Genomic DNA, 72089 nt, shown 5'->3' with positions numbered 1-72089 from the left:
TATACATTGTTGGTGAGAGAGAGCTTATAAGAGAGTGAATAGTATATATTTAGGGACAATCACTCCCACCCACAGTTTATTGTTCAGGACTCAGTCCCCCGTTTTCTTTTTGCTTTTGTGAGCTCAGCTAAGAATTTTAATGGCTGTTAGGTTGTATTTTTAGGTGCTTTATTCTTGGAAGACTTTCAGGTTGTCTGATTCGCCTTATTGCAGAGAAGAGAAGTCTAAATGTACTAATTGAAATGCAGTTGTCTACACAGGATATCATTTAAACTATAACTGAAAATTTTCAGCATCTAACATAGTACCCGACAAATAGGAGGTGATCAGTAAATATTGGATACGCTGGAAAATAATAAACTTGGAGCTCTGCAGAAATCTATATGCAGATCAACAGTCTTGCATTGAAAAACCCTATAAAGGAGTGCTTCTGAGCGCCAATAGAAATCTCTTGCACATATTTCAAATAGAGAAATCCCTTCCCTCATCCTATGAAAGGTAGGCCTCGGCTCCCATGATGTCATCAGTGCTAGAGAGATCTTACTTTTCTTTCATGTTCATAGTTTCATAAAATGATCATTATGAGTGCAGGGGCTCTGTCTTATTCATCTTGCCTAGCACCATAGGAATATGGATTTAGTGCTTGTGTATCTTCAGTTCTCCTTCTGGATTTGCTCTGTATTTTACGGTTAAAGCATATAGATCTTGAGGCTCTATGTTGACTGAAAGGAGCTAGGGATTCCCTTCTCATTTGCCAATATCTGTTTCATCAGGCAAATGCCATATTTTACTATTAGTCTATCCCAGCATTTTATTGCATCTAGAGATTTACACAGGGTGCAAGTTTGGGGGGCCATAAGGGCCAGACACAGAGGCCCATTTTGCACACTTGCTCCGCTGTTTCATTTGCAGACTTGCACAGCCAGCATTTTTGTTCCCTGGAGAACCAGGTTGGATGACGGCACCTGGAGAACACTTTTGTCTTGCTTTTAGTTTCATTTCCTGGTGTCATGACAGATGAGTGCATGTTCCCTTTGCTGTTGGCAGGTGTCATTAACCACATTCAACTATGTTTTCCCTGTAATTTACTTCTTCTGTTCTTCTTGAAGTAAATGTCACTCATGGTTTCTTGTGGCTCCCATTGGTCTAAAGTGTATACAATGTAAGCCTGAGTCCTAAATTGATGGCCAATCTGAGGTTATTGCAAGCAGGAGATCAAGGGGACCATGACATAGAACTGGGGGCAAAGCTTGGGAATAACTTTGGACAAGTCTATTAACCTGTTTTGGCCTCAGCTTCTTTATTGGTACAATGCACATGTTAACCTATATCATTCCTTCATCTGTGACATTCTAAGATTCTAGTTCTTTTTGATATTTCTATTAATGGTTACTTTTTGCATTTCTTCATGAGTTTGGAAAATTTCCTTACATGTATACTTTACGTATTGGCCTGGGCCATTAATTACTATTTAATGTATCTATCTATATATTTAATTTTAAAATATACATGTATTATAATAAGCCCATATAATCCTGTTTCATAAATAAAAAAGGTTTTTGTATTAAGGAAAACAAATTTAGTTCCCAAAATGAAATTAGGAATAACCCAAATATTTTCTTGAAATCCTTAAAATTAGAAGATTTTCCAAACAAATAGTTCACAGAAAAATTTCTTAGCATCCCCTGTCATCTCTTTAATTCTTTATCTTCATGAAACTCTACCTCCCCCAAATGCAGAAGACACTATAATTTCTCACCTCCTTCTTCCTCCCAACATCTCCTCTTACTTATTTCCTGTTTTACACAGATTCTTCCTGACTTTCCCAGCCTCTGGGGAAAGGGAAATGTAGTTTATCTTCTGTTCTCAGTATTTTCTTATCCTTGCTCTTATCCTCTGTCCCCATCCAATTCTTGAGCAAAGGGTAAGAGACAGGGAGGCAGACAGTGAATGTTCACTTTATTACCACACTAGAGGCCTGGTGCACAGATTCATGCACTGGAGGGGGGTGTGGCCTGTGGGGATCAGCCCACTGTGGGAGCACACTGACCACCAGGGGGCAGCTCCCGTGTTGAGTGTCTGCCCCCTAGTGGTCAGTGTGCATCATAGTGACTGGTCGACCAGTCATTCTGGTTGTTCCGCTGTTCGGCCACTGGGCTTTTACATATATAGATTCATCTTTTGACTGATGTTTTTTTTTTTTTGAAAATGACTGTGGAAGGGCAGAAATGATAATTCAAGGAGGTTATGGTGAGAAAGATGAAACCTGTAGTCTGGGAGAGACACAGAGGAAACAGGAATAAACTTCCTAGTTGCAACCCCTTCTGTTCTATATTGAGTTAATCAAAAGGCCAGAGATCCCACATCTTTGGAATATCAAGCTGGGCATAGTGCCCATCATCTCTCCTACAAAATACTAGAAAACTGAGGGACCTTCATGGGTTAATTACAAAATAATAGAATATTTAAGTGCTTAGTTAGGCAATAATTGTCTTAAAGAGCCCATTCTAAGTCAAGTCATTTATGAGGTAGAAGACTCTAAACAGGTAATTCAATCTTTCTTTCCTTTCATTTATTTACATTCCAACTTTATTGAGAGGATCTTGAATTGGCCAGGTTCTGATGGTGTTTATCCCTAACTAAGCTGGGTGTCCTCTAATGATTATATATTATTGAATTATCTGGACTGGTCTCTGATTGTTTAATCCTTTAAACAAAAGGCATGCTGTATCATTCATTTAGGAGCCATTTGGCTTCTAACATTAAATAATGAACAAAAACAGATCCAGAGACAGAGAAGCATCGATCAGACCATCAAACCTCAGAGGGAAGGCAGGGAAAGGTGGGAGGAAGGGGGAGAGGTCAAGCAAAGGACTTGTATGCATGCAAATAAGCATAACCAATGGACACAGACACTGGGGAGGGAGTGAGGGCATGAGCGGGGAGGTGGAGGGGTCAATGGGGAGATAAGGATACATATGTAATACCTTAATCAATAAAAAAAATAGAAGAGGAACTCAAGCAATGAAAAAAAATAAAACAAATGCATATAAACTGAATAGCATAGCGACTTACATGAAACAAGTAATTTGTAGTGATTTTGATGTAGAAAGCATAATCAATTCTGTCTTAGCTCATTTGGGCTACTTTAACAAAATACTACAGACTGCATGGCTTATAAATAAGAGAAATTGGTTCCTCACAGTTCTGGGGGCTGGGGAGTCCAAGATCTAGGTGCCAGCATGGCTCCTCTGGAAGGGCCCTCTTCCTAGTTCATAACTGACACATTCTCACTGTGTCCTCAGATGGTGAAGGAGGCAAGAGAGCTCTGTAGGATCTCCATTGTAAGAGCATTAATCCCATTTATGGGGGCTACAGAGTCATAACCTAAACAGACCCCCAAATTCCCCACCTCCTAAATACCATCATATGTGATACAGAGATTTCAGCACCAATTTTGAGGGAACAGAGCATTCAGAACCCAGCAAATTCCTTACTCTGTTGTTGGACATATGAAGTGTTAGTTGGACTAACACACTAAAAATATCTCAATTGATTCTTTTCTGAATGTTTCCACTTAATAGATTTTTATTTGTTTCCTAGACATTTGTAGATGAAAGTATACCATTAATATCTGAACCTCTCTTTACTTTGCTTTGTATTCTTTCCTAGGAAATAGCCAGGAACTATCCAAATGGAGTTAAACATAAAATGACTAACAATAAACTGTTCCTAAAAAATAAAAAAAGATAAAAAATGAATGCTATTTCTACATGCAAAATGTCTTAAGGGATGCAGCTGATTGCATTTTTTTTTTTTTTTTTTGGTGGCTTATGATACCAGAGCTGGGATCTCTGTGATTAATCTGGCCAGTTCTTAATGTTTTCACATCATGACCACAAGATGACTGTGGCAGTACTAATTTTATATCTGCTTTCAAGCAGAAAGAGGGGGAAAGGGATAAAGTTATATCAGGAAGTTTGTCCCCTTTAGTTAGGAAAGCATAGGCAAAAGCTTTCCTGAACATTGCCCCACCTCCGCCTCAGCAGGCATGTCACTGAATAGAACTGGATCCCATGTCCATCCCGAACTGTAATAAGGACTAGGAAGTATGAGAAGAGGATTGCATCAGGAGCCATTGTATGAGGCTTCTTTGAACTGATTGGGGTGCTTCTTTCAAGGAAAATGGAGTAATGGCTCGAGAGAAACCAATTCCCACTGGATCCACTAACCTCTCAGGGGAGTGGAGAATCGTTTTTGAAATAAGTTTATTTAAAAGAAAAGGGTTATTAAATTTTTGTAGAGATTTACTAGCAAGTCTTGATAAAATGGTCTCTTTGATGTCTGGGAGCATGAAGGAGAAAGAGGAAATGGGTAAGAAAGCAAGAGTATTTGTGGAGAAGGTAATAGAACTGAGACATTTTTTCCCTGTGGGCCTAGAGGTCAGATGTATATTTCTCTGTAGAATTCAGCATCTATTCTACTTTGCACTTTCCTCCTGTGGAATTATTCATCCATTCCACCTGGCTGCTTCTAAGGATTATATTTTAATGAGTTCCTTAGCACCAACATCACTGAGAGGATTACACAGTGACTACTGGACTATCCATTTTCTTCAGTTTTGTAGAGATAAGTGAAGGGCTGAATATATATTTCTTTGAGAACTCAGGGGGCACAGTGGAGATACAGAATGAAATAACACGGTCACCATTTAGATGTGGGAAGGCTGTATTCTCTGGGGTGAAAAAGGTATTCTGGAATGCTGAACAACTAGATGTACTAGTAGGGGTGTACTAGTATTCAGAAACACTTGGACACTGAATCTGCTCTTCCACCTCAGCTGTGGAGATTGCCTCCCTGATTTCAAGTCTGTTTGAAGAACTGCAAGAGCCCAATGTTTAAAAATTCCCTTAAACTGTATGATTAAATGTTAGTATAATTTCTTCTAGATAGAGATGTAAGCCTCAAGTATAAAAGTCATTAGTGTATGCTTCTTTGCCTCTGTCTATTTTTGTTCAACAATTTGTAATGTTCTATAATATCCATAAATGAGTGAGATCATGTGGTATTAGGAACATCAAACAGACTGTCAAACTACAACAGGAAGGCAGGGGAGGGTTGAGGGGCGGTAAGAGATCAACAGAAGGACTTGTATGCACGCATATAAGCACAACCAACAGATGCAAGACACTGAGGGAGAGAAGACAAGGGTAGGTGCCAGGGAGTAGGGGAGGCCGGGGGGAGGTCAGTGGGGAAAAAAAAAGAGACCTATGTACTTCTATTTGTAATGCCTTAAACAATAAAAAAAGTCATTAGTGTAGCATGAACAGGGCTTGCAATGTCACTGCAGCCTTGAGCCCTCACTGGAAATCATGAAGCTGAAGAAACTTCTACTGCAATATGCTATTTTTATTCCAGCCCTGTGTGTCATCTCGCCTCCATTGAAATATTTTACCTGTGAAGAATTCAGTGGGAAAGTAACTCTAACCTTAGGGTAGATCTGTGTGTGGTTCTTCCCCTCTTACCAGCCTCCAGGAATGCAGTTTCACAGGTGAGGTCAATGACGCGGATGACTACAGTCCTGCCCTCCTTTCTCGGTGCTAGGTTTTCCTGTCACACTATTAGCGTTGTTTGGGGGAAGAACCATGATATCAAGGAACAAGTTGTACCACTGCAAGGATGCCCGAGAGTGTCTTGTTGACCAAAATGACCTATTATGCCAGCCTCAGCAAATGTAGGAAATGAATACCAAAGAGAGACAGAAAGTGAGACAATTCGGGAGGTACCTCCTATAGCACTGATAGCATATTATTTATAATCACTACCAAAATCCCAATAAGAATTTAGTTTTACCTTGTTGGAAGGTTAGGAGACATCTGTCTGGGAAACATTAAACCAAGTGTGTGTGTGCAAGGATATAGTCCTAATCCCCCAAAGGCAGGCGTATCTGAACAAGCAGAAGCAGTGATTTCTAGGAGCCTCGGAGGCAGCAGGGTGGGTGATATAGGGAGAGAAGGGCTATTGAATCACAGCAAAGAGAACCTGTCCTTCCAGTGTGGTCCCCTACTGCTAATAAAGAAGCAGCCTGTCTCATATGAATGGCTTTAGCACCCACATGGCTGTGAATTTGGAGCAGAAATAACTAGGAAAAATCTAAGAAATGTGGGCTCTAACAAAGGGATGCCAGAAGCCTGTGGGAATAACACCAGATCAGGAGCCTAACCAAGCAGAAAGCAACAATCTTTATTATAAAGCAAGGAGCAACTGCAAATTGAAAGGCTTGAGCTGTATCAACCAGTTATAGATACAGCAGGAAAGGAAGTCACATAGCGGGATGCCATGTGGAAAATGTTCTGTGAGCTCTTAAGAAAACGCAGAGCAGAGAGCATGGTGTGGAACTAACATCCCACAGGCTAATTCTTGCTGTCAGGTTACGATGCCTTGATTTGCAGTGATTGTCAAAGACATGAGAGTCACTGAAGTTCATCCCCACCCTGCACTTAAAATACACCTATCCTAGTAACTTCACTGACAGCAGATACCGCGGCGATTGCTGCCATGCTCTGAGTCCATTGCAGTGGGAGAAAGCTCCGCTGCCCAGCCACTGGGGGTCTGAAGCTTTGCCTTTGAATATGGCTGCTTATCAGATGTGCTTTGCTTCTTCCTTCTTCGGCTGTAGAATATGCTCAAGCACAAACAACTATGTGGTTCGGAGGAAAGAACAGGGGCATTAAGGAAAGCCTTTGATTACCTGGTAATTTTGCATTCAGCCAGTGTGTAGTCATGGAGAAGAGCAGAACAGGCTACTGGTGTCAAGAACAAAACAAAAACTCTAGATCCCAGAGTAGTGAGTAGCTGTGCTTTCCTAAAGAAATGATAGCAGTTATAAACTGAAAGTGTGTGTCCCTCCAAAATCCATCTATTGAACCCCACTCCCCCAAAGTGCTATTAAGAGGTGGGACCTTGCAGAGGTACTTCGGATTTGATGAGGTCATGAAGGTGATGTCTTTATGAGTGGGATGAGTGCCCTTACATGAGTCACCAGAGAGCTTGCTTCCCGCTCTCTGCTTCCGACATCATAAGGTTGTAATGCGAAGTCTCAGTCTGCAACCTGAAAGAGGGTTCTCAACTCATCAGAACCTGACCTTGCGGGCACCCTCATCATGGACTCCGAGCCTCCAGAACTGTGGCAGGTGCATTTCTGCTGTTTATAAGCTACCCAGTCTGTGGAATTTTTAGTATAGCAGTCTGACGGACTGAGACCACATCGGAAAACAAGCAGCCCTAAACATAACGGTCAGTTTACAAATCACCTTGGGCCTTGTTTTGAATGACTGCACGGCCTGGCTGTGCTCCCACTGAGACTCAGTAGTGAGGGTTACCAGGGTACAGTGTTTCAAACTGACAGAGACTAGGTGTCTTTGAGTGCTGTTTTGTGAAGAAGTGGCTTTCTGACTTGATTAGAATTCTCTTTTCAGTTGAAATATTATTAAAAACCCAAACACATAATGGATGGATCTATAGGGTATTATGCTAAGTGAAATAAGTCAGGCAAAGAAAGACAAATACTCTATGGTTTCATTTATATGTGAGATCTAAAAAAAGAAAAGCAAACAAAACAAAAACAGATTCATAGAAACAGAGAAACAGAGACCAGAAGGGAAGGGGTGAGGGATGGGTTAAAAGGGAAATGAGAATATAGTCAATAATATTTTCATAAATTTAATGGTGACAGATGATTACTAGGATTAGTGAGGTGATCACATTGTAAGGTATAAAAATGTCAAATCATATATCATGCATCTGAAACTAATATAACCAATTTGTTTAATAAAATATTTTTATTTAAAAAGTAAAAATAAGTAAAAACAAAAAAGTATAAAACAAATAGAAGCAGACATTTTAAGACCTCTTATTTTGAAATAATTTTAGATTAACAGGAATTTGAAAAAATAGCACAGAAAGGTCTTATGTACCTTCACCCAATTTCCTTAAAAGTAACACTTTATAGAACTCACATAACCTCAAATATCAAAACCAGGAAATTGGCATTGGTACAATCTATAGAAGTTATTGGTGATTACTTTTTAGTGAAACTTTAAAATACTCCCTTGATAAAATATAGTTGAGGTATGTATCATGTTCTGGTACCTTACTTTTGATTTGTTTTGGTGCCTATCATACTACCCCCAATCAACAGAGGGAAAAAAAGTGATTGGAACACAGTACTTCATTTATAAAAGGATAGAAATCTATGTTTAAAAGAATCTTATTGACAATTTTGTGTTTGTAGACTGATGTCTTGTACAATCTGATTAGATAACCAGCTTTTAAAAAAATTTTGAGATCTGATAGCTTTCCTAGAATTAGAAAACCATCCTCTCCATTGAGGGCTTTACATGAGTTCACGCATCACAGGAACTTGCATTATCTTCAACCAGCCAGGGACTTTCACAGAATCCTAGAACTGAGCTCTTGGGAGCACTGCTGTGTGTGGCAAGCTACACACTGTTCAGTCATGGACCAGAAAGAATAGTCACAGCCAATACTTCACAGTGCTCAGTTCTCTCTCTTTATAAATACCTGGAGAGTGTTTTACTTTGGGCTTTTAGAAAACATTAAGTAAATTGTTAACATGAATTAATCCTTCACGCTACAGAGTGTATTTCATACACATAGTTTTTACATAAAGCAATCTTAACCATAAATGCATTCAGCAAGTTACAGGAACCACATATATAGCTCTATCATTGGAAATAGAGCCTTAAAAATGCGATAATAAACATTCATTATGTGTTTACTATGTGCCATGCATTATCACATCTAATCTTCCTAGCCTCTCTATGGGGTAGTATTATAAGTTTTCTTTTACAGGTGAGGAAACTGAGGCTTTAAGAGATTAAGTTGTCCCATATCACAAGGCTAATACATAAGTGGAGGATCCACAATTTAAACTTAAGTTGAATTTTTTAAAAATCAATGCTTTTGATTGCTATATAATGAATCCTCACAGGACATTGGGGAAACCTTTATTATAGAGGGGTGAGAGAGTCTCCCTGAGGCCAACACAGGTTCCTGCTTATCAGGGGACATCTGGGTGCACATACTGTTATACTAATCACAGCAGTTCTCAAGTTCTCTTTTTGCAAAAACTATTCAAAAGTCAGACTTTAATTCCAGAGTCTTCTCATCCCACTATCAAGAACTCACCTATATTTCTTATTCTGTTCCTAAATGCTACTCCACATAACAATGAAAAGCAAGGACTTTAAAAAATATGAAATATTGTGATACCCCAAATATTGTTAGGGTATCACAGAAAGATGTTTGAGTGTTGACCCAAATTCTTCTCACAGAGTTCCTAAACCCTTTGAGATTTCCTATATGACAAGGATGATAGAAGCATCTTTTCTTCTAACGAGGTGATTCTAGGCTGTCCCTAGATACCTTCCGGATTGGGGCTGGACACCAGCGAGACCAAGCCTCGATTACAAGCTTGGAACTCTCAGCTCCATGCCCCAACCTCTGGAGAAGGAAGGGGGGCTAGCGAGTGAGCTAATTTCAATGGCCAGTGATCCACCCTGCCTACTTAATGAAACCTCCATAAAAGCCTCTAAACAATGGAGTTCAAACAGCTTCTGGGACGATACACACCTTGATGTGCTGAGAGGGTGGCGGGGGGCATGGAAGCTCTGTGCCCTTTCCCCCATAAATTAGTAACTTAATCCAAGTGTTTTCCTGGGCTTTGTGAGTTGTTCTAGGAAATTATCAAGTCTGAGATGTTGAGAGAACCTCTGAATTTGTAGTCGACCATGCAGAAGTATGGGTAGCTTAGGCATACCGTTTGTGGTGGTGTCTGAGGTGGGGCAGTCTTATATGACTGAGCCCTTTACCTGTGGGGTCTGAGTTAACTCTGGGTAGTTAGTGACATAAATGAACTGAATTGTACAACACTTAGTTGGTGTTAGAGACCTGGAGGAGTGGTTTTGGAAAAGATACCACATATTTGGTGTCAGAACTGGAAAAAAACCCCCACACATTTGGTGTCAAAACTGTTCTGAGTAAAAACAGTGGAGCAGTCTATCTAAGAATGCTTTTTGTTTTCAGCTTTGTGTGACTCTTCTTCCTGGTTGGGGTACTGTAGGCGTTAACTGTAGGCAGAAAGGGAGAGGTGGCCCTTGAACTAAGAGGTATTCTTCTTCCTGGTATGTCCAATGTTCTTACTACCGAAGCTTGGGGTAAGGGATGGGTGTTTTATTCTTTCATGCCCACTCTCTGTTACAAAAGGGTGGATTGAGATTTTATGTAGCCTGAAGCTCATACAATGTGGTGAGCCCTCTTTAGGGAATGTAATAAGGATCCATCTTAGAAAAAGGCCGGTGCAGGAGCTTAAATTCAATAGCTTCATGGTATAGAAAATATCAGTTCCTCTTGGGTCATGTTGAACTTGTGAAGTGGTAAGAAAAGTGGTCCTGTTTCAGAACCACATAAACTTGAGAATTCCCCAGGGCACTGGGAGAGAAGGGTCGAAGGGGAGGGCATAGGAAGCCCCTGGGGAAGCTAATACCCAGGCTTTAGTACTGTCCCTGCATCTAGCAGGCAATTTGATAAATGCTTATTCACTGAATAAATGAGCATAGATGATTCCCTTGGCAGGTCTCACAGGTGTAGTTATTTGATCTAATGAGCAATGAACTAATTCTGCATTGGCGAATTATGCAGATTTTCAATTAAATCTTTTTTAAAATTCATATTTCTCCATTTTAAACATGGGGCTAGGACTTTGACTCTGTGATCACTCTATGTTTAAGACGCCAGATCGGTTGTCCTCCCTACTCCAGATAAATCTAGTTCATGACAGAGATGTGCAAATCCATACCCACATACGATCAGATGATCATGATTTGCAGAAGGATGTGCAGAAGAAATGCATCTGTCCCAGGAAAAATGCACACCTGGAAAAGTGGATTATGTCTGAGCTTTCAGATACTATGCTGTACAATTTATTCCTAATATATTTTCAAGGCAAAAATCTAGGATGTGTAAGTGAAAAGAAAGAATCAAAGCACCATTTGAAACTCAACAAGCTCCAGATCATTTTAATCAAAATTATTTCCAGTCACTGTCACTCCTCCTGAGCAGTCTTTTCTGCCAAGAGGCTCCAGGCCAGTGCAGTCAGGTTCCTGACAGTTTTCTTCATCAATCCAGGAGATAGAGAGCGGGCCATGTGCACCATCTGCCACCCAGGTGTCAGTCATTGGAAGGCAGATAGGGAAAGCTTGTTGAAATGCCATTTGGAAAAAAATACACAACAACACCCCTGAAACCTGCTCTGAGAGAGACTGGGAACATGTTGAGCATGAGGAAGAAAGAGACTCCATAAAAAGAGCACAGAGAAAGCAAAGACGCACGTTAAAGCTCTGACAAATCAGAAGAAATTCTCCTACCACCCCTGAGCCAATTCGATATGATTCCTGCTTTAGGAAATCATAAAACATAAAACATTTCCCTGGCATTTGGGAGTGGTTGATATTACACTCTTTATGCGTATAAAAATATCCCTGTAACCAATGTGTGCATCTCGCTATTTTTAGGATGGGAGCACAGGGGAAGAAATCCTCGTGACAGGGCATCTCAATCCTGACTTCATCCCAGGCTGTAATAAAAAATTGTCACTGTAGTTATCCTCTGAAATAATTATGACCTTTATTTAGGGGCTAATTAAAGTGCTAGCTTGACACAGTTGGTGTTAGAAATGTTGGCAGCCTTGATCTCCAGTGATGCAGCCATTTCATCTGCCACAAAATGATATTGTTTTGCTTCTCAGTTAGAAATGCTTACTCCAGATCATTGGGAAGTTTTCAGGAAAATGGACCTATGATGGAATTGTGCTCCATGGCAGAGCAGGGTCATGGTTTTCTATGTCTTCGTGTGTATGGTTGGTGACATTGTTCCTCAGTATCATCTCTCCATGGTTAGTGCTGTTTCTGCTTTTAGAGGATCCCCCTCCCCTCCATCTCCCTAATCTGACACCTCCCTCCCATGTAAGTTGCTTATCTAGCAGTTTATTCAAAGAAAACCTTAGACTCGGGGCTTGGGAAGAGTTCATAAGGACCTAGGCTGTGTTTCTCAAACTTGAGTAATATGTGTCTCTTTTTAAAAAATAAAAAAAATATTAATAGATTTTGAGTATTACCTTAAATGTTACTTAAGTATGTACATAAAGCTAGGTATAAGCTCCATTTGCTTACAGCTATTGTACAAGAATACAACCAAGGCAAATTATCATGTTAATTATGAAGGAAACTACAAAACCAATAAAAGTCACATTAATGACATCAATTTAATGTGACAGATAGACCTGTTTTGGTAAAATCAAGTTGTCTTTCACAATGTGAATATTTCCCTCAGTGCGGTGGTGCAAGTCCTCTTGAGTTGGCATGAATATAACCATATAAACCCCGTGACATTCACTACACAGGTGGACAGTGGAGGAGGTAGGATATTTTCATTTTGACATTAGGGCATGTCAGCATCAGGGAAGTCAGATAGACTGGCCAGAATATTAAATGTACCCAAAAGATTCTGTTAGATTTAAAGTCCTTCTTTTTATATATTAAAAAAAAAAATAATCCTGTAATTAAAAAGAACTACATTCAAAGCAACAACTCCATCAGTGGTTACTTATAATAGGTCTTTTCACTATTTCCCAACTATTAATATTCTGAGTAAAGAAAAAAAAAATGTTGTTGAGAATTTATCTCCCATAGCTCATTTTCTTTTTTACAAAATAGTTCTACATATATTTAATTATTAAAATAGAATGTAAAATATACCAAAGTTGAGACTTGTTATAAACATCTGCAGTTTTTTTGCAACTCTATAGTAAATCTTGCTCAATGCATAATTTATTCAAGCTTTTTTCAAACCTCAGCAATATTTTCTGAGTCTTCCCAAGATGTTTGCTGATAGAAGAGCACATTTTAGTTTATTACCATATTGCTTTTCATGTATTATTTCAGCCATTTTAACTATATATCAAGAAGAACAGGCATTTACTCAATGACACCTAACTTTTTGTTTTTGGTTTTGTTTTTTTGCTGTTAAGTTGGAAACCTTAAAATTAACTTCCAAATATTTATCATAAGTTTTTAAAACTTTTTTTTATTTTGAAAAAATTATAGATTTACATGAATTAGTTTTTAATCCTCACCTAAGGATATTTTGTTCCACTAATTTCTATAGGGAGTAGAAGGGAGGGAGGGGGAAGGGAGAGAGATGAAAAGGGGAAAAGGCAGGGGTGAGAGAGAAACATCAAAGTGAGAGACACATGGATTGGTTTCCTCCCACAGGAGCCCCTACCAGGGCTGGGGAACCTGCAACCGAGGTACGTGCCCTTGACTGGGAATAGAACCCAGGACCCATCTTATATAATTCTAATATAACATCAAATATCAAAACCAGGACATTGGCATCTATACAGTCTGCAGGCCTTATTCATTATTAAAGTTTAGTGAAACTGTAAATATTGGCTAGAGTATAAAATGGCCTCAACAATTACTGAACAAGTAATGAAAGTGCGTATCATGATCTGGCTGCTTAGTCTGTGAATATTTTGCTGTCTAACAAGCTTTTAAAGTATCCATTACTAATCAACTGAGGGAAAATCCGTGCTTGGGGCGAGGTTATTTATACTAGATATAAGTCATGTTTCAAGTAATTTTATTAATAATTTTTGTTTCTAGGCCAACATTTGTGTAATTTGATTAAATCACTTTTTTAAAAAAATTGACATGTGGATGACAGTTTTCCTAGAATTAGAAAATGTGTCAATCCTCTCTTGATTGTTTTCTACCAGAGGACACACCAATGCATTATCTTCAACTTAGTTTCTTTTTTTAGTAACTTTTGTTTTGAGTATTTAATTGAAACTAGACATTTATGCAGTGAATCTACTAGGCACATGTAAGCTACATAAATGCTTAATATAAAAGAATGATTAAGAGTGCTGTTTCTCTCACCCTACCTTTATGTTGAGGAACTCTCTCTCTCTTCACTCAAGATTATCTCATGTATATCATGACACCTGACCTTGCAAAAAGATTTGAAAAATAGGACTTAAAGTTTAAACACTCAATGGACCATCTTATGTTGTTATTGAAAGTTATGTATCTCACTTAAAAACATTGACCCACAAGATACAAAGCCCTCAGTGTTTCTTCTGTCCTCTCTAGTCTTTTTACCTTGTGTTTACTAGCTCATAATGATATCATTGTAATTAGCTAGTCTATATATATAAAAGCCTAAGTGACCGAAAAACTGAATGACCGGTTGATCGGTCGCTACGACGTGCACTGACCACCAGGGAGCAGACGCTTAACGCAGGAGCTGCCCCCTGGTGGTCAGAACACTCCCACAGCAGGAGCACTGCTCAGCTGACCAACAGGTGCCAGATGCAGGGCAGGGCTCACATCTGGTTGCCGCAGCCTGGAGACGGCAGTGGAGCGGCAGTGAGCCTACTGAGTGGTGGTGATGGTAGGTGCAGCGGGACCGGGATGAGCAGGAGTGGCAGGCAGGAGCGGCAGGTGGCATTGGACTACCAGTTTCGGACAGATCCCTGCAGGCCATGCTAAGGGACCCCCACTAGTGGACAAATTTGTGCACCGGGTCTCTAGTTATTAATAATAGAAAATGAGCAAAGGGAAGGCTAAGAATTATAGGCCTGTTCCCTGTAAAACATTGGTAGGAGGGGACTAGACAAAGAGAAAATAGACACATGCCCAGTAAAGTTGGAGTGACAGGGAAGATACTGCTCGTAAGTTACACCTGAGAACAGGGGTCATTGGCCAGAATGGGTGTGGCCATTGAAATTTTGGAATACTTAACCACTTAAAAATGGGAGTTTCCTCTTGGTTCTCTTGGGAAACCTGTGACTCTGGGCTTGTGGGGTTCTTTTGCTCCTGCTTCCCTGCATTTGCCCACATGGCACATGTAATGACTAATAGACTGCAGCTAGCCTGATGTTGTACTGAACCCAGCTCCAACGTGGAAATGAAACTCTAGATACTGGCTTTGCTTTTAGCTTTACTGAAACCCCAGTTATAATTCTTCTATGACTGGACTAAGGGAAAAGGGATTTTGGAAACCCAGGGTTATAATTCTGCCGCATCCATTTAGGGCTAGGGTTCAGGATCTGAAGAAGGGGCCATGCACAAATGAAAACACTAGAGAAGAAATATGAATTTAGAAGGCATGGGGGCCAGGTGGAAACTTCCCTCTAGTGGAGAAGCTCTCTGAAACCCTGGACCTGTCAGCTTTTATTCAATTTTAGATACACATCTTGCCCTCAGTTAAACACGGCAAACCGGTAGCAGACAGACTATCTCAAAGGTCAGTAAAAGATCAGTAAAGATTTACTCTGAGGCTATTAGGTCAGGAAATTGCTTCGAGCCATCATTATCTCAACAGAACAATTGGTGCATGGTATTAGCCCTGCTAATTGTCCAAGGTCCATCAGCTTTCTGAGTTCCTTGTTGCACTTTCATGATAATGTTGACAACGGATGGCTTCTAGCATAATTTCATGGAAATAAAGCTTTCTACCATATAAGCTGAAATGCTTATTCCAGCAGTATCCCAAGAACCCCACTTCCACCAATAACAGATTACTAAACTACTGTAAATGCATCACATGCGTCTTGTGATTTCACAGCTACTCTCCTCTGTAAATACCTTTTTACCCATCTAGAGCTCTCTTTCTTCCTTTCCTAAGCTGGAAAATTCCTGCTCATTCTTTTGTTGTTGTTGTTGTTATTGTTCCATTGATTTTTTTAGAGAGAGTGGAGGGGGAGAGACAGAGAGAAACCTTGATGTGAGAGAATACATCCATTGGTTGCCTCCCACATGGGGATAGAGCCTGCAACTGAGACACATGCCCCCAACCAGAATCGAACCTGGGACCCTTCAGCCCACTGACAGATGTTCCATCCACCAAGCCAAACCAGCCAGGGATCCTGTTCTTTCTTGAAAGCCTAGCTCAGATGTCCCTTCTCCCAGAAAGCTTTCCCTTTTCCTTTCTCTGCATGGCATGTTTGTTCCATGTGAACTCCCTTGTGTACTGATCTCACCAGGCTGTAATTGGTTTCATATATCTCTGCTCAGTAGAGAGTAATAACTATGTCTTATTCTGCTCCCTCAGTAATTAGTATCTTGGATAGAATTGATTTAAGACTTGATCTTTCCCCCAAACAATGGCTCGCCTTTATAGAATCCTGACCACTTAAACCACATGGAATCCATCAGGGAAAAGTGTGATAAGGGTGTGGGATCAGAGAATTTGTCATTACAATGATGCAACTGGAGAAAAGAATTAACCTGCAATAGAAATAAACTTCTCTATGATGGGGGAGGTTATATTACTAGTATGAAAGAATTCTGAGGACAATAAACATTATTTCTCTGTAATATTCCGAATTATTGTCTCCAGTTTGAATGAAACAACCTATTATTTTCTTTTTTTAATTTTATTTCTGTGTCCATTGGTTATGCTTATATGCGTGCATACAGGTCCTTTGGTTGATCTCTTCCCCTGACCCCAACCCTCCCCTGCTTTCCCTCTGAGGTTTGATGGTCTGATCCATGGTTCTCTGTCTCTGGATCTATTTTTGTTCATAAGTTTATGTTGTTCACTATATTCCACAAATGAGTGAGATCATGTGATATTTATCTTTCTCTGACTGACTTATTTCGCTTAGTATAATGCTCTCTAGGTCCATCCAGGCTGTTGCAAATGGTAGGAGTTCCTTCCTTTTTACAGCAGCATATTATTCCATTATATAGATGTACCACAGTTTTCTAATCCACTCATCTGCTCATGGGCACTTAGGCTGTGTCCAAATCTTAGCTATTGTAAATTGTGCTGCTATGAACATTCGGGTGCATATATCCTTTCTGATGGGTGTTTCTGGTTTCTTGGGATATGTTCCTAGAAGTGGGATCACTGGGTCAAATGGGAGTTCCATTTTTAGTTTTTTGAGGAAACGCCATACTGTTTTCCACAGTGGCTGCACCAGTCTGCATTCCCACCAGCAGTGTACGAGGGTTCCTTTTTCTCCACATCTTCGCCAGTATTTGTCATTTATTGATTTGTTGATGATAGGCATTCTGACAGGTTTGAGATGGTACCTCATTGTCGTTTTGACTTGCATCTCTTGGATGATTAGTGACTTTGAGCATGTTTTCATATGTCTCTTGGCCTTCTGTATGTCCTCTTTCAAAAAGTATCTATTTAGGTCCTTTGCTCATTTTTTGATTGGATTGTTTATCTTTCTTTTGTTAAGTTGTATGAGTTCCCTGTTCTTTTTAAAAATATATATATTTTATTGATTTTTTTACAGAGAGGAAGGGAGAGGGATAGAGAATTAGAAACATCGATGAGAGAGAAACATCGATCAGCTGCCTCCTGCATACCTCCTACTGGGGATGTGCCTGCAACCAAGGTACATGCCCTTGACTGGAATCGAACCTGGGACCTTTCAGTCCGCAGACTGACACTCTATCCACTGAGCCAAATCAGTTAGGGTGAGTTCCCTGTTCTTAATCATAAGGCTACCATAGGCATTTTGTGACCCTGCCTTCACAACCCCCCAGAGATCTAAGCTGTATTAGACCCCCCTAGGATTACAAAGCACAGTAAGTCCTCCCTTCGTCTCATCAACATGTTCTTTAAACAGTGACATTAAGCAAAATAATGTATACATGAAACCATTTTTACCATAGGCTCATTGATATAAACAAGAGTTAAATTCCTACAGCATATTTCTGGTCACAAAAACATCACAAAACCTCTGAATAAAGGCTCAAAGCACTACCAATATTAGACATTAAAAATATGAGCTCAATATAAATTTCAGAAAGACTAATAAAAACAAGAGTGATCTTTATTTTCCAGCCTGTTTATTCCAGTTCAGAATCACAGGTGGCCAGAGCCTCTGCCGGCAGACCAGGGCACAAGGTGGGAACCCATCCTGAACAGGGAGCCCTTCCCGCACAGGGCACACTCACACACCCGCATTTGCTCACACCTCCACACTCACTCACACCTCCAACATTCACTCACACTAGGCCAGTGCAGACAGGCCAAGTCACCAGGCATGCACAGCTTTGGAATGTGGCAAGAAAGCAGAGCACCCCAAGACACCAGCTCAGACATGGAGAAACCATGGGAACTCCCTGCAGACAGGGGTCTGGCCTGGAATTATTTTTTCCCCCCTCATCAACATTATAACAAATGATGTTGAATGAAATGGCATTATTCAATGCCCCACTGTATATTATATGGGAGAGGTAGAGGGAGGAGGAAGGGGTCTTAAACTAGACTTAAAAACCAGGCTTTATGCTCTCATGTCCTTTGGGAAACGAGGTGCAGGGTATACATTCCTCTTTCCCCCTCAGGAGGATTCCCAACCCTTGCTCAGGCAAAGGGGAGAGAAACTGCTCTGGCTCTCCTTTTCTTCTCCTCTGAGATTTGTTTCATAAAAGAACTATTACTAGCCTGCAGCTCAAATCCCCCCTATTGCATATGCCTGAGTGTGCAATATCCATTTGTTGTAGCTTTCCTCAAATGCCAAATCACCTGCCAAGTTTTATGTTTAATTGTTACATTTTCACCGCTTTTGATTTATAAAGTGTTTGTCTCTAGTGCCCATAGGAGAGATTATATCTCAGACGTCCCAGTGACCAGAGAGTACAGTCAAAGGCAGTAGGGAGCTCGGGCAACATGGGAAAGTTCACTAGACACTTGGGAGCTATGGTAGATTTAGTCTTGATTTGTTTGTCCTCAGATAATCAGGCCCAGACTTCGAGAAAAAAAACAGAGGAAGAAAGTATAGGGAAGACCAACTTTTTTCTTAAGAGTTGGTTGGTGAACATTTTCCAGCTTACTGCTGGAAATAGATTGAATTAAGATGACAAAAGATATATCCAGCACCCAGGAGAGTGATTGTCTTATGCTATTGTGTCTACAATCTATACTATTATTTACTGTCAGCATAATAGGCTGTGCCTTTACCACATTTAGTACCAGCATCAGCCAAGTGCCCGGCAGGGGAAAAACGGCTCACTCAAAAATGATATTTTGATCAGGGTTTAGAGTATGGTGAATAGAAACTAGAAGGAACAGTGCAGTATTTAGCCTGAAATACACAAGGAAGGGACCCACGATTAGAACATGGAGACAGAGCAGCAGGGGAGAAAGGAGCACTTTAAAGGAGGGGTGGCCTCTGGAGGAGGGATGCAGTCAGCCTCAGGGAAATCCCTGAGAGGGAGTCAGGAGAATACTCTGGTGTCACATTTTTCCCTTGACAACCTGCTTATCTCTTCATTGCCCAAACCCAATCCTCGGTCAGAGGGCATGGAGCCCATTGACAAAGTTGCTACAGGACAGACTAAGGGCAACAAGCAGGGTGGAGTGTCTTTGGAGGTGTGAATGAAAGATTTCCAATGCAGAACAATTGGTGTTGGTTTTATGTGTTTCTTTCTGCTGTGTGTGTGTGTGTGTGTGTGTGTGCACACGCGCGCGCGCACTATGTAAGATGCTAGGCCACAGACAATTGCTTTTGTTTATTTATTTACAAAGAGGTAACCAACAATAAATAAACTATAGTTTCCCATCAAAGCCCTAACCATACATCAATAGTAGTGCCATTCTCGGTTCAAGACCTCATGTCACCATTTTTGCTGTGATTCATCAGGATAAGTGGCTATAACTGGGTTAAGCAAACACTAGATATTAATGTTTTCTTCTTCGAGAACCATCCAGAGTAAGTGGCTGGTGGAAAGAGTCGGTGCAGTTTTCCTAGTGGGCTTTTGTGTCCGTTTCACAGAGGCCCCTGCCGGGGAGTTTGTTGGGGCCAATTGGATGCATCTCTTCCCCGCTTCAGTTCAGTGGCATCATGTTGGCAGCTTAAAATTGGCCATGGAGTGAGAATTTATACGACAGAAATCAGCAAACTCAATAACTCATTTTATCTCTTTCCCCATAGAGTTTGTTTTTGAACATTGAGCAGCACACCATGCCTTTGTATTTGGTAATTTTCTGAATAAATTACTGAGGGAAGTTCTAGGAGACAGAACTTTCTGCTAGGTCTCAGATGTGGGGGTCTCCTTCCTTGTCTTAGCGTTCTTTTCTCAAAATTTGATTTTCAGTTTTCCTAAAACTCTCAATTTTTTAATTATCTTCCTCATACCCACCCTAGTGCAAGCCAACTAGGGTATCATGGAATTTATAGCTTAGTTACATCTTTACAACTGCTTTCCTATTTTATTGCATATATGCCAACCCAGCTGAGTTGCTCCTTGTCAATCAGGATAAGATGTTTTTGTTTGTTATTACTATATTAGTCTTTCCATTCAGTCAAAATGAGGGTCTGTGATGTGTTGGGCAGTGATGGGTGTGAGGGGCATTGAGAGAGAATGGAGGTGCAACAGATAAATTGAGGGGGTTAGGAAGACAGTATGTATAACCTTCCTTCTTGGCGAGTTGATATTTGTAGGTAGGGGAGTATCTCTGTCTTGCCATGGATGTTCATAGCATATTGTTTTCAGATGTAGAACAAGTGATGGAGGGGCATTAGAGCTGAGACTTGACTCAGAGAACTTATTAACAAGGATCAAATACAACATTTATTTGCTCTGTTTGCCCTTCCAGAGCCACTTCCCTCTTTTCCTGCTCTGCTCTGAGCCTTGGGAGGCGAACCTCTGTGGCTTGTATATGGAGGCTTGTTTACCTTCTGCTCTCCTACTGGGTTTATTCAATAGAAGGTACCAACAGGAGATCAGAGGAAGAGATCAATCGGGTTAGCAATGACTGTTTCTCTGTCAATAGGTATGGCTCTCTCCACTTCCCAGGACACCCTCCCTCCTTCTCCATTCCTGTTTCTGCAAGTTAGAGGTGGCAGCTCCATTTTGTTAGAAGTTTAACAGACCCTGAGTATATCACCAAACCATGTTGGTTCTCTTAGCTATGTTCACCCTCTTGTAAAAATAAAATCTTTTAACACTCTTTAATCACCTCATTTGATTGGGCCATCTATTTCCTGTCAGGATACTTGACTAAGTAAGATACTTTAAAATTTAATTTTATTTATTTATATTTTTGAATTTATTGTGGTGACATTAGTTAATAAAATTATATAGGTTTCAGGTACACAATTCTATAATATAGCATCTGTATATTATATTGTGTGTTCACCACCCCAAGTCAAATATCCTTCCATCACCATTTATTTCCCCTATACCCTCTTCTACCTCCCCCACTCCCTTCCCCTCTGGTAATCACCATACTGCTGTTATGTAGTTATAATGATGTTTTAAATATAGATTTTTAGTGAAGTAAATATAGGGATAGATTTTTTTCATAACAGGTGGGACTTTCTTGCACACCCAACCCCAAACCAAATTGAAACACCTTGTTGACTCAGTCTTCCAAGGAGTATTGCTATTCCTTTTGGCCTCACCAAGTTATTCTTATTTTCCATTTTTATTTATTGCAAAAGACACTTGGCTCATGGCTTCCCTTCTCTTTATATTGCATGCTAACATCATGCTCATCCTTTTGTCACTTGCCCTTAAGTACAACAGTTATTCTTCATACCCCATTACGTGTAACAATTTCTTCTAGTCCAGGAGTATTTCTGCAGTGGCAATTAATCATGTGGGTGTACTAGTTTTATTAAAGGATTTGGAAATACCACTATTGCTGTAAATGTCTTTAGTATTTCAAGAATATAGAAAGGCTACCAGCAAATCTGGCAGAGATAGTCTATTACCTACCAATCCAAATACTAGTTCTTTCACATCTGTTATGCTTAACAATTTTAAACTAATGTATTCATTGCAGAAACTGAAGAACAAAAATGATATCTAGCTAGGAGCTCTATTTTTTATATCTATATTTAAAATGTTTTTAATATTCACCATTTCACACTCACTAAATCTCCCCTGACATTTTGCTATCAGGAAATCCATCAATTACAAACCAAAGCGATCCTCTAAGGACCTGTAAAATGCAATACATATTGGCAGGGAGGGAATTCAAAGTTCACCAGAGACTGCAATTAGCAAAATCTCCCCAAATTCATACAAATGAATAAATTTTGTCACCATCTTGAAAAATCCATGTTAATTATTACTTCGAAGAGAGAGTCAATCAGAATCTAACTTTAGAATCTAGCCTCCAGAGGAAAGTATTCCATAAAGTGATGAACATGAATAGAAAATTCACATTACAAAAAATGTAAAAAAAATCATATTAAGAACATTAATGTTACTAATGAAATTATGGAAAATAAAACACTGGATATTTTTGGTCTTTCAAATTAAAAAGTATTTTTAAAAATAATATTGATGACTGCTTTGAAAAAACAATATAGTATTGTAGTTAGAGCATGATCTTTGAAGTCACACTGCCTGGGTTTGAGTCTCTACTTCATTTCTAACGAACTTTGGAAATGAAACTTCATCTGTTTGTGACAGTTTTTTAATCTGTAAGATGGAAATAATGGTAGTATACTTTACAGAGTTGTTCAGAACATTTGAAAATACAGCATCTACAAAATAGAATTGGACCTGCCACAAAGTTACGGTTAGTAATTATCAGTAATTATTACCACTACGATGAATGATAATGACTTATTCTGAGAAGGGCAGTTAATTGGGTTTTGAACAAACACTTCTTTATACTGTAATGGGGGTGTAAATTGGAATAAACTTTCTGAAGAAAAGTTTACCATATGCATAGAGAGCTTAAAAAGTTAGTTTTCTCCAATATAGTAGAAGTGTTTCTAAGCATTTATCCTAAGGAAATTGTAACAAGTATTTCTTTCCAATGATGTTAATTTTAGCATTACTTATAGACAATGATAAGAAATTATGCTTAAAATGCCAATATGAAAATAATTTAATGAAATATGTAACAATAACACTTGAATATTTTTAATGTCTTAAATATATGTGAAAAGGCAGAATATAAATATTCATGTGGCTGGACTCTAATGTTTACTTTAAAATATAAATTATATAAATTATAGAATGAATAAAATTTTATATATAAAAATATTTTCTATATACATGAAAATCTGAAAAGAAATCCATAAAAATTAGGACTTTAAAAGGCACTATTGCAGGTGATTTTTGTTGACCTTTTTATATATTTATGTTTTCTAAGATTTTTATTATAATCATTGATTAACTTCAAAATCTGATAAAAGACTCCTTAAGTATCTTATATGTAATCAGCAGATGTTCAAGTTAGAGCAATTCTTTATGGTCTCCTACTCATCTTTCTTTCCTGACAGTTGCATGCTCAATTAGATGCATTTACAACTTCATGCACAATTGATAACTTTTTGTTCTGTGACTATAACTACCTGGTCAGCAATCTTTTATACCAATTTAGTAGTCAAACATAAACATCCCTATTTTCAAGTTACTTAATAACTAATATTTACTTATTATTTATTTAGAATATTCTATATGACAGACATTATTAATTACTTTGCATGCATTATCTACTTTAGCTTTTATGAATATCTTGTGAATTAGGTACAATATTCTCTGTTTTATGGAAGACCAGGAATTGAAAGTCTATTGAGATCTATCCAGAGTTGCACAAGGCCCAAAACTGGAATTTGATGTCAAATCAATCTAACTCAGAGACTAAGCTTTAACCCGTGTAAGTTGCCTCTTAATAAGAGCCTCATGCACACCTAGCATCTTTGTACTCACTATTAGGAACAAAAAAAGAAAAAAAAAACTATTTAAAAGTATAATCTAAGATTTATTGATGTCTAAAAATTATTATAAAATAACTTGGAATTTAACTGTAGCTAATATATAAACTAGACAACCACACTAAATTGGAAATTAGTTGTAGAATTTTGCTAAAGAGAATACATTTACAAAATAAAATAAAAAGGATTAATCAAGCAGAAAATGTTTGACAAGCAATCGTATTATATTTTTCAAGAAAAAATCTTATAAAAATATCTGCTTCTTGTGGAGACTAATTTATTAACAATAGAAAGATTTCTTGTTTTGTTTTGACTTCAGGGTGATGATTTTGTGGATGGTGGGATATTTTCCCCTTTATCATAATGATACTCAGATGATACTTTGTAATTATTATCAGGTCATTTCTTAGTAGGTCTTGGTTTGCTAAGAGGACCATAGAGGTTGAAGAAATGATATATTTTTCATATGGAAATATTAAGCTAAAGTAGAAATTGATTCTGGTTCTATCACTAATATGCTACAGTTGCCTACACAGAGAGGATAAGGGTTAGACACCATTTCCTCACTTGTGTAATGAAAGGGTAATTTATAATCTCATACATGCCTTTTAACTATATCATTCTATGATTATGGTAATACTAGAACATCATTAATTATACAGTAAATACTTATAGAATGAATAGATACCTTTAAGCTACTTTCTAATCCTTTCTATTCTTCAAGGCCTAACTGAAGCCTCACTTCCTTCATAAAGACTCCCCTACATACTCAAACTGCCTGAACTCATAAATGGTCAGGATGGCAATTACATGTTATCTTTAAGCATTGCTCAATATTATCACACTTGAAGTCCTAGTTTAAAACAAGTTGGAAATCAACTTGACAGAGACATGTTTTTGACCCATAACGTTACACACTCTTCGGATTCAATCACAGTGTTGGTCTTATAGCTGATGCTTAGCAAAGTCTTACTAAATGCAGAGTAAAATTGGAATCAGATTCAGAATTTTCAATCTCAGAACATTTCTTGTATAAAAATGAGGTTCTTCAGATTGCAGTCTAGGTCTTCTCTATGTCTGATGCTGTTTGATCATTATCATCATCATCATCATCATCATCATCAAAATCATTACCTTGATGATCAAGAAGCATTTATTTGGTCCTTCTGGAATGAATGGCAGCAGCCCAAATTCTATCTTTGGGTGAGATGGGAAGAAGCTGGCTATCATTTTCTATATAATAACCTTTCATATGTGTAAGATGATTTCCAGAGTCTAAGATCATTAACTTTAAAAGAGCCTCAGATATTGGACAAGGTCAATTGCTACAAGAGAGGGAATGAGAGGAATGAAGGAGAACATGTTCTGGGGAGAGGAGGAATTGTGTGTGTTACTAGTTTGCTACACATCTCTCCGCCCAGTGTAATGCAGCAGGCAAGTGCAGGAGAAGATGAGCTGTCAGTCTCTTGGTGCACATCATTTATCATGGGTCCTCTTACATCTTCAGAGGCAGAGGCGCCCCTGTTAGTATGCAGAGCTTGTCATGGGACCAGTAGTGTCTGTGCACACTGAGTGCACTTTTGTTCTTGTCAGTTAATGTAGCTGAGAATGGTTGCATGCCAGGATTGCAATTTCAACAATGCTCTTGGCAGTTGAAATTAGACTCAAATCCCTGAATATAGATTTAAAGAGATAGATGGTTTTCCTCATTCTCCAAAGAGGTGGGGGATAAATTTAGAGCACTTTCATGGCAGTCTTGTTTACAGGTAAAAATTCACCTAAAATATGTGGCATAGGTCTGGAAGAGGACTAAGTTTGGACAAATTAGATAAGGAATAGAGACGACCCTGAAAATATGCACATGATTTTCACGTTGAACTGTTTACTTGTAGAATTAATCATTTTGTGTTGATACTCAAACATCTATTCACAAAGAAGTAGTTGTTTCTGGAACGCTGCAATGAAAAGTAAAGGCCAGTTTAAATAAAAATACAAATTTGGTCGCCATCCTCCTTTGAATAGAAGGGAAACCACAAAACTTCAGCTTTTAAAATAGCATCTCTTTTCTAGTTTTCTTTTTTTTTTTTTCTTGGCTAAAGTCAGAGATACGTATTTCTTGACTGTATTTCATTTTTAGTTCTTTCTTTCTTTTGTAAAAAAATAAGGTGGTCAGTGCAATTCAGGGCGATTCAAATTTATGGATTTCAGAGTGGAAGAGAGAGGGAGAGAGAGATAGAAATATCAATGATGAGAGAGAATCATTGATAACCTGCTTTGTGAATGCCCTCTACTGGAGATAGAGCCTGCAAAGTAGGCATGTGTCCTTGACCAAAATTGAACCCAGGACCCTTCAGTCTGCAAGCTGATGCTCTATCCACTGAGCCAAATCAGCTAGAGCTTTTAGTTCTTTCTATGTCTTCTTTTCATTCGATTCAAGGTATCTATCTCGCTATAAATTTTTTCTTAATTTTTGCTTTTTAGATCAAATAATTTAATTAAATTAATACGGAAGATGGAAAGTTAGGACCCATAAAGGCAAAAACAAAGACTAGAACAATGAGAAGGATGTTTGGGGATCAGGGGGATTTAATAGTACTCAGAGGTTTTAATTAATTAGTTACTTATTTTTTACTAGGGGCCTGGTAGGGGGTTGGTGCCTCAGCCTGACCTGTACCCTCTCCAATCTGGGACCCCTCAGGGGAGCCCTCTCCAATCCGAGAGTTTCTGTCTGTCTTTGCAATCATATGAGTGAATTGTCTAAGACCACAACCCAGTTTGGTTTGTTGCTCACAGAATAATAGAGGCGTTTTGTTTTCTTTGCTTCATTAGTGGAGATTTCCTGGAAGTTTTAGGATATCTTCCTTTTAATTTTTCCTAGACACTCTGATTTTACTCATGTCTCTCACCTTTGCTTTCCCTCCATCCCCACAGCAACAGTAACTTGCTCAGGCTCACTTTGCTCTAGTGTCTAGGAGATCTGTCTGCCATCAGAACTACGATTCCCAGCATTCCTGGTGCTCCCTGCGCTCTTGGTTTTCCCTTCCTGCTCTGTCTCCATCCTACAGCCTCCCACTCTGCCAAGTCCTCCAAGCCACCAGCTCTCCCTCTCTGCTCTCCGTCTGGCAGCTTGGGGAGTCAAGTTTCCCAAGCTGCTCCACTCTCTGCCAGGTCTACCACTCTGCTCTCCGCCCAGTGCCTGTGTATGCAAATCAACCCTCCATATTTGCCAGGTTATTTGCATATTCACTCCTGATTGGCTGGTTGGTGTCACGGAGGTATGGTCAATTTACATGTTTCTCTTTTATTATATAGGGTTGGTAGTTCTTCTTCTTTTTCTAATTCTTTTTGCTCAGTCACTGAAAAATATTCTTTGGCCAAACACTGACACTGAAGCAAACAAGGCAGGTTTTCCCTTCCCCTAGGCTTTCTCCAGTAACTGCTCACTGCTCCTTCAGTCAGCATTGAACAGTGTTCATGAGGACCAAATTTCCTGGGGCGATTCAAATTTCATAGAGGTTCTATTGTCTCTCAAAAATATATAAAAGCAATTTATAGCATATAACTTGATTCAGCGGTTGGAAAAAAATAAGGCATTAGTCAATTGGTTAGTCAGTATGTATATTTGTACATATTTATGCATACATATATACACATGTATGTTATGTGTGTCTTTAAAATAAACTGTGTGCATGCAGTGTATGTATATACTAGAGGCCCAGTGCACAAATTCATGCACCAGTGGGGTCCCTCAGCCTGGCCTGGCGGATCGGGCCAAAACCGGCTCTCTGGCATTCCCTGAGGAGTCCTGGATTACAAGAAGGTGCAGGCCAGGCCGAGGGCCCCCACCGGTGCACAATCAGGGACAGGGAGGGACATGAGAGGTTGGCCAGCCAGGGAGGCACTGCGGGAGGGCTCCAGGGAATGTCCGGCCCATCTCGCTCAGTTCCAATTGGCTGAAACTCATCAGCAAGCTAACCTACCAGTCAGAGCGTCTGCCCTCTGGTGGTCAGTGCACATCATAGCGAGTGGTTGAGTAGCCTTAGCGTATCATTAGCATATTATACTTTGACTGGTTGAACGGCTGACCGGAAGACCGGACACTTAGCATATTAGGCTTTTATTATATAGGATACATGCAGTGATTCTTATTTTCATTAGTTCTGTTCTACGAAGTTGTTGCCAACACCAAGTTAGCAAATACTAAATCATTACAGGGAAAGGGTTAGGTTCCTGCAAGCCTCTCATCACAACATTCTTATTCTTATCAACCAATCAATACATAGCCTTGTTTTATGTGTATTGTTTAAAGACTCCTTATTCAATATATATTGCTGAATTGTTAACAACAAACTTAAGACCAACAGCATTATAACTTATGTTTGAATGAAGGTTATCTAGCATGTGTCTCTCTGAAAAGCTCATCACAGCCTTTCTGCACTTAGTACCACTAGGCAACACTTAGCACTACACTTGGGGCTCATTTTAAACAGAAAAGTAAATAAAAAACACACCAATACAAAAATGTGGCACTTAATGTAACATAAAAACTTAAAAAGCTTAAAAAAATTGTCAATATTAGTAATTTCCTGGGCAGTCCTAAGATGAATGGAGAATCAATTGCCTGATATAAGTTCATTAAGAATTACACCTATCTTTTCTTCTAAGAGTTTTCCCTATTATATTTAGGTATTTGATCTATTTGAGGAGAGGGTCCAAATTTATGCTTTCATATCACAATATGCAGTTGTACCTTAATAATCCTCCTCATATGTTTTTAGAATAAATCATAATATTTTGTTGAAGATTTTTATATCTATATTTACAATGGATACACTGCATTATCCTATAGTTTTTTGTTTGTTTGTTTTGTTTTACTTTTGAATTCCAGAAAACAGTGCTTGTTTTCAATCACCAACTCCTGACCCAAGTATTTCTATTTAGATGCCAAGGATAATCTCAATGATGTCCAATCGTCAGAGGTCTGTACTTTGTAAATCCAATAAACTGAGACCTAATAAATCCATAAGCAAGATACTTTCTCTTTATTAGCTTTTCATTTTAATTAAAATTTTATTTCTGTATGTGGTTTTTAGATAAAGGGAAAGCTGAAACTATAAATCTAAACTTTAAATAGCAAACATTTTCTGTAGGCTTGTATATTGGCAACATTGCTGAGACAGCTTAAATAATTAATAATTGCTATTAACAAACAGCTCTGGGCAACACGATCTCAGAGACACCTCTATATCTTCAGCATCAGTGGCCTATCACTATGGAGATATCTAGAAAAACATTTGGGGACAGGCAGAAAAGAGATAATCCAAGACTCTCAGGCAAAATGGTACTCTAAAAGGAAAAATGTCTCACAATTTTGTGATTGTCCTATTCTTTGGATTTTCTTAGACTCACCAAGTTAATGTGAGGAAGAATGTTCCTCGCCTTGCATTACTGTGTAATCAAAGTTATTTACTTGCACATTTTGGGAATTGCAAATGATTCTGACCTTTGCTACAGTATTATGAGCAGAAAGGAAAACTGTCCTTTTAAAACTTGCCTCTTGATGTTAATAAATTAGGGAACTCTCACAGTTCTTTCTATGCCAGACTCCATTTGTTGTAATGTTGAATTGAAGTTTCCAGGTGAGATGAACAGCTGCCAAGTTAGCTTTTCAAAATGTGGTCTTTAGGAACATAATACTTTATTATCCATGTTGTGCCATTCTATGCTGAGTAGTAGTTAAAATAATGAGAGGTCTGACTAAGTGATCTATTTCAAGGTCTATTTTCTCCTTAGCGAGTGGTGCACCTTCAGACTGTTTCATCCATCTGTTCTTCCTCAGGGCACAAGAACCAAGCCAGTTGGCTGGAACTAAAGCCTTTCACCTGCTTTTTAAAAACACACTTATAAACTGAATTCAGCCTCTAATATATTTATCTAAAACCAAGCTTTTGTCTTCCAAAGAGTCACATCTTCTTTCACTAGTTAAGAATATTTTCCATTTGTTTTGAGTTTAAGTTTGCCAGTTTCCTGTAGCTACTAATTAAGGGCACTTGGTTCTATTTTTTTCCAACCCTCCAAACTCCAGCACCTGATTGATTACAGAACAAGATTTATTATTATTCACAAGTCTAGTTCTATTCCTTTCTGGCAGAACATAATTTCCTCTTAAAAGCTTTTTGAGAAAAGATGTAATAATCTTCAAATTTGGCTTGGACATCAAATGGCTTTATTAAGCAACAGTTTGAGTTGAGTATAAATGAATCTAAAACATATTTCAAATAATAGGGTAAAATGCCTCTGGAATTCATATATTAGCTCTTTCCAAAAGTAAAACAATTGAAAATTTGTTGCGGTGCTTGGCAAAACTAAGGGCCTGCATGAGTTTCTTGGGAAGAAATAGAAGAAACACAGATTTCTGGGAAGAGGACATTGTATTCATTACCTCTTGTCATGAAATAGGATAATGTGTTAATATCTTTTGTACGTTTAGGAATAATAATTGATGTTATGAGAACTTACCTCCCTACATAAAGAAGAATTGTACTAATTAACTGCAATGCATTTGGTCTTTAAAAAAAGTTTTCTGTAGTGTCATACTGGACTAAAGGGAATGAAATAACACCAGAATTCCAGACATTATGGCAGGCATGGGAGGGGCTAAATTTGTGGTCTCCTTCGATATTCCCAGACACAATTTAATGCATCCTATATTCATCTATAGAGCTGGACATGGGTGTTGACCCTTGCTCATCCTCTCATAGTTTGTAAATTGCAAACTGAAAGAGCCCTTAGAGGTCCTCTATCATGATTGTAATTTGATCGGAGTATAGGTCTGTTTTCAAAGAGGTCTTTTTCTAAACTCCTCCATCAAAATCAGGTCTCCCTCTCCACCAGTTTCTTTCTCATAGAACCTGTATATTTTCCCCTTTCTAATCTTTATTAAAATTGGTAAATTACAATTTATTTATGCTTGTCTAATGTCTACTACTCCATTAAACCATTACCTGTGGCTCTATCATATACCTCTTTTTTTCCTGAATAATATCCTCACAGCCTCACCTCTGATTTCAGCCACTCATCCCTCAATAATGAGAGTTTCTTGCCTCCAGGGGTCTTGCATTTTACCTCTTGAGCTTCTCTTATGCTGCAGTCTTTGTGGGCCCACTCATCAAGCAGGCATTTGCAATCTGTAATACAGGGAGTTAATGTCCTGTGGACAACTTTCATCCAATGGGGTCTAGAGTTGATACAGAAATGCCTTGATCTATTCTTTAGTAGACAGTGCTGAACTATTGAACTCACTCATATATTGCGTTCTGGACTTACTATTGCCTCTAATAAATGCTATATATAATTGTGAATGAAGCTCATTTGCTCAAGATATTCATAAGCACACTGGAAAGGTCCAATTTTTCTTTTTATATGTAATTAATACAGGTATTGGGTTTGCAAAAAGTTAGCTCTATTGTTTAATTTTGAGTCCTTACAATGTGTCAAAATGGTTTACCTGGCACTGCACCTATGGTTCTTTGACTCTTTTGTCAACAGATCAGCTGACCTTTGCCCCTCATTATGTTGCCTTTTACAGGACTCTGTCTTTAGATTCATGCTCAGAATTCTCCTTTTCTGACAAATCATGCCTGGTTCTTGCTCTTCACTTCAGGTGAAGTCATAGAGACCCTTGTTCTCATCCACCACCTCTTTTCCACTGAGTTCTGGCAAGAACATCAGAGTCCTCAGTGCTCATTTGTTTTTATAATCCTCTTTATAAAGGATGTTTATTTTTTTCTCAAAATTTCATAGCATCTAGGTTTACACATAGCTCTCTAATAAACTGTTTTGTCTCCAGAGTTGGGAATTCAAACCAGCTGCATTTCCCAAAACCTAAAATGCTTAGAGGTTTTTTTCAAAACCAGCTCTACTCTTTGAATTGTGATCTGAGGCAAGAGAGTCCTCAATGTGCTTTAGGTTTTAGAATCTAAATAAGGGTCACTTTCTGCAGATGGGCAGCTCAGAGTTGTGAAGAAAGTAAGTCATGTTTAGAAAAGGTTGACTACTCTTTCTCTGTCAGTCATGGATTGATTGGTATATTACCTAATCCCCATTTAAAACACAGGAGGATGGGGAATTAGCTAAGATATGGAAGCAACCTAATGTCCATCAATAGATGAATGGATAAAGAAGATCTATCTACTAGTTATCTATCTATCTATCTATCTATCTATCTATCTATCTATCTATCTATCTATCTATCTATCTATCTATCTATCTATCTATCTATCTATCTATCTATCTATCTATCATCTATCTATCATCTATCTATCTATCTATCTATCTATCTATCTATCTATCTATCATCTATCTATCTATCATCACCTATCTTACTCAGAAGTAAATGAATGAAATCTTGTGACAACATGGATGGACCTAGAACATATTATGCTAAGTGAAATAAGTTAGAAAAAGACAAACACCATATGATTTCACTTATATGTGGAATCTAAAAATCAAAACAAATGAATAAACAAAACAAAACAGAAACAGATCCATAGATATAGAGAATAAGCTTATGGTTGCCAAAGGAGAAGGGGGGGTGGAATGAGTAAAATAAAGAGAATAATAAAGCAAACAAACAAATAAACAAATAAAAATGATGGGAGAAAGATTAAAGAAAAAAAGCACTTGATTTTGTTCAAAGAAATAGAGATCAACTAGGAAGTTTATTGATTGTAGTTTAAGAAACACAGGAGGGTGGAAAGTTTCATCTAAAATGTAATGAAGTGGGCATTAGTCCCATTTTATTGATGAGGAAACTAAGGCTCAAAAAGATTAAATACTTTGCTCAAAGTTAGACAGTTAAAAAGTGGTAAAGGTGAGACTCAACCCAAGAACTATTTAGTATTTTCAGAAGCTTCACTTTTGCTATAATATCATGCAGCACCTCTTGACAAAATAAGCCAAAAAACAAAAACAAAATTCTGTCCATATGGATAACTTTTGATTTTACTTTGTAAGGTAAAATTTTATTTATGAGAAATATTGCATATCTTTCAGGTTGCCAATTAATGTCATATTGGAATGCAAAAATTATTTCCCACACTGGAATGGCACACATTTATATCACACACTGAAAGAGTTAAGCAGAGACATCTAAAAGTGGAACATGGAGCCGAAACCGGTTTGGCTCAGTGGATAGAGCGTCAGCCTGCAGACTGAAAGGTCCCAGGTTCGATTCCGGTTAAGGGCATGTACCTTGGTTGTGGGCACATCCCCAGTGGGGGGTGTGCAGGAGGCAGCTGATCGATGTTTCTAACTCTCTATCTCTCTCCCTTCCTCTCTGTAAAAAAGTCAATAAAATATATTTAAAAAAAAAAAAAAAAAAAAAAAAAAAAAAAAAAAATAAAAGTGGAACATGGAAAATACCATTTACTGCAATTTTGATGTCTTTAGTTATGGTTCTCTATCAACTTGGTGGTGAAGTTTTACCTTCAAATTCAGAAACCCCAAAATGATAATGTGGGATAGTGGTGAGGTGGGTAGATGTGATCCCTGAAATCTGTGTTAGTCCCATTCTCTGGTTTCCTCACTTAAGGGAAGCACCTTCTACCATTAATGAAAAAACATGGCATTTAGATGGTAACCATAATGCATTTGTATTTCCCTTTAAAATGTTATTTAGAGACATATATTCTTCCCTGCCCCTCAGGGAAAACTTGGGCAGCCTCTGTATTTTTCTGACCCCATTCAGATTAAAACCAAATAAAAATAGTCATTATTAGTCATAAAAAGCCACAGTTCAAAAATCAATAAAATTAATATCTAGTCCCACATAAGAGTTAAAATTCTAAACTTGACTTAGTGATAAATCTCTGACTTAATCTACTCAGGTAAGGGGTGGAGGGTGGAGGAAAAGGGTGAAAGTGATCAAAAGGTAAAATCTTCCAGTTATCAGATAAATAACTTCTGGGGATGTAATACATAGCATGGTGACTATAATTAACATACTGTATTATATGCAGGGAGTCCCAAAAATATAAACCCACACTTTGAATAATTATAATGACAGTGTTTATTAAAATACACTCCATTTTCAAAATCGAACTATTACCTGGTAGAGTGTGTATACATTTTCTGGGACTCCCTACATATAATACAGTATGTAAATTATAGTCACCATGCTATGTATTGCATCCCCAGAAGTTATTTATCTGATAACTGGAAGATTTTACCTTTTGATCACTTTCACCCTTTTCCTCCATCCTCCACCCCTTACCTTGTATCTGAAAGTTGCTAAGAGAGTACATCTTAAAATTCTCATCACAAGAAAAAAAAATTGTATGTGAAGTAATAGATGTTAACTAAACTGTGATGCGATGCTTATTTTGCAATATACACATATAACAATTTATTATGTTGTATACCTTACACTAATACAATGCTATATGTCAATTATCTATATACTTGTGGCCCTGTGCATGAAATTCGTGCACGGAGGGGGCAGTTCTCTCAGCCCAGCCTGCACCCTCTCCAATTGGACATCCCTCTCACAATCTGAGACCGCTGGCTCCTAACCACTCACCTGCCTGCCTGCCTGCCTGATCGCCCCTAACTGCCTCTGCCTGTCTGATCACCCCTAACTGCCCTCCTTTGCCGGCCTGATCTTGCCCCCACCGGCCCTCCCCTACTGGTCTGATCTCGCCCCCAACTGCCCTCTTCTTGCTGGCCTGGTTGCCCCCAACTGCCCTCCCCTGCCGGCCTGATCTCACCCCCAACTGCTCTCCTCTGCTGGCCAATTTGGTTCTAATTGGTCAGTTTCTATGTCAGTCAGCATCAAAAGTTCTGTCTCCTAGGCAGCCACTGCCTCCTCACACTTGACCCAGATTTGGTTCTGTTTGGCCAGTTTCTATGCCAGGCAGTGTCTCTGGGCCTATCAACAGGGCCTGATCAGAAAAGAGGGGCTGATCAGCAGCCCTGGTGGAGGCCTGGAGAGAAATGGATGTGGGGCTGCTGGCCAGGCTCGGAGGGATAGAGAGAGGCAAGTGCTGGTCAAAAGCTGCCTCAGATGCTACAGATCAGCCCCTGCTTCTCTCTTCAGGTCTCTTTCCAAGCCTGACTTGCAGCCCCCTCAGCAATCACTGCTGGGTCACTGGGCCTGCAGCCACAGTAGTCAGTGCTGGGTCCCCATGGCAACCCAGCGCTGACTGCAGGACTGACTTCCAGATTGGTGTTATGATTGGCTGGTTTCTATGCCAGTCAGTGACTCTGGGCCTATCAACAGGGCCTGATCAGAAAAGCGGGGCTGATCAGCAGCCCTGGTGGAGGCCTGGAGAGAAATGGATGTGGAGCTGCTGGCCAGGCTCCGAGGGAAAGAGAGAGGCAAGTGATGGTCAAAAGCTGCCTCAGACACTACAGATCAGCCCCTGCTTCTCTCTTCAGGTCTCTTTCTGGGCCTGATTCAAAGTCCCCTCAGCAGTCACTGCTGGGTCACCGGGCCTGCAGCCACATTAGTCAGCATTGGATTGCCATGGCAACCCAGTGCTGATTTTCGGTTGGTCAGCCTTTGGTCATGATCAGTTGTTACACCCTGGTTCTTTATTATCCTACCTAATAATAGACAAATATGCAAATTGACCGTACCTTCGCTATGCCCACGATTGGCCAGGAGGCGCGAGGGGGCGGGACTCAGGGTGGCCGAGGTGGCCAATTGGGCCGGTGGGACGCTGAGCTTGCGTCGCCAGCGGCGGCTTGAGCTCAGCGTCTGCGCCATGGCTGTGCTGCGGCACAGAAGGGGCCTCTGGGGCAGCGAGCTCACGTCCCACCGCAGACCATCAAAAGCAGGGGAGCGGAGGCTTCTGAAAGGCCTGGAAACCAGCGGACAGGCACCCAGCTCCCCCCCTACACGTGCATAATTCAATCATGCACTGGGCCTCTAGTAGAGATATAAAAGCCTACGTGTCCATTGCAGCCGAATGACCAGAATGACGGGAATGACTGGTAGACCAGTCACCATGATGTGCACTGACCACCAGGGGGCAGCTGCTCAATGCACAAGATGCCCCCTGATGGTCAGTGCACTCTCAACAACCTCCCGCAGCCAGCCAACCTCCTGTGGTCTTCCCCCCTGGCCAACCAGCCCCCCATGTGGCCCCAATTGGGGGGGGTGTCAGCCGACCAACCTCCCACAGCTCGTCCCCTTGGCTGGCCACCCCCCCAATCAGCCCCAATTGGGGGAGCCAGCAGGCCAACCTCTCGTGGCCACTCCCCCCTTCCGGCCAGCCCTCCCGTAGGCCCCAATCGGGGGCTGGCTAGCCAACCTCCTGGGGCCCCTCCTCCCAGCTGGCAAGCCCCCCAATAGGCCTAGATCGTCGGCCAGGCTGAGGGACCCCACCTGTGCATGAATTCATGCACCAGGCCTCTAGTATCTCAATAAAACTCAAGAAAAAAGGCAGTGTTTATTAAAATACACTCCATTTTCAAAATCAAACTATCACCTGGTAGAGTGTGTATACATGATAGGGTTCAGTTAAAATGAAAAAGATTCACTGCAGTATATCTGGAATGCGCATGATTGGAAAAAATAAAGACCACCAAAACAATGAAAATAAAAATCTGATTTAACCCACATCAGGTAGAAAGCCTGCATGGGAAAGGGTGTGAGATACTTCTATTCTCTGCTTTCTTCATGCTCACATTCTCTATTTTCCTGCCAGGGCAAGGGCTGAGACAGATGAGCCAACTAGCCAGTTCTTACTTGTTAGCAATATGGGCCTGGCAGATGACTGAAGTTAGTAATCCTGAGAGGGCCTAGCTAATGGTAAAAGTGAAATCTTTCTTTTGTGGATGCTTTTGTTGTCATTTCAAAAGTTGTCTGTTTGGCCCCTTTTTCTTGCAATGGTCATGATTACCCAGATGGATCTACCTTCCAGGCGATCTTTTGTAACCCCTAATTTAGCCAGCCCCTGGGCAGCCAGCAGCACACCCCAGCTTTGCTACCGAGGCCCCTGTGACCCTACAGAAGACCATACTGCTCAGGACCAGAAGGTCTCTGTACTTATTCTCTCAACCACAAGGCCCTGGTCAGTGGAGAATACTCCCACAATACCTGGGGTTTTAGGATGATCACAATGCAATACACTACCTGACTCTACCACCAAAGATGTTACTCAGCCTGACTACTGCCTTCTAGATTTCCAGGGATGACCAGACCACAGCTGTAGTCCACATTAACTGCTTCAGGCAGGAGTCAGACACAGCTCTCTGTCTTTGAACTGCAGGAAGTATATTTGAAAACACTGACTGATCTCCCAATCAAGAATGTTATCCAAAACTTATGAGGAAGGCAGAAAAGATTAACATGTGCCCTCTCAAATTCATATCAGGATATTGTCTGACTAGCCTGTCCAAAGTTCATCTGTCCCTCTAGAAAAAGATAATATTTTTTATTTAATATTTGGCAATAATTAGATCTCAGACTCTGAAATATGAAAAGTTAATATGAAAAGTTACATATTAACTTATACAGTAGAATATTGATTATTTGTAAATTGTTGTTTTCTTTTAAAAATTATTTTAAATTATTTTTATTGTTGAAAGTATTACAGGTGTCCCCTTCCCCACCTCCCCAGTGACCCCTCCCCCCCTGTTACCATCCCCTCCTCAGGCCTTCCCCACACTATTGTCTGTCCATGGGTTATGCATATTTGGTTAATCTCTTCCCACCTTTCCCACCTGCCCCCGTCGCACCCCCGCCCCCCAACCTCCTTCCCTCTTAAATACATCAGTATGTTGCATGCTTCAATGTCTCTGGATCTTTTTTGTTTATCAATTTATTTTGTTTATTAGATACCACATATAAGTGAGATCATGTGATTTTTGTCTTTTTCTGACTGGCTTATTTTACTTAGCATAATACTCTCTTGGTCCCTCCATGTTGTCTCAAAGGGTAAGAGATCCTTTTTTGTTATTGCTGCATAGTATTCCATGGTGTAAATATACCACATTTTAAAAATCCATTCATCTACTGATGGGCACTTGGGCTGTTTCTAGATCTTAGCTATTGTAAATAAAGCTGCTATAAATATAGAGGTGCATATTTTCTTTCTGATTGGTGCTTCTGGCTTCTTAGAATTTACTCCTAGAAGTTGGATCACTGGGTCAAATGGTAGTTCCATTTTTAATTTTTTGAGGAAACTCCACACTGTTTTCCATAATGGTTGTACCAGTCTGCATTCCCACCAACAGTGTACTAGGGTGTTTGTTTTTTTTTCTCCACATCCTAGCCAGCACTTGTTGTTTGTTGATTTATTGATGATGGCCATTCTGGCATTTGTGAGGTGGTACCTCATAGTCATTTTTAATTTGCACCTCTCTGATGATTAGTGATACTAAGCATTTTTTCATATCTCTCTGGTCATTTGTATGTCCTCTTTGGAGAAGTGTCTATTCAGGTCTTTTGCCCATTTTTAAATTGTGTTGTTTGTCTTTCTTTTGTTGAGTTATATGTGTGCTTTATATATTTTGGGAATTAACCCCTTATCAAATGTATGATTGGCAAATATGTTCTCCCATACAGTGGGTTCCATTTTCATTTTGTTGATGGCTTCTTTTGCTGTGCAGAAAATTTTTAGTTTGATGTAGCCCATTTATTTTTTTGTCCTTTGTTTCTCTTGCCTATGCAATGTATCTGAAAATTCTTTTCCATGAGATGTCTGATATTTTGCTGCCTATTTTTTCTTCTAGAATTTTTATGTTTCACGACTTACATTTAACTCTTTTATCCATTTTGAGTTTATCATTGTGTATGGTGTAAGTTAGAGGTCTAGTTTCATTTTTTTGCATGTACCTTTTTAATTTTCCTAACACCATTTATTGAGGAGACTTTCTTTACTCCATTGTATGCTTTTGGCTCCTTTGTAAAACATTAATTGAGCATAATGGCTTGGGTTGATGTCTGGGTTCTCTGTTATATTCCATTGATCTATATGTCTGTTCTTGAGCCAACATCAGGATGTTTTGATTACAGTGGCTTTGTAGTATAGCTTGATATCCAGTATTGTGATCCCTCTAACTTTGTTCTTCTTTCTTAAGATTGCTGTAGCTATTCAGGGTCTTTTTTGATTCTATATAAATTTTTGGAGTATTTGTTCTAGATCTGTGTAATATGCCATTGGTATTTTGATACCATTGAATCTATAGATTTTTTTTGGATAGTATGGACATTTTAATGATATTAATTCTACCAATCCATGAACATGGTATATTCTTCCATTTGCTTATATCTTCTATATAGTTTTTCAATGTTCTATAGTTTTCCAAGTACAGGTCTTTTACCTCCTTAGTTAACTTTATTCCTAGGTATCTTAATTTTTTTGTTACAATGATAAATGGGATGTTTTGATTTTTTTTAATACAGAATATAATTAATTTCTATTATTATAATTATTTTGTCCTATAGAACACTACACGGTTTTCTATCTAACTTTGAAATTTTATCTGGGACTTGTTTTTTAAAAAATGAATATATATGAAATTTCTTGTTTTGTCATCAGGTTGGTTACTTATTAATGAGCTAAATAAGTTTTTGACAGACTCATTATTTGTGCGAGTTAGCTTTTTGAAATTTATATCTTGATGCCTTCGAGTCTCTTTTTATGCTTGAAATTAGAAGGAGATGCCTTCCTTTTTATCCCTTGAAAGGAGGGTGGTAAGAGTTCGGCAAAGTGCCAACCATCTCAAAAGAACTGTGCCCATCAATCTCTTTCACAAAATTTCCTCCTTGTACTCTGGTCCACTCATGAAATGGATGAAAAGATTCAGGATTCTGGGAACAAGTTGTGGAATCATATACTTTGATAATATACATTTGGAGGGTTTGTCTCCCACCTAAGTTTGATTTCCTGATAAACTATTATATTGACACCTCAATCTCACACCCAAAGAGTCACCTTCTAACATCTTGTTTTACTACTATTAAAATAAAAGAACAAATAGACCAAAAGGACAAAGGAAAAGGTGACTACTGCTGTATCGTAAATCAGCGAATGAGATACAAGACGCCTTAATAAGCCAATTAATTAGGAGTGATTTATTGCCCAGAGGGAGGTGTCTTTTCCAAATCTCTGAGCACCACATACAGGAAGTCTCCTGTATTTATACTTTTCGAGCCTCTTTGTTTGCAGATATTACAAAAGGCTCTGTGTGAGTTATTGTTACAGACAGTTGTAACCTTGAATACATAATGAGTTTATACTTGGCATAAGAATATGGGAATTGTTATCAGTATTAGTCTATTTTAGTCTATTACATTGGATGGCTACCTTGCAAGGTCAGACAGTTAAGTTTATCTTTTTCCATTATTTGAACTAAAAACAAAGTCATTTTATAGAATAAGAGACTGTCTTAAAGTGACAGAGTTTACAATGACAGAGTTTACAGGACTAGAGACTATCTAACAATAGAAGAGAGTTTCAAACAGCAGTTTTTTATGCAAGATGGAGGTTACTATGCTTCACTACCTTTGACCTTTGATTTACTTACAAGAAACCAAGTTTTCACATTTGCAGCACATTTTTATTTAAGAAATCCTTTTTGCTCCCAGTGTGAATTCAGCTGGCAGTATTCATTGAATCTCACATTTTCACAACATTTATGTTTAGAAACTTCTGAAAGAAGTGAACTTGAATTGGCCTGGTTTCCATTATCTGTGAAGCTGAGAATAGTTTTCTATTTAAGTAGAGCTGGTAGAAGGCAGGTGCTGAGCAAGGGTGTAGATTAGAGAAGGTGACCTCTTCTTAAATATTGTCTTTTTATACAGTATATGTAATGTCATCATTTTGTTTTAAATGAATTTGAAAAACATCAGATTTCTCACATAAAACCCATATTAAAAAATACATCTGAGATTATTTATAAATCATCAACTAGAAACTGATACACCTGATTGGGGTTGTTAATTTCTGCACAGTTTATGACCCCTCACCTTGATTCTATGTCAATTATGCAGGTGGGCTCCTGTAGCATAAATTTTCTATAATATGTGTCTGTATATGACTTGAAAGAGTGAAAGTATTTGCAATTACTGACTAAAAGGGACTGACAAGAACTCCAAGTTGGGATTTTCATTGTTCATTGTATTTCACGTTCAGATGATTAAAACTTTGGGAAATGATGAGGGCAGCAGAGGCAAGCCCAATGTGGTTGAGCTCTTTACTAGCATTTTAGGGGCATAAGATGATGTCAACTCAAAAATTAGGAGGTTTCTATAAAGTTCATACTTTTTAAAAATACATTTAAAACATTTATTGAAGTGACATTGGTTAATAAAATATATAGGTTTTGGGTGTATAATTCTATAATACTTTATCTGTATATTGCATTATGTTTACCATGCAATGTCAAATCTCCTTTAATCACCATATGTTTGACCCTCTTTAACCTTTACTATCTCTCCCCAACCCCCTTTCCCGCTGGTAACAATAATTACCATATGACCTAGCAAACCCTTCTCTGAGTATCTGGCCCAAATATATGAAAATATTTGCAAAGATATATGTGCCCTTAGGCTAATTGCAGTACTATTCATGGTGATCAAGTCATGGGAATAACCTAAGTATCCTTCAATAGATGATTGAATAAAGAAGATGTGGTCTACATATATAATAGAATACTACTCAGTCTTAAGAAATGATGAAATACTGCCATTTGCAACATGGATTGATCTCGAGAATATCCTGCAAAGCAAAATAAGTCAGACAGAAAAAGTCAAGAACCATATGATTTCACTTGTATGTGTGATATGAAACTGAAACCAACAAATGAAGAAACAAGACAAATAAACAAAAACTCATCAGCCAAGTCCATACTTTTTAAGAAGAAAAAACATTTGTCAATTACACACATTAGGATCCTGAGTTGATTATCGTTATAGTGCTGCATTTTCTGGGAAAATACTAAATACAAAGTGGTCCCCCAATCTATCATTTTATGTTCAGGCCCTGAAATTTTTGAAATGCTTAAAATGCAGAGTGTAAAATGCAAGTCTGAAAGAGAATTCATTGTGCCAGAATTGACAGAGGGCAGTAGAAAACTTACAAGCTGTCCTCTAGTCGATTCAAAAAGTAATTAATTGCAGCTGCTGTTTTGCAGCAAGCTGGGGAAATGTCACCAAATACAGAAAACTCCAGAAAGAATGACAAGGCCTTCCTGTGATTTTCCCAGCCTAAACAGAAATGAGATGAATGCACTGTGACTGTTGTAGGTAATGAGACTTTGTAAGATTATTATAAATAGGGTGCATAATTAGCATTCTACAGTTCAGTAAGCATTTTGTGTTGTTTTTGTGAATTTGGAGTAGGCCCCAATGGCTGACAAAACATTCACTCTCCCTAAACCAGGCAAACATCTTGGCTTCAGACACCGACTGTCAATTACTTGTGAAGATGAATTTAGAGAAGAATCAAAACATTAACTGCAAGAAGGAGAATTAACAGTGAGTGACTACCACATGTTGGCAATGTGCCGTTCACTCTACAAACTACACATTATATGTATTATTTCATTTAATCTGCATAAGGCAACTATTGCTATGCTCTTTCACAGATGAGAAACTGAGGTCTGGAGAGGTAAAATTGACCAATATTCATAGATAAAAAAATGGTATTTGAATCCAGTTCTGTCTAATTTAAAATCCCGATTCTCTGAATTATGCCATCTTATCTTCCACAGATTCTGCAATGTGTGGAAATTTATACTGAGGATTTTTTCTTTTGAGCTGCTTTTTGGAGTGATGTTTGCTATGCATTTTAGTGAAAAATGTTCCAGAAGAGCAAATCCATTCATTATGGGATGAAGGCAGTCACTACAAAGGGGGAAAAAAAAGAACATGTTGAAATTACTAATGGATGAGAGTCAGGCATCATCCATCACTCTGTACTTCTATTTGCAAAGGTAAACTCATAAACATCCAAGTTTTCATTTATTTTTAGTAAGGATTAAAAAAATAGGAGTACTAAAAGAAATATGACCATCTCTGATTGTAAAATGAAAGGAAGACATCATCAGCTTAGAAGAATGTCATGTCAGTAAAAAGAAAGGACTACATAGCTTTTTGTACCTAGAGATAAAATGGTACTTTAGCTCTCAAATGTATCATAACCAAAGACTCTTGAAAACTATGGTTTAAACTAGGATCTGTGTAATTGGGGATATGTAGGGAAGGGAATACAGCGAAAGAGAGTAGGCTAGGTTTCTGAGGAATCTCTACCTTCTATTAGTTGGGGATAGTCTAACTAATGTGACAAAAATACCCAAGACACAATAGGAGCTTACTTTTTTCACATAATAGTTAAAAATAAGAAGTTCATGGCCACTGGGGAAGCTCTGCCATCCTCAATACATACTTATATCTCTGGATCCCTGGCATCTGCCATCGTATATCTATGCCAGACAATGGCAGAAAGGAGAGAGACAAGGAGAGAGCAGACTTGTTCTATTTAAAGCAAGATCTAGAAGTGCCACACATATGACCGCTGCTTAGCACTTTGTCACCTGGCCATAGGGAGCCTGGGAAATGAAGTGTTTTGTTGCCTGGCTGTGTGCTCAGCTAAGACTCTGGAAGGAGAGAATGAATATTGGTGGTCAACAACCAATATCTGCCACACTCAACCAGGGGAGGAACGAACCTAGGTGGCAGAGCCCCAGGAAACATCATGGCCTAATGGTTGAACTGGAGATTTCCCTCTGTCTCCTTAAACCCCGCCCCTTTGTCTGGATACTTCTCCTTTTTGCACTATTTCTGGAGGATTGCAAAGTAGAGGAAAAGCATGCATAGTTGTTAAGTATGCAAGGTGGGTCTTCGGTGCTGAAATGACATTATTCATCATTCCACCTTTCTAGGGTTGAGGACAATCAACCAAACCAAACTAATCAACCAACCAAACAAAAACCCCAATCGCTAAAGAGGAAATAAAGGGCCAACATTAATTGTTGCCATACAAGCATATTATACAAACAAGTGCAGGTTTTTATTTTATTTTATTCTTTTTTTTCTTCTTCGGGAAACATCAGCTTGTAAGCTAAAGTACTACACTGTCTTACTCCTTTCTATTCTGGGGGTCTGTGGAGTCAACTCTGAATCATTTTATCCTACACGTCACAGGGACAAGAATGGAAAGTTTGCTTCACACACACCCCTCTTCCCCGGATCTGAGATGGAACTGAAAGTGTGAGGCAGCTGGTGGGCCCTGCCCTGTGCCTACCTCGTGAATTACAGACACAGGAGAGAGAATGCTGCATTTGGTGAAAGGCTTGGAAGCAAAAGGCCACTAATGGTTGGGTGTCCTTCAAATTACATTCAATACCTAACTCTGCACAATCACTTCAGCCTATCCTCCTTTTGTGGAGGTTGAAATGGGGAGAGAGAGAGAGGGAGAGAGAGAGAGAGAGGAAGGAATGATAAAGGCAGAATTTACTTCCTCTTCGGGTTGAAGTGTAAAAGAGGATGAGAAAATAACACACTCGTTACTAGGGAAGAAAGTACAACATGCATCCACTGGTTGATTGCCCCTTCCGCTGAAGTGGTGATTCAAAGAGAAGTGTTTAAAACTAAAGGACTTCGGGATGACATAAAATAGACAGGCCCAACTATGGTACTATATGTGGTTGCAAGAACACACACACACACACACACACACACACACACACACAAATCACAACCAAGACACAAAGATGACAACACACATCCAGACCTTCTCTGTTCTTGGACATAGGAGAAAACAAGTTAAATAAAACCTGCATATTAAGAACTTGTGGTCTGGCTGTGTCCCTTCTAAATGGGAGGACGGACCCCTGTTGCAGCATGGTCTTGCTCCTATGCTCAAGAGAGGCCATTGCTCCAGCTATGCGTACATTACTTGAGCTGGGGGTATGTACTGCAGCCTAAGTATTGTCCTGGACCCTCACAGGAGCCCATGTCTTTTTTTTTTTTTTCATGTACATGTCAGATCTCAGATGCTGCTGCTAAAATTCAAGGAAAGCTAAACTGGGCCTTTTAACTAGGAAGAGGCTTTTGGTAGCTGATCAATCCCTGACACAAAGCCTAAATTAAATATGCATTCTGTTATAGACCTCAGTTTTCCCATTAGCACAATGGAAATACAAGTATTTAAATCTTTGGGTTATTATAAAGTTGAACTAGCATTATGAACAGCAAGGATTTAACACAATGCCTAATATGATGTAAGAGTTTAATACAATATTAAAATTATTGATATTGTTATGGAGTTGATTTGCCACATGATATGCTAGGTTCTGGGAATAAAACAACAGTTAGCATATGTTTTTGCTTCATAGGGTATAGGACCTAACAGAGATAGATATAAAAGGAAATTGGAACAATAAAGTAACATTTGCTCAGTAACAGACTTATTTACAGAGTATGTTACTCATCAGGAGAAGTTTTATAGAGGAGGCCACATTTTTGGCCTAATTTAATTCAACAGGAAAAAAAAAAAAAAGGAAACTGTGGTTCACTCCCTAAATCTCCTGCCTAGGGAGAGTCCCACCTGCCATTTCAGCCATCTCAGGAAATTGAAAACTGCCAATTTATGATGTCTCCCCACAGCTGCAAACTATATCTCTCGCTTCACATCTTCGTGTTTAAAATCCATCTCCACTCGCACTTACCTTTTGAAGTGTGAATGACATTTCCACGTGTAGTGTTTGTAAACATCTAGAAATAATGAACATAAAATAGCCAATACATTTTATAATTCACCGAAAGGGACTCAGTCAAACTAATAGGCTCTCTGAATGACAAAGAAACATTTCCACCTGGATAGACTTTTCTTGGTTAGAAATATGTGTGCCCCAAGAAATGTCCTTCATGCCTTTCAGTTAAAAGGATGGAGGTCCAGTTGGGGACAGTGAAAACAGAGTGAGTGAGAGCTAGGTCAGGTGCATTAGAAAGAGAGTGCAGAAAATCTGGAAACTTTCCATTCACCAGTTTAAAATAATAATCATTTAGGACAATCATTGAAAAGAATGTTGTCGACATGCCAAGAATCCTTCCCTTCTTAACAAATATCTGATGAAACCCCTTGACTAGCAGTTGAAACTTACTGGTAAGATTAACGGGGGACAAACTTTGTGGAGATAAGATACAGAAAACATGACAATTGCATTGAATTTATACCTGTGCACAATAAACAGAATGACTTATATCATAGGGGTCAATGTGGCTAAGTACATGACCTAACACATAAAAAAAATTGCCAAGTGCATCAAAGCAGGAATGAGAAATTAATAGCCTTGTGGTAGTGCCCAGGAAGTAAATACTTGACATTGCTTGGACTTTCATGACACGTTGCCTATACTTAGCACGTGCTCAAGTTCTTCCACAGCATGAATGCTTTTCTAATTTCCGATCACTCCCGGGACTGGCTTCCCGAGCCAGATCACCTTTATTGCTCTAAGAAACATGTGTTGAGGTTCCTGGCATTCCTATTTCCTATGACATTTATGTTTCCTCCAGTGTCCCCTTTTCCACATCTTCTGAAATAGGATGTGTTCAGTGATATGAAATGTGTTGTCTGACAATGTAATCAATAGAGCAGAAACCTGCCTCAAGAAGCCCTGGGACCTATCTCTCATATTCATAAAAGGAGTTATTACTTTGGGTGCTGCTAGGCTGTCATCTCTCTATTTTCATTAATTGTATCTCTCAGTTGCACTGGATAGAAAAGAGCTGCTGCTTTATGAGTTTTCTCATTTCCCCAACCCTAGTGTTGTGGACTCTGAATGGGGCCAAAGAAGAAATTCATAAAAGCAACTGTTGTTTGTCTCATACAATTAAATTCCAAGAATCGACTCCAGAGGTGATGTTTTCAGGGGAAGCAGAGTATATTGGTCATAAATGTCTTTGCCATTTGTTGAAATTGGAGTTCGATTTGGAGATGAAATCTGACAAAGAGAGAATGGAGAGCTGGACTAGAGTTAGGACATTTAGGTTATTATTGCTTAAGTATGCCTGCTGACTTCACATGCATTTTGGGAGCTTTAGCTAGACACACCATGCATTTTGTGCTAAAATTCTTTTGTGTGCAAATATTGGTAGCTGTGTCTATTTCTCCAAAAGATGAAAGATATTTGTTTGTAATTATATGTATATAGCAAAGTACTTGAAATAAAAACTGAATTATAGTCAGGGCATGAAATTCGTGCAATCACATAGTGCCCCATACTTAGTTTAATGGTTAACTCTCACTACCTTGAAGTTTTTATTACCTTTGAACAAGGGACTTCAATGTTCCTTTTGCACAACACCATGAAAATTATGTAGCCAGCCTTGATTATCACCCACCCAACTGTAATTAAGAAAATTTGACAGGTAAAGACATAACATAGATCTCCACACTGTAAATTCTTATTTTCAATGATATAAATGAACAATTCAGCCAATGTTTTAAATATTTAATAGCCACTATTAGCTGATTCATAATAATACTGACAGAAGTAATTTCTATTTGATTTTATAAGATACAGCCATCATTGTCTTATGGGATAACTAGTAAGATCCTTTAAGAAAAATGAACTTAAAGCTTTTGAAAATGCTTTGGTCCAAGGTCATATTTTTTTGTGTGTCTTGAGCACCTTTAAAAAAACTGTAATTTCTAGGTATAAACTGTCTTTTATCACCTATGTGGCCGACAGCTGTCAGACAGAATCCCAGACACAAGTCAACTCAGCAATACCTAGCAGAATGGCAGCCACTGCTGTGTCTGTCATTTATAAGCTGTAAGTAATCAATTTCTTTCTGAAAATACCTTACTGAGTATGATGCATCAGTGACATTAACAGCACATACGATGGGACGGGGCATATACTATGACAGCCAGTTTCTTAAGATACATTTCCAATAGAGCCATCTGCATTACTTTTGCCCTTATCCTTTTTTTAACCCTGTCATATAAAACTAATAAGTTGGAAGTTGTTTCTCAGGAGTTGAGACTTTTTGCTGTATATTTTTTTGGGGGAAGAGGCGCAGAAGGATGGAGTTGTTATTTGTTCAAGTATATATACATACAATCTACACATGACCCACTTATAAAAATGATGCCCTGCTATATTCCTGGTTTTGGGCTATCAGCCTTTCACTTATTTAACTGGACAATCACAAAACTCATGATTTTAAGATGTTGTATGGAAGAAACCCCCCCCTTCATATGACATGTAGATTGTCATTATACTACTTTTGTCACCTACAAAAACATATTGTCACACAATGGAATAGTATGCAGCTGTAAAGAAGAAGGATCTATTACCCTTTGAGGCAGCATGGAGGGACCTAGAGATAATTATGCTAAACAAAATAAGCCAGTCAGAGAAGAATAAATATCACATGATCTCACTTATATGTGGACACTAATGAACACAATAAACTGATGGATACAATAAAACCAGAGGCATGGATACATGGAGCAGACTGAGGAATTTCAGAGGGAAGGGAGTAGGGGGTGGAGGGAAGAGATTAACCAAATTTCTTATATGCATATATGCATTTCCCATGAACACAGACAATAGGAAGGTAAAGGCCTGCGGTGGGGTAGGAACATGGCAATGGGAGCAAGGGGGAAAAGGGAGACATGTCTGTTATACCCTCAACAATAAAGATACAAAAATAAAAATAAATAATTAAAAAAACATATGTTTGCCTCAGAGAGCTTATAGCTCTACTAGAGACCCAGTGCATGAATTCGTGCACAGGTGGGGTCCCTCAACCTGGCTGGTGATCGGGGAGCCAATCGAGGCCATCTCGTCCAGTCCTGATCAGGGCCGATCGGGGCCAGCTTGCCGGGGGGAAGGAGGTTGGCCAGCTATGGGAAGTTGTCCATGGGAGCACACTGACCACCAGCTCCTGCATTGAGTGTCTGCCCCCTGGTGGTCTGCGTGATAGCGACTGATCGACTGGTCATTCAGTCAACTGGCTGTAACAGTCGCTTAGGCATATATATATATATATATATATATATATATATATATACATACTAGAGGCCCAGTGCATGAAATTCGTGCACTGGGGGGGGGGGGCTGTCCCTCAGCCCAGCCTGCACCGTCTCCAATCTGGGACCCTTGGGGGATGTGCGACTGCCGGATGTCCTGTGGGATCGGGCCTAAACCGGCAGTCGGACATCCCTCTTACAATCCAGGACTGCTGGCTCCCAACTGCTCACCTGCCTGCCTGTCTGATTGCCCCTAACCACTTCTGCCTGCCAGCCTGATTACCCCCTAACCACTCCCCTGCCAGCCTGATCGATGGCTAACTACTACCCTGCTGGCCTGATTGCCCCCAATGGCCTTACCCTGCTGGCCCGGTTGCCCCTAACTGCCCTCCCCTACAGGCCTGGTCCTCCCCAACTGCCCTGCCCTGCTAGCCTGGCCGCCCCTAACTTCCCTCTCCTTGCTGGCCTGATTGCCCACAACAACCCTCCCCTGCCGGTCATCTTGTGGCAGCCATCTTTGACCACATGGGGGGGCGGACATCTTTGACCACATGGGGGTGGCCATCTTGTGTGAGGGCATGAGGGTCAATTTGCATATTACCTCTTTATTATATAGGTTTGGAATACAAGCATTGTAAATGGATGATATGTAGTGCTATGACATTTAAAGATATAAGAGAACCACCTAATTTAGACTGGAAGAATAAGGAAGGAAACCACATTTAAGCTGACACCTGAATGACACTGGTAGCCAGCTTGAACCCACAATTTAACCTTAAAGATAGCTTTGAAGCAGAAGGTATGAACCAGATAATAGGTAAGTAAAGTGTGTATAGTGAAAACTATAGTCTAAATGAAATAATTGAGGTTAAGGAGAGACCTAACCTTTAAAGAAAAAGTAATAAACATTAGCTGATGATAGATGACTTGGGTTCAAGATGACATGGCTGATGGGTGTGGAATCTGAAGATGAGAAGTCAAATTTAGAGTATTCGGTATTTTTGGAGAATGTTTTATTTTCTTTAAGAAATGCTACATGCAAGCTCCATTAGGACATAGGCTCTCTCTTGTTCACTGCCATATCACAAGATATGCAGACAATAATAAGCCCCCTATATCATGTATTGAGGAACTGAATAAAGCAGCTAGTTAGCATTCAAGTAAAGACATTAAAAATGGGAAGCCATACTTGTGCAAGTGAGACCAAGCTGAAAACTGTAACTAAGCTGTATACCTGTAAATTACCTTCCTGCACAGATTTCTCACACTTTAGAAGGACACTTTTTGCACATTTTGTAAGTGAGGGTTACACTTATTCTATCTGAACAGAGAGAAAGAAAAGGGGTACATACCTGTTTATGAATGAAGTGAAAATATTCTTTGAACTCTTAGAGCCCTCACTATACTTTTTAAAGGCGTTTTAAGAGAATTTTCAGTCTAAAATATTTTTAACTCTTTTCTATGTATGTCATTGTTCAAATATATTAACTTCTCTGTTGGCAGAGTTTGTGGTATATGAAGGGGGCAAGGACTTCTTTCAAATAACAATCTAGAAAAATTTGTCCTTTAAATAAAGAAAATAATAAAAACCAGTGGTGAATAGATAGCCTCCATAATTTCGCCTAAGTTAATTGAAGGGCACATAGCCAAGTCTAGGAAATAATCAGTTCCCTTATAACAGATTTTTTAGTAAAATTCTGGGCCATTGATAAATGTCACATACATTTTCATTTCCTTTTCTTACATTTTAGTATGTTTTTAAAAATCCTAATTCTGAATTCTGAATAAGGTGCATTTATGGGTGTGATTTTTAACCACAAAGAAACGTAATTGTACCAAGGAGACGTGATTTATTTAGCTGATGACAGAATCCTATCTAATAAAAGAATAATATGCAGATTGACCATCACTCCAACACACAATATGGCTGCCACCATGTGGTCAAAGATCCTGCCCCCATGTGGACACAAGATGGCCACCACAAGATGGCCAGCAGGGGAAGGCAGTTGGGAGGCACCTGGCCTGCAAGGGAGGGCAGTTGGAGGCGATCAAGCCTGCAGGGGAGGGCAGTTAGGAGTGACCAGGCTGGCAGAGGAAGGAAGTTGGGGGCAAACAGGCTGTCAGGGGAGCAGTTAGGCATCAATCAGGCTGGCAGCGGAGTGGTTAGGGGGTGATCAGGCTGGCAAGCAGAAGCGGTTAGGGGCAATCAGGAAGGCAGGCAGGCGAGCAGTTGGGAGCCAGCAGTCCTGGGTCCCAGATTGGAGAGGGTACAGGCTGGGGTGTTGGACACCCCCTCTCCGTGCATGAATTTCATGCACTGGGCCTCTAGTGTTACTATAAAACATGTATCATATGATAAACCATTAAAATGAGGTCAATTAAAGACAATTCTTTAAGAAATAATGAAATTAAAATGAAGACATTTTAATGAAGCTCAATGTAATTAGTTTTAAAAATATTTTGAGCATTGCTTTTTTTTTTGGTTTTAGATATTTATTTATCATAGGTGAAAAATAGAATAATTAGTGGTTTATTACTCAGGCAAAGTAAAATCTATTGTTACAGAGAACATTTTTAAAATCGAATGAAGGGATATGAGCTGAAATCTTTTATATTAAGGAGATTCAATGAATCAATAATGTTTCATGTATTTGATTAAATAATGCTGTCAGGAAAGGAAAATATTTTGATTCTTGGGCAACTTGTTGTGCTTTTTTTTAGATTAATATTACATGGCCACAGATTATTCTGCCAACTACAGTCTCATAAATGCTTGGTTTGTCATAATGGGGATCAAGAGAGGGCATGTTGGCCCTGTATGGCATTGCTAAGTGGTTAGAATGTTCACCCACACACTGAAGGGTCTCAGGTTCATATCCTGGTCAAGGGCATGTACCTGGTTTGCAGGTTTGATCCCCAGCCTCTGTCCAACATGGGAGGCAACCAATTGATATGTCTCTTTCACGTTGATGTTTTTTTCTCTCTCCTCATCCCTCCCTCCCTTCTACTCTTTCTAATAATCAATGGAAAAAATATTCTCCAGTGAGGAGGATTAACAAATAAAAAACAAACAAACAAAGAGAGGGCATGTGGGCCATTTTCAAAACACTAAGGAAAACAAGTTTCTCAGTTGGTGGGCCAATATTTTATTTTTCTTATGTGGATAGTGCACTTAGCAGGGATAAAGGCAATGAAAGACTAAGAGATTTAAAAAAAAACATATTTACTATTCTATTTTTAATTTTTCTAATTATTTATTATTTTTCTCTCTGAAGAAAAAAATTGAGATACTATCAAGGTGTAAGTGACATAGTATGAGAGATCTATTTAATCAGAGTTCCCTGAGCAGAAAAAATTACAAAACCTTCAAAGAATGACTGCTTAAATGTTGGTAGGGAAATAGCCAAGTCCTGTGTTTGATCAATAGGGCTGGGGTGTCTAAGTACCAGTGAGGTCCACACTGTGGGGATGGAGGCTCTAGAACCCTTGGAACATTCCCTCTTAGACCTTTGAGCTTCCATATAATAAGTTTGACTACTCAACCAGAAATATGTGGTGGGAGAGGCTCTGAGATTAAATGGAAAACTAGAGGTACCAGATGAGCTCAGCTTTCCCAGCTCCAACGAAAGAATCAACTATAGGAGTAGCCATCTCAGACACTTACTCTAAGATGAATACTGGATCTCCCAGACTGCAAAAAAGAAGAGAAGAAAAGCAATGTGGTGACCATACAAAACATTATAGATTCAGCTGGAGGCTATAAAGAAAATAAGAGTTTACAAAATCATCTAACCATAGTGAAATAAGATAAATGGGCAATATAAAGAGAGGATTATACCATAAATAGGAAAACTGTGATAGGGAAAGCAGATATAAAAACTGATGAATAATAGTGGTAAGTGACTGAGTCATAAGGACAACTGAAGGTAACCACAAATAAATCCCAAGATTAGAATATAAATTCTATCTAAATTAGTGACTGACCCCTGAACTCTGAATCCAATAATCATAAGGTAAACAATAGCTGAAAGGTTGACATGTAAGTCGGTTTTCTTTAAAGAGCTTTCATAATAAGCCTACCTGATGACTACTGGTTATATCTCATTGGCCACCATGAGCTCTAATGAGGCTGAAAATATATAGTCTTTTTTTCCCATTAAGTTGTATTGTCAGAAAAAATAAAGTAGAAATTCTGTCTATAAAGGAGAAGGGAATTCAGGTTACTTGCCTGGAGTCAGGTAAGTAACTATAATTATTTGCCTCACCCCCACAAAACCTAAACTTTTTCTAAGGATAGGAATGTTGGAATGGATTTAGGACCTGTGACAGTGACCTGATCTTTACTCCCTCAATGTTTCTCTGAAGAAGACCCATATGACATTTTCTTCACCAAGATGTTGAAAATTATTTGGAGAAAGTGTTAATAATATCTTAGGGAATAAATGTAGTAGCTATTCTCTATGCTAAAGATGATGGTAAGAAAAGATGAAATTGAAATAGACTCCTGGGTTTTGACTGATTATAAGAATCATATCACCATAGGAATCTTTGTAATGGCTAATTAGTTATAAGAACTCTTAGACTGAAATACTTGGACAGGCCATTAATAAATTATTTAATATATATTTCTGAATAGCCCCAGAACTGGTGAAGAGCCCCTATGATAGAACATTTCCACGTGAGTCAGTTCACAAAATCTTCTTCAAGTATATAACTTCTATCAGTTCTACTTATTTGCCTCTTAGTTATATTGCCTCTTAAACTTTTGTATTATTAACTTATATTAATACTTACCTTTATGTGAATATTTTATTTCCCAACTAATCTATAATTTTCTTTAAGTAGGAGCCACATTTTATGGTGTGTTTTTTTTTCCATTTATGAAAGTGCCTAGCTAAACAATGAATGTATGTTATCCATCTGTAATTGCTTTACTAAATTGACTGGACACAGCATCTAGACAGAGAATAGTTATTAATTTTTGCCAACATTACCTTAAATCAGAACTCCTTTCCCTATCCATGGACAATACCTTGGGAAGATAGGGGTTTCTGTTTTTCTATTCACTTTTGGACATTCAAGTATTTTCAGAATGTAATTCTATGTTTATGTAGCATAAAAAACCACATATATTTTAATGTCTCCATACATCATTCAATAACACATACTAATCAATAAGGATAAAATATTAAACCTTCTATTAATCATAATTATAGCATAGCAAGGAGATACAAATTTGCCCTAACCAGTTTGCTTCAGTGGCTAGAGCTTCGGCCTGTGGACTCAAGGGTCCCAGGTTCAATTCCAGTCAAGAGCATGTACCTTGGTTGCAGGCACAAACCCAGTAGGGAGTGTGCAGGAGGCAGCTGATTGATGTTTCTCTCTCATCGATGTTTCTAACTTTCTATCTCTCTCCCTTCCTCTCTGTAAAAATTCAATAAAATATATTTTAAAAAAGGAGATACAAATTTTATAAATTTCAATTTATATGAAGATGGGAAAGTAAATATCTGAAACCAGTAAAGCGATCTATAAACCACACCCCCCCCAAAAAAAAACAAAAAAAAAAACAAAAACAACAACTGAGAATTCAATTGGAGACTGAAAACAAAAAGAGTTAGAAAGCATCCTAATTATGACAAGATAAAATAATTTAGCAGTTAAAGAATAGATTACGTCCTGAGAAGAAAACAGGGAGTAAGAATATCAGAAGAAAACTGATGAATAAGAATACTAGGTATTGAAGAGACAAAAAAGAAGAGGATTGAAGATAGCCACAAATGGAGGGGACTCCAAAAACCAGCATATAAATCTTCCCTTAATTCTTGGATGACACCTAGTGATCAGTGTGTGTCATAGTTACCGGTCAGACAGACACTTAGCCATATACACTGAGTGGCCAGATTATTATGATTTCTGAATGCATAATAATCTGGCCACTCAGTGTATATCCTATATAATAAAAGGCTAATATGCAAATTGTCCCCTAGACCAGGACTTTAACCAGCAGGCAGGCCAGCCAACTGCCCATGTCCCCTCCCCCTGGCAGGCTGGCCGGACCCCACCCATGCACAAATTCATGCACCGGGCCTCTAAAATATATATATATATATAAATATATATATATATATATATATTGAGTGGCCAGATTACTATGCTTTCAGGGATCATAATCTGGCCACTCAGTGTGTGTGTGTGTATGTATATATATATATATTTTATCTGAAGACTAAGGGTTTTTGCCAGGTTTAAGGACAAAAGTTTTAAAAATTATAAATCCTAACAAAAACTAAAATGATTCCAAAGGTTGAGATTCTCTGCCACTCATTTATCTGACTAGTAAATAAACTCAATACACTTTAGAAGAAAAAAGAAAACATAATCCTGATTCCCTACAAAATATCATCCCTTATGTGTCAGGCAAACTAAAAAGAAGTACTAAAAAAGTGAAGAAACAAAAAATTTGATCAATAATTATGACAAAAATTGATCAATAGAAACAGACCCACAGACAACATAGATGTTAAATTTAGCAGACAATGGCTCTAATATTTAGGATGTATTTATTTAAGTACCTACAAAAATATATACAATTGGTAAAGTAAGAAGGAAACTTTAAGATGCAATTGGAAATTCTAAAAATAAAATAATTAAATATCTGAAATTTAAAAGAAAATCATTGGCTGATATTAACAGAATAGCACAGTCCCAATAACCTCTGAAACAAAACCATTCTATCTAGTATATATGTAAGTTTAGTCTCAGAAAGAAAGGTGTGGAAGAGGCACAAAAGATAATTTGAAAAAATATTATTCAAAATTGTTCCAAAACTAATAAAAGCCATAATTCAAAGATCTAGGAGATCCAGCAATCTTTGCATGTTAAGTCAAACTGCTAAAAATTCAAGGTAAGAAGAAAATTTTAAACACAACTAGAGAAAAAATAGGTCCATTATTATTACAAGAGGAACAAAATAATAAAAATAGCAATGGACTTATTTCAGAAATAATAGGGGCCAGAAGGCAATAGAGTCCATATCTTTAAAAATGAACAATTTAGAAAAAAGGATGTCCCAAGTTAAAATTCTATATCTAGTAAAATTTTTCAAAAATGAAGTCAAAATAAGAATACTTTCAAATATGAAAGTTTGGGAATGTATCATTAGTAGGTCAATACAATAAAAAATGCTAAAGAAAGCTTTTGGATGTGGCTGAATAGAATTCTAAGTTAGCAGAATTAAGACTGCAAGAAAAAAATGAAGATCACTGGAAATGATCACTAAGTGGGTATATATGAAAGGCAAATTTTACATTCTTAAATATTTAAGATTTACTCTCTTAGCAACTTTCAAATATACAATAAAGTATTGTCAAGGGTAGTCACCATATTCTATATTACATAATTAGGAATTATTTATCTTATAACTGCAAGTCTGTATTTTTTTAACCACCTTATTCCATTTTGCTCACTCCCTGGGAACATGGTATTTTTTAACAAAAAGTATAAAGTCTTTTGGTCCCATAGTTCACAAAGCACTTAGCAGAAATTCAGAAAAAAAACACTGAGAAGAAGGGTTCGATGATTCTATTGACTCTTAGCTTTCCCTGATAACACCTGAGGTTTATAAAAGAATTTTACAGTTTTACAAGGCACCCGTTTCTTGCCTTAAGTACCTTTCCCACAAAGCACTTGGAAGGTAGATTTTATAATAATCCCAATTACAGATAGAAAAAAAATCTATCAGAGATGCTAATTTATTCATGATATATGAATACAGCCAGAAGTCACATGCAGATCACACCATTTTAATTAGAAGAGACTGTAGAGAGCATCCAGTTGGGAGGTTTTGTTTTTTTTAACCTGGGGTCCATTGGCTCTCAAAGAGCTCCTGAATAGACTTCAGTGGGTCCATAATTTGGATGGGAAAAATTATGTCCTTTGCACTAACCTTTAAGAGCAATTTAGCATTTCTTTCTATTAAGATTGTACATTACAAACCATTTAAGTGTTTTTAAATTATTTAAGTCAATTAACTATAGCAATAAAAATAACAACAGATATTGTGCAGTTCTGCTAAGACATGGAAAAAGATAGCACAAAATATAGTAAAAGTGAATTATAACATTGCAAGTTTCTTACATGCTATGATAATAATTCTACATAGGCAGTGATAAATTAAGAAAACATATTTTAATCCTAATAAGTACTAGTATACATTACAAACAAAATACCAAGTATGAAAGATATAGTTAAAGCCAATAAAGGAAAAGAAATGGAATACCAAGAAGACAAAAAATGATGTATAAAAGAAGATATAAACAGAAATCATATATTTTTTTAAAAAGCTAGAGGGTAAGTTTAGACTCAACCACATAAACCTTTACAATCCATGGAAGTATACTAAAGAGTCTTCTTAAAAGGCAGAGATTGTCATAATGAATAAAATAGACCCAAGTATATGCTGTTCACAGAAAACAATTTAATGTCAAAGATAGCTTAGGGAATTTTGCTTCAGGTTAGAGTAACAGGGACTAGATGTACCCTACATGTAAAAATATTTCCAAAAATATTAAAAAATTGATGAAACAATAGTTTTCAGACACTAGACAACAAGGAGAGCAGAACTGTGATCTTTAAGAAAGAGAAAACAAAGAAAAATATCTCTTAATAATAAATGTACTAGATTGCTGATGTTTCTGGCCAATAGGTCCATGACAGAAACCCAAATAGAACCTGACATTCTTGATGATTTGAGTATATAGAAATTAGGTTGGGGAATGAAACATTGGCTATAACTTGTGACGCAGCATGTTGGAGATATTTGCATTGCAAAATACAAAAAGATACTAGATACTAGTGATACTAGTCAGTGCAATAAGCAAGAAAATGAAGTAAAAGAATTTATGTTGTAACTGAAGAAGTAAAATTGTCTTTATCTATTAACAGCATAATTATTTTTTTAGAAAATTCTAATACATCCAAAAAGATACTAGAATGTCTAAGTGAGTTTAGTAAGATTAAAGGATATAAAGTCAATATACAAAAATATCAAATGTATTTCTATGCAATTGAAAAACATAACATTGAAAAATATTCCTGAGATACTTAGGGATATATTTTGTACATGACACATACACTGAAATGTATAAAACATTGTTGAAAGAAATTAAAGAAGACCTAAATAAAGAGTGATATCATGTTCATGAATCAAAGGACTAAATATTTTTAAGATGTCAATTCTCCACACTAAGTAATCTCTAGATTCAAAGAAACTTCAATCAAAATTACAACCAATTTATTTGCGATAAAAAAACCATACAAGTTGATTCTGAAATTGATATGAAAATGAAAAGGATCTAGAATAGCCAAAATAATTTTCAAATAGAATAAAGTTGGAGGACTTACACTACCTGATTTCAAGGCTTACTATATAACTGCAATAATCAAGAGGCAGTTGTCTAAATAAAGACCCATACATATGTACTTAGTTGAAGTTCAATAGAAGTCCCAAGGCTATTCAATAGAAAAGTATATTATTTTCAGCAAAAGTTCTTAAAAAGCTGGATATCTCTATGTAAAATAAGTAAACTTCTACTCTTACTGCCGGGATGTTATCTGCATCTAGAAGGGTTCAGGAATCTGGAGAAGGGGCTGCGAGTAAATTAAATAAACTAGATATGAAATATAAATTTGGGAGGCATTTTTCAGGGGAGCCAGGGAAGGCTTAGCTTTAGTAACTAAGTTCTCTGAATCCCCGGACCCCTTGCTTTTTATTAACACATCATGCCCTATAACAAAGCAGATATACATAACAAAGGTAAGGTTTGGTAAACAGTAAGATTATCAGGTTGGGGGAAGTGCCTTCAGCTATCTGTCAGCAGGCAATAATATATGCAGACTTTCAGGTTTGGGGAAATGCTTTCAGCTATTCTAGTAGCAGGTAATATGATTCATCCCTGCTGAAGCCCCAAGGTTTATCAACATTTTGATGAACTTCTTGCATTTATGACCTGCTGAAATTAGCCTCCAACATCTTACCTTAAAATATATGTCAAAATTGACTTGAAATATATCATTTACATATGTTTAAATATTACAAAATAAGACTTACAGAAAAAATATCAAGATCTTTTAGATAGGACACATAATTTTTTTAAAATCTTGAAAAATGTTTAAAACATTGAATTAATTAATTGAAAAACTAGTTGTTGTTTAAAAAAAAAACAACAACACACATTGTTTAGAAAATAGAAAGATAATTCATAGCCTTGGGCAAAAATTTAAAAAAATACATATATAATAAAATTGCACAATTTAATAAATAGAAGATAGACACCCAAAATTGGGAAAAACTTTTAAACAAAAACATCACAAAGTTACACAAATGCCTACTAGGCACATTAGTTAGCTCAACCTCATATTGTCAGCAGCAAATGCAAGGATATACTACTTTACACCTGGTAGGATCGTTACAATTAAAAAGACTGATCATGCCAGGTGTTGTGAGGATATGGAGCAACTACTACTAGTAATACAAAATGACACAGAATGGTATAGCTACATAAGAAAAAGTGTGTCAGTTTCATATAAAGGTAAATATAAATTTACTCTATGACCCTGCCACTCCACTCATACTATTTTCATACATAAACTGTTATATACATAAATTGATATATATCTGGGTATTTATATAAGTTTATTCTTAAGAACCAAAACTGGACACAAAACTGGTCATCAACAGGTGAATGGGTAAACACATTGTAATATACACATTCAATGTAATACAACTGCAAGCATATAAAATGAACTACTGACACATGAATGCGTCTCAAAAATGCCAGGCATAGGAAGCCAGGCATACTCTCTTATTCCATTCATCAGAAACTCTTAGGAAGACAAGTCTCATCTATAGTGATAAAAAACATCAGATTTGTCCTTATTCTGGGTATAGGAGTAGGGTTGAAGATTGACTGGGAAGGGGTATAAGATAACCTTGTTTGTATGATACCATTGTAATGGTGGTTTCACCCATGTATATATTTGTTAAAAAATATTAAGCTAAATCCTTAAAATTGATGTATTTTTTCTATGAAAATTTACCTCAAGAGTTATGAGATTTTTTAAATTACTAAAATATTAAACACCTAAAATTAAAATTAACAAAAGATTCACAAAACTGCAAGATCTACAAAAATCTCACTGTTGCAATTTTTTAAAAAATTAAATAAATGATGCATACCATAAGCTTTTATTTTATAAATCTCAGTATTATAAAATGAAACAATCCTCTCCAAAATAAATTGTAGATTTAATTAAATCACAATAAAAATACCAACAGAGTTTATCTACTTACTTACTTATCTATCTATTTAATTATATTAATGAAATTTACAAGCTGATTATAAAACTTATATGGGATTTCAAACAACCAAGAATAATTAAGGCAAATCTTGAAGAAAGAGAACAAGACTGGACTATTTATAAAACCAACCATTTAGACCTATTATATAGTTACTATAAGTCTGGTGCACGAAATTTTCATGCACAGGGGTGTGGGGGGTCCCTCAGCCTGGCCTGCACCCTCTCACAATCTGGGACTCCTCAGCGGATGTCCGACTGCTGGTTTAGGATCAATCCCGCAGTGGGATACCCCTCTCACAACCCAGGACCGCTGGCTCCTAACCACTGGCCTGCCTGCCTGATCACCTCTAAACCCTCTGCCTGCCTGCTTGATTGCTCCTAACTGCTCCCCTGCCTGCCTGATTGCCCCTAACCACTTTCCTGCCTGCCTGATCTCCCCTGACTTCTCACCTGCCAGACTGATTACCCCTAACTGCTTCTGCCTCGGCCCCCGCCACTGAGGTTTTGTCCCAAAGGACATCCAGAATGATGTCCAGAAGGTCATTAGGCTATCTGTTCTAATTAGCATACTACACTTTTATTATTATAGATTCCAATCAAAACACTGTATTGTAAATTAAAGGCAGAGCAATAGACCAATGCTACAGAATAAAGTCCACATACACAAACATTGTAATCTGCTTTATGTTCAAATTGACACACAGATTTTTCTGTTCAATAAATGGTTCTGGTATTATTGTACACTCAAATATAAACAAAATTAATCTTGACCTCTATTTCCAGCACACAACAGTTAATTCTAAATGGACTGCACATATACATGTGAAATGTAAAACAATTAAATAATGAAAAGATAAGATTTAGTATATACGAAGAAAAGTATTTACAATACATAACATCCAATGAAGAATTCATACCCAGAATATTTAAAAAATCATTTGAAGCAATAAGGGAAATATAGACAATCCACTTTAAAAAATGGCAAAAAAATCAAGAAGTACTTCTCAAAGGAGTCTACCCAAATTGAGTGTTCTTCATTTGTCATTATAGAAATGCAAATTAAATCTATAATGTTTACCATTATGTGTCACCAGAATGACTGAAGGAAAAAAGACAGGAGTTATCAAAAGTTGGTGAAGATGTATAGTGACAGAAACTCTCATAATATTGCTGGTGGGAGTATAAATTGGTACAAACAATTTGGATAACTGTTTGGCAGTATTTACTAATGTTAAACATATAACCTATGGTCTAGCAACTTTACTATAGTATATCCCCCACAGAAACTTATTCATATTTCACCAAAATATTTTACCAGGGTTGTCATGCTGCCACTGTTCAAATAGCCCAACAGTCACCTGTATTAGAAGGGGGTAAATGTATTGTGGGGTACTGGCATAATGGAAAACTATACACAAATTTAGAAAAAACTCCCACAAGAATCAGAAGAACATATATTATGGGATTACATTGACGCTAAGTTAAAATATCCAGTTGGGATCTTTGTTGTTAAATGTCAATATAGTGGTTACATTGGTGTGTTGGGTAAAACTGGAAGAGGACGCCAGGGGCTCCTGGCATGCTGGGAACCCGCTTTAGTTGGATGGGTATATAAGAGCATACCTACCCAGAGATGCTCAGTTGGTAAAATTCTTCAGTATGTACATTTATGGTTTGTATAGTTTCCTATGTATATGATATTCTCTAATTAAAAAGTTTATAAAAAGAAAAATTAGGGGGAAAATGCAGTCTTAACAAAAATCAACATTCATTGTCTTCAGCTTTGGCAACTCAGATCAAATTTTGAAATAATAGGAAAAATGCCTGCTACACACTCTATAAATATACTCTGAATTCCTAATCCTGCATTCTTCTATGCATAATGTCAACAAATTCTGGCATGGCACCAAGGTAGGATTTGAGCTATTTAAAGTTAGAACTGCTCATTGCAATATTTTCTATAAAACTACTTTGAGTGTTCTGGCTCTGAGACTAATTGCAAGAGAATGTTATTTACATTCCATGTGAGAAATGAGGACACTAAATAAAATGAACTCTTCTGTAACCAATACTTTAGTTTCATTAAGATTTCATAGACTCAAGGCAAAACAATGGCAGTAGGACTTTTAGCAGGACATCAACTGTGTTAGTTTGCTAGAGCTGCCATAACAAGTACCAGGCAATGGGTGCTTTAAACAACAAAAATTTATTTTCTCGCAGTTCTGAAGAAGTCTAAGATCTGGAAGTCTAAGATCAAGATCTTGTCAGGATTGCCGAAACTGGTTTGGCTCAGTGGATAGAGCGTCGGCCTGCAGACTCAAGGGTCCCAGGTTTGATTCTGGTCAAGGGCATGTACCTTGGTTGCGGGCACATCCCCAGTAGGGAATGTGCAGGAGGCAGGTGATCGATGTTTCTCTCTCATCGATGTTTCTGGCTCTCTATCCCTCTCTCTTCCTCTCTGTAAAAAAATCAATAAAATATATTAAAACAAAAAAGGAATTAGAAAAAAAAAAAAAGATCTTGTCAGGATTGATTTATTCTGAGGCATTTCTCCTTAGTTTGTAGATGATCATCTTTTCCCTTTGTCTTTATGTGGTCTTCCCTCTGTTCTTGTCTGTACATATCCTAATTTCCTGTTATAAGGATGCCAGTCATGTCAGATGAGGGTTCACCTTAAAGATCTCATTTAACTGTAATTGCCTCTTTCAAGGCCCTGTCTCCAAACAGAGTGACATTCTAAGGTGCTAGGTGTAGGACTTCAACATATGAATTTTGGGAGGACACAGTTCAGCCCATAACACCAACTAATTTGAAGACTGCCACAGAACTCTCATTTTTCATTCCCAAAAATTATTATAAAAATATCCCCCAACTTCCATGCTAATAACACCCAGTTTTGCTAGGTCCCAGTTTTTCTTGGGCTTCCAGGACCCTTACAAGACCTAGGGATTGAATGATCTGGGCTAACCATGAACATTCCACTTCCCTGTCTAATGATGTGTCTAAGCATGGGCAAGTGATATAACTCTGACCTATGAGACCTAAGGGAATATGCATATGGGAAGCTTCTTGGAAAGTAATCCCAATTCTTTTTCTTTTTATTTTTTTACTGAAACTAAGTTTATTTCTTATGCCATTAAAAAATAGGTTAGGACAATATAATATACAGTCAGGTCTTTTTGTCCAGGGGCTGAATCCACTGAACCGGATTCGCTTTAGCAGGGCTCTGTTGCCTGCCTGCTGAGTTTGTTCTTTGGATTTTTTTTTCTTTTAATTGTTTAAAGTATTACATATAGCATTACATATGTCTCCTTTTTCCCTCCATGGACCTCCCCCCTTCAATAGACACAGACACTAGGGGGGGTGAGGGCATGTGCTGGGGGTGGGGGGAGGTCACATGCCCTCACCGCCCCCCCCCCCCCACCCAGTGTCTGTGTCTATTGGTTATGCTTATATGCATGCATACAAGTCCTTTGGTTGATCTTTTATCACCCCCCATCCCCCCAGCCGTCCCCCCTCACCCCCACCACCCGCACCTTCTCTCTGAAGTTTGACAGTCTGTTTGATGCTTAAATAGAGACACAGGAAGGGACTAGCCTAATTCTTGACTTTAGATTCTACTATATGAGGATTTGGAGCTTGGAGATAAAGGAGATATCTTGAAGCCCTGAAAGTAACATTTCATAGACTCTAAGAAAGGTGGAGAACGATGACGGAAAACCAAGGAAATCACAGTGAAAAAGTCAACCATAGCTTGGCAGCAGTGAGTTGAATTAACCTTGAAATTGTCTGCTCCAGATCTCTTCTTCATAATATGGATATATTTTCTTCTTTGTTAAACCAATAGGAATTGTATAATCAACTTATTGCAGCCAAAGGAATCTTAATGGATAGAATAACAATGTAATCTGTACTCGAAGTATTTGTGTGGCCCATTTCAAAGTACTTTGTTGGAAATGGAAGGAGAGAATTCTTTTTCCCAACTTATATTAGTTGCTGAGAAAGTCCAGTCACTTAATATAGATGAAAATGAGGCATCACACCCACATAGTTTTGCAGCAATATTAAGATTTTTGTATTGATTTTTGGAGAGAGAGGAAGGGAAAGGCAGAGAAAGAGAGATGAACATTTATGTGAGAGTGAAACACTGATCAGCTGCCTCCTACATGCCCATACCAGGGATCAAACCTGCAACCCAGGCATGTGCCCTAACTGGGAATCGAACCAGCAACGTTTTGGTGTATGGGATGATGCTCAAACCTGAGCCACACCAGCCAGGGCAGCAATATAATTTTACATGGAAGAACATTTCATAGTGAAACCTACCTATACTTTCCATTATGTTCTTTGTCCCAATTTACTTCCCAAGAGCACCTTGGATATCAAGTTCGGACTTGTCAGCACTGACAACATGACTTAGGAAATTCCCTGACCCCTTGGCTTGTCCAGTGTTATGAAACCAATAAAATGCTCTCGGATTTTCATTTTGCACACTTATGTCAACAAATCTCATTCAAACAGACATTTCTTCAAAGATGCTAACCTCCAATTTTAGTCTAATAAATCTGTGTGCCCTTCAGCTTTAAAAACTTCTTAACAACACTATCTGCCATGAATTAAACAAGTTCATTAAAAATCCTTTTTGTATCATAAATGTAACACATTGCATCCTGTGTCAAGAAATGCAGTGTGCCCTAACTGGTTTGGCTCAGTGGATAGAACATTGGCCTGCCGACTGAAGGGTCCTAGGTTCGATTCCAGCCAAGGGCATGTACCTTGGTTGCGGGCACATCCCCAGTAGGGGATGTGCAGGAGGCAGCTGATCGATGTTTCTCTCCATACATGTTTCTAACTCTCTATCCCTTCCTCTCTGTAAAAATCAATAAAATATATTTTTTAAAAAAGAAATGCAGCAAATACCCTTCATTTCTCTGTTAAGTCTTTCATCCATATAGTTTATGTGAAATCACTTCACACATTAGGTGCTAAATAAAAGACACTTTGCACATCAAGAGGTATCCCTAACAACTTTCTTTTAAGATTCATGGAGGGTCTGCCATAGAGATTCCATGGAACTCTAGATTCTCTCTTGCTAAGTAGAAAGTTCTACTTCTTCATTGCTTCAAAATTTCTTTCCAATACTTGGCTCATATTCAAGTTCAAACTGAAGCTCTGCATCAAGACAAGTATTTGAAACTTAAGTTGCTTCAATCTGTATTCAATCTGATAGAGATTGACTGGATAACATGTTGTGATTCCTGGAGACTACAAATGTTTTTTCAATTATTCAATCAACAAAATACCTGATCTGATTTTAAAATGAAGGCTGATTTTCACAGAAGGAGGCTATTCTCACTGAACTTTAAGTAAAGCAGCCAGTACTGTATACTCTATTTCTACTTTCAAAATTGTGTCTAGATATGCAAAGAAAAACAGCACCTACATGAATTTATGCTATAGTTGTCAGGTAGCTTATTCTGAGTCATTGTTCCCCAACATATTTCAGATTGTTGATATCTGATTATATTGTTAGACAAGGTCAGAATTGTCCTTGCCCATTTTGACCACCTCTAAGTTATCTTCTGTGTCTTTGTCGCTTCATAAGGTACTTCATCTCTGACATATTGATTTAATTAGCTGGCACGTGAAAGCCAAGTTTTTACTGAGATTAATGAATAACCATGTCATCTGTGATTAAACCTGTAATTTTAGAATATGTTTCTGAAACAGACTTTAAGATAAACAATTGGGTGGAAATTTGGGGAGAAGTTCTCACAGGATACACAACTCTATGAAAGCCAGGAATGGTGACCTGCAGTGTGGTTGCTTCTAAAATTTTAGTACAGCTTACAGATTGGTGGGAGGGGGAAGGTTACTCTGATGCTGGAAAAGCCTCTTTGAGTTGTCTTAAATTGAGGGGAGGACTCAGGCCTTTTTTTTTTTATATATAAATCTTTTTTTTGTTCAGATTATTACAGTTGTTCCTCTTTTTTTCCCCATAGCTCCCCTCCACCCAGTTCCCACCCCACCCCCTGCCCTTACCCGCCCAACTGTCCTCATCCATAGGTGTATGATTTTTGTCCAGTCTCTTCCCGCACCCCCCCACCCGCACCCTCTTACCCCTGAGAATTGTCAGTCCACTCCCTTTCTATGCCCCTGATTCTATTATATTCACCAGTTTATTCTGTTCATCAGAATTTTTATTAACTTAATTTTTAGATTCACTTGTTGATATGTATTTATTGTCACTTTGTTGTTCATAATTTTTATTTATTTCTTCTTCTTCTTCTTCTTCTTCTTCTTCTTCTTCTTCTTCTTCTTCTTCTTCTTCTTCTTCAAGAATACCCTTCAGCATTTCATATAATAGTGGTTTGGCGGTGATGAACTCCTTTAGATTTTTCTTATCTGTGAAGCTCTTTATCTGACCTTCAATTCTAAATGATAGCTTTGCTGAGTAGAGTAGTCTTGGTTGTAGGTTCTTGCTATTCATCACTTTGAATATTTCTTGCCACTCCCTTCAGGCCTGCATAGTTTCTGTTGAGAAATCAGCTGACAGTCCTATCGGTACTCCCTTGTAGGTAACTAACTGTTTTTCTCTTGCTGCTTTTAATATTCTCTCTTTATCTTTTGACCTTGGCATTTTAATTATGATGTGTCTTGGTGTTGTCCTCTTTGGATTCCTCTTGTTTGTGGTTCTGTGCGCTTCCTGGACTTGTAAGTCTATTTCTTTCACTAGGTAGGGCAAGTTTTCTGTCATTATTTCTTCAAATAGGTTTTCAATATATTACTCTCTCTCTTCTACTGGCACCCCTATAATTTGGATGTTGGTACGCTTGAAGTTGTCCCAGAGGCTTCTTACACTATCTTCATATTTTTGGATTCTTTTTTCTTTTTGCTTTTCCAGTTGGGTGTTTTTTGCTTCTTTGTATTTCAAATCTTTGACTTGATTCTTGCAGTCCTCTAGTCTGCTCTTGGATCTCTGTGTATTATTCTTTATTTCAGTCAGTGTATGCTTAATTTCTAATTGGTCCTTTTTAATATTCTTGAGGGTCTCACTATATTTCTCTGAGGTTTCTAGAAGATTCTTGAGTAACCTTATAACCGTGGTTTTGAACTCTATATCCAATATTTTGCTTTCCTCCATTTCTTTCACTTGTGACCTGTTTATTTGTCTCTGCATTTTGGCTGCTTCCCTGTGTTGATAGAGTGGCTTTGTGTGCTAGGTGTCCTATAGGGCCCAGTGGCTCAGCCTCCCTAATTACCTGAGGTGGGCACTCTTGGTGCACCCCTTTGTGGGCTGTGTGCACAGTCTTGTTGCAGTTAAGCCTTGATTGCTGTTGGTATCACTGGGAGGAATTGACCTCCAGGCCAATTGGCTGTGAGTACAAGTTGTGTCTACAATGGGAGAACTTCTGTGCTGGAGACACCCTTATGGGGCAGGACTTGCTTCAGTGGGGCTTTGGCGCTCACTGAGTCTGCCCCCTGAGTGTGTCTCTTATACATGTGAAGAGTTGTAATCTGGATGGTCTCACTCTGACCACTGGGTACACTGGCTCTTGGATCTTCAAGGAGGTGCATAGTCAACCACTGCCTGAGGCCACCCAGCAGGAGCTACAGAGAGATCTGCAGATTCTTCCTCTTTGTTTGGGGTTTGCAGGTGCCCAGATGAGGGCCAGTTGTGAAGCAATGCAAGCTGCTGTGGAGCCTTGGGCCTTCTTTCGGAAGCTCTGGGGCTCTCTGACCCAGCTGAAGTTTGTTAGGTTTTAGATTGCAAAAGGCCAGGCAATTCATATGCAAAAGCCTCTGCACACAGCTTGGGTGGGGTTGTAAATTGGGTGGGGAGGGGTCTCAGGGAATCACCAGGGCTGAGCAAACAGCAATGGCTGCCCATCAGCCCTGCCCTGAAGAGTTCCCTGGGTCTCTGTGTCCCGGGGCACCGTGCATGAACAATGATCACTGCAAGCACCTCTGAGAGAAAGCTGCCCTCGTGTTCCAGCCCAATGCCAGACTGTCCAGTTTCTCTCCATATGAGTCTGGGTCCCTAGAGTCTTGCCCGCACCTGGAGTTCAGAGCAGTCGGGAGCTTGTATCTCCCTCCTGATTGAAAAAGACAACAGCATACCCAGTTGCCAGCTCCTTTCATGCACCTCCATACCTCCACACTTCCATACCTCCGCACCTCCTACTGGACTCAATGCGCTTTTCTCTTTCCTTCTAGTTGTAGAATTTCCACTCAGCCAGCCTTCCCATGGTTCTGGATGATATTCATTTTGTCTTTTAGTTGTAGTTTTGATGTTGTTGTGAGCTGCAGCAAGTTCAGGTGTTTCCCTATACTGCCATCTTGGTTGTCTCTAGGACTCAGGCCTTTTTATTGACACACAAACAAATCATTGGCTGCAAGCTACCCCAAGGAATGAATCTAATTTTAGGATAGCAGTTTTTTATTATGCTGGGAGCAATTCCCGGTGAGTGAAACAGCTGATATTCACAGTAGCAGGGAGATACCTCCCGCGTCCCTCCCAAGCCCCGATCGTGTACCAGTGGGGTCCTCAGCCTGGCCTGTGCCCTCTGGCAATCCGGGACCCCTCACAGGATGTCAGAGAGCTGATTTCAGCCCAATCCCACAGGCCGGGCTGAGGAACCCCACTGGTGCAGGAATTCGTGCACCAGGCCTCTAGTTAATTCTAAGAATGGAAGCAGCAAAAGGTATCGCAGAATCGCCTCTGTGCCAAACATATTCTTACCTACTAACTCTTGAGGATAAAGGAAAAGTACCCCTGTCAACATGGTGACTCCTTTTCTTGCCTCCTGGTCTTTGCTACAAATGACTGAGTGGTAGTCAGAAGTTAAATTTCAATGATTCTTTATCAAATTGCCTCGTGGAAGAGACCACCACCTGGAACCAGGTCCTCTAGATGCACAAAGCCTAGAATGTTACAGGGACGGAAAACATACCTTAAGTAGAAAAATGGGGGTGATATTCATTGTAGCCACCCCTATTGTATATGCTAGTTCCAATACCCATGCATTCTGCCTACTGAGGACACAGTACTTAATTTATGGTGATTAATACATCCTGGAGGATGGTGCCCCATAGTAGATTATCATCTCTAACCTGACTGATGAGCAGTGTTTTTAGAGGCTATTTAAGTGATCTCTCAGACTGGGAGTTTGTGGGTTGTTGCAGTTTGTGAACTGCACGTGACAAGTAGGCCACTTCTGGGTCGTCTTAGTCTGAGATGATACTGTGTGGGATCCTGTGTCTGTGTGCCAAATACTCTCTGTAAGCTCCTGTTGTGCTGGCCAAGGTCCTGAGGGCAGAAAAGGCAAAGCTACACTGAATCTAGTAAGTCCTCGTCAAGATGAATCTATGCTCCTTACAGTGTAGAAAGTGCCTGTCAACTTGTGAGGTGGGCTTGGTCTCTGGTGTTGGCAGTTTGAGGCATACAGCAGTGCAGTGGCTATATCAGTCTTGGTGAATTAAAACCTATGCTATTAAGCCCATGCATAGGCTTCACCCTGCCTCCATTGCCACTCATGAGCCCACCATGCCAGCAGCAAGGTGGCCCATTCTGTTTACTCAGATATTTAGCGATGCTTTTGTAGTGGATGCTTTCTGGTGTAAGTTAACATGTGGGATGCAAATTTCTTCTTATGTTGAACATACTCCCATCTGTCAGTCAACATGCCTGTTCCCCAGACCTTCTTGACCATTATTTTTCATCATATATATCTTTTAAGGTTCCTAACCATCCATCCAGGTCATTTGCCACTGACCATGAGATTGTGGACATTTTTATGTTGGGCCATATGTCTTTCCACACAAAGTGGCTGAACCAGATGAACTGCCCAGAGCCTTGCCCATTGGGAGGATTTTCCCCTCACAAGTTTCTCTGGGGCACGAGGGAGGCTTCATATAGCAGCCTTGAATTTTTGATTCACAGTAACATACCAACCCAGTCTGTCCAGAAATCAGGTCTGGACTTCTCCCTTCTCTGCCAGCTGGTCATTAAATTACCACATAGGCTACAGGTGTGAGTTGAGGGAGATGCACCCATGTAACAATAGTTGTATGAGACACGGGATCAGTCTTGTGCAGTTTACTTAGGCATTCTAGCTCTGCTCATATCCAATCTCAAACATACCACTTCCCATTCAAGAGAGAGTGCTGCTGTGCTCCCAAAATTTTATGACTCAAGGGTTTCACAGAACTAACTCATGATGGGCAGTTGTTGCTTATGATCTGATGCTCCCTTTTGAGGAGCACCTAGTAGCTCTGAAGCCGAAAAAAGCGGGCATCATCGACAGAAAATGTCTAAAGACCAACGTGCCTTTGAAGTTGAAAGAAGGCGGTGGTGACGACAGAATATGTCTAAAGAACAGTCATCAACAAGTACTACCAATATTGGTAGGAACTGCCTTCTCAGCAAAAATGGGGTACATGAGGATGAAACTCTCAAACATAGTTGTGGTGGAATGACTGTTAGATGTCAATTTTGCCTGTCACTAAACTTCTCTGATGAAAAACCATCTGATGGGAAATTTACTCCATGTTGTAGCAAAGGTAAAGTTTGTCCAAATGGTATACATTTTCCAGAATACCTGGCATATCTAAAAAGATTAATGACAAACGAAGATTCTGACAGTAAAAATTCCATGGAAAATATTTGTTCCATAAATAGTTATTTTTCTTTTGCTTCCATGGGTGCAAATATTGCATTGCCACCAGGTTATGGGCCATACTGTTTTAGAATACATGGACAAGTTTATCACCGTACTGGAACTTTACATTCTTCAGATGGTGTTTCTCAGAAGCTGGGGAGGGCAGTTGAGGGGGACCAGGCCTGCAGAGGAGGGCAGTTGGGGGCAACCAGGCCTGCAGGGGAGGGCAGTGTGGGGGGGGGGGACCAGACCAGCAGGGGAGGGCAGTTGGGGGCAATTGGTCTGGCAGGGGAGCAGTTAGGTGTCGATCATGCTGGCAGGCAGAAGTGGTTAGGGGCATTCAGGCAGGCAGGCAGGCAGGCAGGCGAGCGGTTGGGAACCAGCAGTCCTGGATTGTGAGAGGGATCCCAGATTGGAGAGGGTGCAGGCTGAGGGACACCCCCCCCCCAACAGTGCATGAATTTCGTGCACTGGGGCTCTAATTGTAAATAATGTGCTTATCTTCTTTCAAATTAGTATTTTGGGTTTCTTCAGCTAAATTCCCAGAAGTAGGATGACTTTTTAAAACTGAGGTAAAATATAGATGTATTTAAATTTACCTTATATTGTACAATTCTATGACTTTTGACAAATGTATACAATCAGATATCTACTGGTATACCAAAATCAAGATTCAGATCATTTTCATCATCCCCAAACTTTACCCAATGCCCATAAGCAATTAACACACCTCCCTTGACCCATAGCCCATGGTGATGACTGATATCTTTTGGGTCATTATAGGCTTGCCTTTTCCAGAATATTATAGCAATTAAATCATACAGATATTTATTCATGGTATTGTTTGGTTCAGTAATTTGTTCTTTTTATTGCTGAGAAGTATTCCATTGTATAGTTGTACCACAGTTTGTTGATCCATTCACCAGTTGAAAGACAGTTTTGAGTGATGATGAATAAAGTGACCATAAACATTCATGTGCAGACTTCTGTGTGAACATATATTTATTTCATTTGGATAAATAACTAGGCTGAAAATACTGTGCTGAGTGATAAGTGTATATTTAACCTTTAGAGAAACTTCTAAACTCTTTTCCAAAGTTGCAAATTTTTGCATTCCCATCTAAAACTGCATGAAGTTTAAGTTGATTTGCACTTAGTATTGGCAGGTTTTATTTTTTCCCTCTTTAGCCATTGGAATAGGAAATTGGTTTGCTAATACATTTAAGCATTTTTCATGTATTACTTGTCATCTGTATATCTTCTTTTGTGAATTGTTGGTTCAAA

The sequence above is a fragment of the Eptesicus fuscus genome, chromosome 5, assembly GCF_027574615.1.
Source record: "Eptesicus fuscus isolate TK198812 chromosome 5, DD_ASM_mEF_20220401, whole genome shotgun sequence".
In the NCBI taxonomy this organism is placed as follows: domain Eukaryota; kingdom Metazoa; phylum Chordata; class Mammalia; order Chiroptera; family Vespertilionidae; genus Eptesicus; species Eptesicus fuscus.
The sequence above is the reverse complement of the archived record's forward strand: the minus strand, read 5'-3'. Positions refer to the sequence as shown.